This window comes from Bufo bufo, chromosome 4 (genome assembly GCF_905171765.1).
Source record: "Bufo bufo chromosome 4, aBufBuf1.1, whole genome shotgun sequence".
Taxonomy (NCBI): Eukaryota; Metazoa; Chordata; class Amphibia; order Anura; family Bufonidae; genus Bufo; species Bufo bufo.
Genome location: NC_053392.1, coordinates 187,350,531 through 187,422,619, shown reverse-complemented (window position 1 = coordinate 187,422,619; position 72,089 = coordinate 187,350,531).

Sequence of the window (72,089 nt, the reverse complement as noted above, 5' to 3'; positions counted from 1 at the left end):
GAAGGATCAGGGTAAATTATACAGGGGGTAAAACTAAGGGGTATTAGGGTACATTATTATACAGGAGTAATATAACTGAGGAGGGCTATCTCAGGGGACATGATGAAGGGGTAATATAACTTATATAATATAAGTTATATTACCCCTGTATAATGTCCCTGATAGCCCTCCTTAGTTATATTACTCCTGTATAATAATGTACCCTGATACCCCTTAGTGTATTTGTATATGTGTGTGTATATGTGTGTGTGTGTGTGTGTATGTGTGTGTGTGTGTGTATATGTGTGTGTATGTGTGTATATATGTGTGTGTATATATATATATATATATATATATATACATACATACATACATACATACATACATACATACATATACACACACACGCGCGGCATGTGTTTGTGCTTTAGGGTGCACACCCTAATGCAATAGGCTGCGCACACCTATGGTCCATCATCAAATGTGAGATTTACAAGGAGGGAAAACAGTACACCTCTCTGAACACTGTCTGGGAGGCTGTGGTTGCTGCTGCACGCAATGTTGATGGTGAACAGATCAAAACACTGACGGAATCCATGGATGGCAGGCTTTTGAGTGTCCTTGCAAAGAAAGGTGGCTATATTGGTCAGTGATTTGTTTTTGTTTTGTTTTTGAATGTCAGAAATGTATATTTGTGAATGTTGAGATGTTATATTGGTTTCACTGGTAAAAATAAATAATTGAAATGGGTATATATTAGTTTTTTGTTAAGTTGCCTAATAATTATGCACAGTAATAGTCACCTGCACACACAGATATCCCCCTAAAATAGCTAAGACTAAAAACAAACTAAAAACTACTTCCAAAAATATTCAGCTTTGATATTAATGAGTTTTTTGGGTTCATTGAGAAAATGGTTGTTGTTCAATAATAAAATTAATCCTCAAAAATACAACTTGCCTAATAATTCTGCACTCCCTGTATGGTTACATAACCTGGAACCCAGGTGAATTAGGGCACAGGTAGCATGGTGTTTACAGACAGACATGCAAATGTGCCTGGAACTCATGCGGTATAGGAAACATATGTTCACAGACAGACATAAAAGCATGCCTGGAACCCATATGGAACATGGAGCATGACATTCACAGAGATGCAAACATGCCTGGAACCCATGCGGAACAGGAATACAAAGAGCATGGCTTTCACAGACAGATCAAGACATAAATACATCAATGAATAAACAGGCTGACCTTATATGTCAGGGTAGAGTAACAAAGACGTGTGAGAAAAGGGGCAGTAACGTTTTAAAATCTATCTTTTATTAGGACGATTAAGAACTAAGATGGTGAGCCCCTACTAGACAAACCACATAACAATGACGAACAAGTAAGATCACTTTTGGTCCGGTCCAATCAGGCCCATAGGTGGGAGCCAAAGTGGAAGTGACCAAAAAACATATACAATATTGAAAGGCCCTGGGTGGTGTACCCAAGGTCTACTAGTATGCCAATAGGCAGAAAAAGCAACTGGGACACTCTCCGGATGGACCCAGATCTAGCAGATGTAATCAGTACTCATCCATCAATCACCTTTAGGAGGGGAACCAACCTCAGAGATTTATTTGTTCATAGCCATTATAGCCCCCCCAAGAAAAGTACGTGGTTAGACAAACCAGTATTCGGATGTTTCCAGTGCGGCCGCTGTAGTTTTTGCAAATTCGTCACCCAGGTTAAAGCAGTGACCTTTGATCACATAGGTTTCACTCACCAAATACGTGGTTTCATTAACTGCCGCACGTTAGGAGTAATCTACCTGCTCACCTGTGAGTGTGGCATCAGATACGTAGGCAAGACCCGTAGGGAGCTACGGGTACGTATAGGTGAGCACATGGGCGACATCCGTAATAAGAGAGATACCCCGGTAGCAAGACATATGCACTCGGCGCACGGTGGACGTGCATCAGGGGTTAAATTCATAGGTTTGGAGGTGATCAAGAAGCCACTACGGGGAGGCGATTGGGACAAAAAAATTCTCCAGAGGGAGTGTTGGTGGATATTCAAGCTGAGGACCACCAACCCCCTTGGCTTGAACGACCAACTGCACTTTGGCTGCTTCCTGTAACCTCTCTGATAACCGTTTCTTCATGTATACCAACTGGATAATTAGGTCTCCCGTGGTCTGGACAGGAGGCGCATCATCTTTAAAATAACCATGACCTGTCCCTGGGACCTGATCTGAGATGACTAGTATAGCCCTATACTCGCCTCAGGCTATCATCACCTCGGCTTTGCTTACTTCCACTATGTCGCTATATACGCGGATCTTAGTCATGACTGCACTGCCAGATTTGAGCGGTGCAGTCAAGTAAATTCACATATAAGTTGAAAACATTATCGCTCATTTGTAGAGTCATGGCACTCCGTACAGACCTGATAGTTAACCTGCCAGAAATGCCCCCTCTAGGTCCTACATAGGGGTTGATGTATATTTCCATCCCCAAACACCAGCGCAGGGTTGGTAGTAGGTGTCACTTCGTTTTTACCAGTGACTCCTCCCACCTTCGCTGCCCCCATTGGACGGCGGGCGTGGCGCTCCGTTTCGACCACGCCCCCTGATTTTGTGACGCTGCGGCAGTCGAGCGTCGCAAACGGCCGCCCCTTCTTGCCAGTGCGCATGTGTAATGGGAGGTGGCCGACCGCGTCATGCAATACACTAGTCTAAGCGTGCGCGGCGGCCACGCCCCCCAAACAGGCGCACGGCCAGCCCCCCCTGCACATTTAAACCCCCGAGCGCACACCACTGGCGCTAACAGACGCCGGCAGACAGGCAGTGTATCTAGCTGTCCTGCAATCCTCCTCGGTATAGGCCATACGCATTCCATGGGAGAAACAGTAAGTAACTTGCATCTAATATGCCAGCTGCCGGAATTATGGTTATACTTTGTACCTGAGAGGGCTTTTCTCTATGTTTTCCCTTCCACAGGTACTTGTGCTGATTTGGACTGTATACTGTATGTCCATTCAAGCTGGTATAATCTCTGTTCCTTCACCCTCCCCTCTGTCTGCTAACATCATACAGCCGACACAGGAGTGGGGCACTTGTCCTATCTCCATGACCCCTGTCCCCTGATGAATTAGGGGGTCGTGTAGAAGTAGATGAACTGTATTTATCATAAGGTGTTATATATTCATTAAGGAAACGCGTTGGGACCATGAATATATCCCCAGATCTGTCCTTTGGACTATGAATACATCCTTTCCATAGTCATTCAGGACTCCTTCCCCTTATACACCGTACCATCTTTATAGTCACAGCCCCTCTTTGGCCTCTTCCCTTCTTTCACAGGGCCATCTAGGGTGCATGTTTCAGGGTCAGGTTCCGGACGGGGCCACCCCTTGCGGGGCCAGGACCTCGTGTTAGGTGGTTAGGGTACAACAGGCCAAGTAGGGCAGTAACAGGGTTAGATTTTTCCCTGTTGCCCTCAGCCATCAAGACCTAACCGACTGACGGTCGCAACCAGGTTCAAAGACACCCGTTTTGAGCAGTGGACCATACGACCTGGGCATCCTCACCGGTAAGACCCACCCTGTTTTTTCTGCCTATTGGCATACTAGTAGACCTTGGGTACACCACCCAGGGCCTTTCAATATTGTATATGTTTTTTGGTCACTTCCACTTTGGCTCCCACCTATGGGCCTGATTGGACCGGACCAAAAGTGATCTTACTTGTTCGTCATTGTTATGTGGTTTGTCTAGTAGGGGCTCACCATCTTAGTTCTTAATCGTCCTAATAAAAGATAGATTTTAAAACGTTACTGCCCCTTTTCTCACATATTTGCTTCACAGAGCAGTACACTTGAGAGAGGTGTCTCCGCACCTTCTCTCTCCAGGGACCACCCTCTTTTCTTTCTAGAGTAACAAAGACACAAGTCAGGAGAGCAAGAACCCTGCACTCAGCATTTCTGGAGACAAACTGAAAACGCGTATCACACGTAAGACTAAATAGCAGGGTGATTTAGGTACCTAGACACCTGATATTCAAACAAGCTTAGATAAGCATTAACTAGAGTTGAGCGAACACCTGGATGTTCGGGTTCGAGAAGTTCGGCCGAACTTCCCGGAAATGTTCGGGTTCGGGATCCGAACCCGACCCCCATTTAAGTCAATGGGGACCCAAACTTTTCGGCACTAAAAAGGCTGTAAAACAGCCCAGGAAAGAGCTAGAGGGCTGCAAAAGGCAGCAACATGTAGGTAAATCCCCTGCAATCAAATGTCGATAGGGAAATGAATTAAAATAAAAAAAATAAAAATTAACCAATATCAATTGGACAGAGGTCCCATAGCAGAGAATCAAGCTTCACGTCAGCAGAGAATCAGTCTCTTCATGCCATAGCAGAGAATCTGGCTTCAGGTCAGCAGAGAATCAGTCTTCATGTCATAGCAGAGAATCAGACTTCACGTCACCCACCACTGGAACAGGCCACTGTCTCATATTTAGGCCCTGGCACCCAGACAGAGGAGAGAGGTCCCGTAACAGAGAATCTGGCTTCATGTCAGCACAGAATCAGTCTTCATGTCATAGCAGAGAATCAGGCTTCACGTCACCCACCACTGGAACAGGCCACTGTCACATATTTAGGCCCCGGCACCCAGACAGAGGAGAGAGGTCCCGTAACAGAGAATCTGGCTTCATGTCAGCACAGAATCAGTCTTCATGTCATAGCAGAGAATCAGGCTTCACGTCACCCACCACTGGAAGAGGCCACTGTCACACATTTAGGCCCCGGCACCCAGACAGAGGAGAGAGGTCCCGTAACAGAGAATCTGGCTTCATGTCAGCACAGAATCAGTCTTCATGTCATAGCAGAGAATCAGGCTTCACGTCACCCACCACTGGAAGAGGCCACTGTCACACATTTAGGCCCTGGCACCCAGACAGAGGAGAGAGGTCCCGTAACAGAGAATCTGGCTTCATGTCAGCACAGAATCAGTCTTCATGTCATAGCAGAGAATCAGGCTTCACGTCACCCACCACTGGAACAGGCCACTGTCACATATTTAGGCCCCGGCACCCAGACAGAGGAGAGAGGTCCCGTAACAGAGAATCTGGCTTCATGTCAGCACAGAATCAGTCTTCATGTCATAGCAGAGAATCAGGCTTCACGTCACCCACCACTGGAACAGGCCACTGTCACATATTTAGGCCCCGACACCCAGACAGAGAAGAGAGGTCCTGTAACAGAGAATCTGGCTTCATGTCAGCACAGAATCAGTCTTCATGTCATAGCAGAGAATCAGACTTCACGTCACCCACCACTGGAACAGGCCACTGTCACATATTTAGGCCCCGGCACCCAGACAGAGAAGAGAGGTCCTGTAACAGAGAATCTGGCTTCATGTCAGCACAGAATCAGTCTTCATGTCATAGCAGAGAATCAGGCTTCACGTCACCCACCACTGGAAGAGGCCACTGTCACACATTTAGGCCCTGGCACCCAGACCGAGGAGAGAGGTCCCGTAACAGAGAATCTGGCTTCATGTCAGCACAGAATCAGTCTTCATGTCATAGCAGAGAATCAGGCTTCACGTCACTCACCACTGGAACTGGCCACTGTCACATATTTAGGCCCAGGCAGCCAGGCAGAGGAGAGAGGTCCCGTAACAGAGAATCTGGCTTCATGTCAGCACAGAATCAGTCTTCATGTTATAGCAGAGAATCAGGCTTCACGTCACCCACCACTGGAACAGGCCACTGTCACATATTTAGGCCCCGGCACCCAGACAGAGGAGAGGTTCATTCAACTTTGGGTTGCCCCGCAATATAATGGTAAAATGAAAATAAAAATAGGATTGAATGAGGAAGTGCCCTGGAGTACAATAATATATGGTTAAGGGGAGGTAGTTAATGTCAAATCTGCACAAGGGATGGACAGGTCCTGTGGGATCCATGCCTGGTTTATTTTTATGAACGTCAGCTTGTCCACATTGGCTGTAGACAGGCAGCTGCGTTTGTCTGTAATGATGCCCCCTGCCGTGCTGAATACACGTTCAGACAAAACGCTGGCCGCCGGGCAGGCCAGCACCTCCAAGGCATAAAAGGCTAGCTCTGGCCACGTGGACAATTTGGAGACCCAGAAGTTGAATGGGGCCGAACCATCAGTCAGTACGTGGAGGGGTGTGCACAGGTACTGTTCCACCATGTTAGTGAAATGTTGCCTCCTGCTAACACGTTCCGTATCAGGTGGTGGTGCAGTTAGCTGTGGCGTGTTGACAAAACTTTTCCACATCTCTGCCATGCTAACCCTGCCCTCAGAGGAGCTGGCCGTGACACAGCTGCGTTGGCGACCTCTTGCTCCTCCTCTGCCTTCGCCTTGGGCTTCCACTGGTTCCCCTGTGACATTTGGGAATGCTCTCAGTAGCGCGTCTACCAACGTGCGCTTGTACTCGCGCATCTTATTATCATGCTCCAGTGTAGGAAGTAAGGTGGGCACATTGTCTTTGTACCGGGGATCCAGCAGGGTGGCAACCCAGTAGTCCGCACACGTTAAAATGTGGGCAACTCTGCTGTCGTTGCGCAGGCACTGCAGCATGTAGTCGCTCATGTGTGCCAGGCTTCCCAGAGGTAAGGACAAGCTGTCCTCTGTGGGAGGCGTATCGTCATCGTCCTGTGTTTCCCCCCAGCCACGCACCAGTGATGGGCCCGAGCTGCTTTGGGTGCCAGCCCGCTGTGAACCTGCTTCATCCTCATCCTCCTACACCTCCTCCTCATCCTCGTCCTCCTCGTCCTCCAGTAGTGGGCCCTGTCTGGCCACATTTGTACCTGGCCTCTGCTGTTGCAAAAAACCTCCCTCTGAGTCACTTCGAAGAGACTGGCCTGAAAGTGCTAAAAATAACCCCTCTTCCTCCTCCTCCTCCACCTGGGCCACCTCCTCTTCCATCATCGCCCTAAGTGTTTTCTCAGGGAGACATAGAAGTGGTATTGTAACGCTGATAACGACGTCATCGCCACTGGCCATGTTGGTGGAGTACTCGAAACAGCGCAACAGGGCACACAGGTCTCGCATGGAGGCCCAGTCACTGGTGGTGAAGTGGTGCTGTTCCGCAGTGCGACTGACCCGTGCGTGCTGCAGCTGAAACGCCACTATGGCCTGCTGCTGCTCGCACAGTCTGTCCAGCATGTGCAAGGTGGAGTTCCACCTGGTGGGCACGTCGCATATGAGGCGGTGAGCGTGAAGGCCGAAGTTACGCTGTAGCGCAGACAGGCGAGCAGCGGCAGGGTGTGAACGCCGGAAGCGCGACCAGACGGCCCGCACTTTATGCAGCAGCTCTGACATGTCGGGGTAGTTGCGAATGAACTTCTGCACCACCAAATTCAGCACATGCGCCAGGCAAGGGATGTGCGTCAAACCGGCTAGTCCCAGAGCTGCAACAAGATTTCTCCCATTATCGCACACTACCAGGCCGGGCTTGAGGCTCACCGGCAGCAACCACTCGTCGGTCTGTTGTTCTATACCCCCCCACCAATTCCTGTGCGGTGTGGGGCCTGTCCCCCAAACATATGAGTTTCAGAACGGCCTGCTGATGTTTACCCCGGGCTGTGCTGAAGTTGGTGGTGAAGGTGTGTGGCTGACTGGATGAGCAGGTGGAAGAAGAGGAGGAGGAAGCTGAGTAGGAGGAGGAGGAGACAGGAGGCAAAGAATGTTGCCCTGCGATCCTTGGCGGCGGAAGGACGTGCGCCAAACAGCTCTCCACCTGGGGCCCAGCCGCCACTACATTTACCCAGTGTGCAGTTAGGGAGATATAGCGTCCCTGGCCGTGCTTACTGGTCCACGTATCTGTGGTTAGGTGGACCTTGCCACAGATGGCGTTGCGCAGTGCACAATTGATTTTATCAGACACTTGTTTGTGCAGGGAAGGCACGGCTCTCTTGTAGAAGAAGTGGCGGCTGGGAACAACATACTGTGGGACAGCAAGCGACATGAGCTGTTTGAAGCTGTCTGTGTCCACCAGCCTGAATGACAGCATTTCATATGCCAGTAGTTGAGAAATGCTGGCATTCAGGGCCAGGGATCGAGGGTGGCTTGGTGGGAATTTTCGCTTTCTCTCAAATGTTTGTGAGATGGAGAACTGAACGCTGCCGTGTGACATGGTTGAGATGCTTGGTGACGCAGGTGGTGGTGTTGGTGGTACATCCCATGTTTGCTGGGCGGCAGGTGCCAACGTTCCTCCAGAGGCGGAGGAAGAGGCCGAGGCGGCAGCAGCAGAAGAGGCCGAGGCGGCAGCAGCAGAAGAGGTAGCAGGGGGAGCCTGAGTGACTTCCTTGTTTTTAAGGTGTTTACTCCACTGCAGTTCATGCTTTGCATGCAGGTGCCTGGTCATGCAGGTTGTGCTAAGGTTCAGAACGTTAATGCCTCGCTTCAGGCTCTGATGGTACAGCGTGCAAATCACTCGGGTCTTGTCGTCAGCACATTGTTTGAAGGAGTGCCATGCCAGGGAACTCCTTGAAGCTGCCTTTGGGGTGCTCGGTCCCAGATGGCGGCGGTCAGTAGCAGGCGGAGTCTCTTGGCGGCGGGTGTTCTGATTTTGCCCACTGCTCCCTCTTTTGCTACACTGTTGGCTCGGTCTCACCACTGCCTCTTCCTCCAAACTGTGAAAGTCAGTGGCACGACCTTCATTCCATGTGGGGTCTAGGACCTCATCGTCCCCTGCATCGTCTTCCACCCAGTCTTGATCCCTGACCTCCTGTTCAGTCTGCACACTGCAGAAAGACGCAGCAGTTGGCACCTGTGTTTCGTCATCATCAGAGACGTGCTGAGGTGGTATTCCCATGTCCTCATAATCGGGAAACATAAGTGGTTGTGCGTTAGTGCATTCTATCTCTTCCACCCCTGGGGAAGGGCTAGGTGGATGCCCTTGGGAAACCCTGGCAGCAGAGTCTTCAAACAGCATAAGAGACTGCTTCATAACTTGAGGCTCAGACAGTTTCCCTGATATGCATGGGGGTGATGTGACAGACTGATGAGCTTGGTCTTCATGCGCCATCTGTGCGCTTTCTGCAGAAGACTGGGTGGGAGATAATGTGAACGTGCTGGATGCACTGTCGGCCACCCAATTGACTAATGCCTGTACCTGCTCAGGCCTTACCATCCTTAGAACGGCATTGGGCCCCACCAAATATCCCTGTAAATTCTGGCGGCTACTGGGACCTGAGGTAGTTGGTACACTAGGACTTGTGGCTGTGGCAGAACGGCCACATCCTCTCCCAGCACCAGAGGGTCCACTAACACCACCACGACCATGTCCACGTCCGCGTCCGCGTCCCTTACTAGATGTTTTCCTCATTGTTCCCGTTCACCACAATAAGAAAAATATTATTCGGGCCAATGTATTGAATTAAAATTCAGGCCTTTTTTTTACAGACACCTAACACTGTCTGGCTATCTATTTAGGTACCGTATTACACTAATACAGGCAAACCAGTAATGACAGATTTAGCTGAATATAAATGTGAGGCCTATTTTTTAGGCGCTGTGTGACAGGTATACGTTTAATCACAGAATTAGACTTGTATCTGCACTGTAGCGTGTGTGTTAAGTTTTTCAGAATGACACTATCAGCACCTTGAATCTAATATACCCTTTTTAGGATAGATTTAAAGTAGGTCTGATATAGCAGAAACTACTAATTTTGAGAATGGCAAATTTGGGAATAGTTTTTCAACCCAGAACAAAAACTGTGCTTTTACGGTCACTAAAAATAATTTGACCAGCTAAAACAGTACTGATTTGGAGGAATATAAATGTGAGGCCTATTTTTTAGGCTCTGGGTGACAGGCTCAACTTGCCCCTGATGTAGTATATGGCCAAAAAATAACCACACTATTGATGGTTAAATGCACTTGGGTGACACAGGCTCAGCCTGCACCTGATGTAGGATATAGCAAAAAATAACCACACTATTGATGGTTAAATGCACTTGGTGGTAGCTTGTGCTGGTGCACCACAAGCCACAAAATGGCCGCCGATCACCCCAGAAAAAAGTGATATAAAAACGCTCTGGGCAGCCTAAAAAAAGTGAGCAATTCAATATCAGCACTTCAATGATCCACAGCTGGAGATCGATCACTGAATTAAGTCTTTTGGAGGAGTTAATCTGCCTAATCTCGCCCTAACGTCGCAGCAGCAACCTCTCCCTACGCTTGTATCAGCAGAGTGACGTGCAGCGCTACGTGACCCAAGCTTATATAGAGGCTGGGTCACATGCTGCACTGGCCAATCACAGCCATGCCAATAGTAGGCAAGGCTGTGATGGCCTCTTGGGGCAAGTAGTATGACGCTTGTTGATTGGCTGCTTTGCAGGCTTTCAAAAAGCGCCAAGAAAGCGCCGAACACCGAACCCGACCCCGGACTTTTACGAAAATGTTCGGGTCCGTGTCACGAACACCCCAAAATTCGGTACAAACCCGAACTATACAGTTCGGGTTCGCTCATTCCTAGCATTAACCCTAAATAGTCACAGGAAAGACACAATTCACAGAGCACAGATCACACACTCCAGCACAAAGGGGAATGTCAATAGCATTACACAATAGCGTATGCAGCCAGCCTATATGGCAGCATGTGTCACCGTGAACAGCACAGTGACAATATTGTGTGGCATAGTAAAGCATTGTTAATGGAGAAGTTATGATTGAACTTGAAATTTAGACCCATTAAGGTGCTTCACCGCTTGACTGCACTTCTGTATTCCAGTTTGTTATGCCTGTCCTTGTAAGGTTTGCAGACATTACAGTGGACCACAATACACAGGGTGATGTGCTACCAAAAACTGAAGATTATATGAACTCTACCAAACAAAAAAAAACGCTTTTGCAGTGAATATCCATAGGGGAAGAATAAGACAATATAATCATGAACACCTTCCCAAATAAAATATACCTTTTATTAAATGTCTACTAAAAACTGGCCTACAGCCGGACTACATATAACTAGGGATGAGCGAACCCGAACTGTATAGTTTGGGTTCGTACCAAATTTTGGGGTGTTCGTGACACGGACCCGAACCCGAACATTTTCGTAAAAGTCCGGGTTCGGTGTTCGGCGCTTTCTTGGCGCTTTTTGAAAGGCTGCAAAGCAGCCAATCAACAAGCGTCATACTACTTGCCCCAAGAGGCCATCACTATTGGCATGCCCCAAGAGGCCTACTATTGGCATGGCTGTGATTGGCCAGTGCAGCATGTGACCCAGCCTCTATTTAAGCTGGAGTCACGTAGCACCGCACGTCACTCTGCTCTGATCAGTGTAGGGATAGGATGCAGCTGCTGCTGTTAGGGCCAGATTAGGCAGGGATTTACTTACTGAAGTGATCGATGTACAGCTGTGTATCATACAACCTCTGCTATTCAATTGCTCACTGTTTCAAGGCTGCCCAGAGCGTTTTTCAGTCACTTTTTTCTGGGGTGATCGGCGGCCATTTTGTGTCTTGTGGTGCGCCAGCACAAGCTGCCACCAAGTACATTTAACCATCAATAGTGTGTTTTTTTTTGTTGCTATATCCTACATCAGGGGCTTGGCTGTGCTTGCTATTTTATTGAGGGGTTAAATTATACAATTGCCAAAATAGCAGTACCCTAAATCTGGTGTTTCAGCTGTGGCTAGCCAATTGCAATACTGTCTGCTGTCTGGCAAAGGATATATTTTTTCTTGGTTAAAATACAATTCCCAACTTAGCAATTCTCCAAATCAGTGGTTTCTGCTGTATCAGGCCAAGTTTAAATCTATCCATAAAAGGGTATATTAGATTAAAGGTGCGGATAGGGTCATTCTCAATAACTTCAAACGCTACCATGCATCTCCAAGTCTAATTCTGTCCGTAAACGTATACCTGTCATCCACCGCTTAAATACTAGGCCTACAATTTATATTCAGCTAAATCTGTGATTACTGCTGTGCCTGTATTAGTGTAATACGGCACCTAAGTAGATAGCCAGATAGTGTTAGGTGCTTGTAAAAAAAGGCCTGAATTTGAATTCAATACATTGGGCCAAATAATTTTTTTCTTATTGTGGTGAACGGTAACAATGAGGAAAACATCTAGTAAGGGACGCGGACGCGGACATGGTCGTGGTGGTGTTAGTGGACCCTCTGGTGCTGGGAGAGGACGTGGCCGTTCTGCCACAGCCACACGTCCTAGTGTACCAACTACCTCAGGTCCCAGTAGACGCCAGAATTTACAGCGATATTTGGTGGGGCCCAATGCTGTTCTAAGGATGGTAAGGCCTGAGCAGGTACAGGCATTAGTCAATTGGGTGGCCGACAGTGCATCCAGCACGTTCACATTATCTCCCACCTAGTCTTCTCCAGAAAGCGCACAGATGGCGCCTGAAAACCAAGCCCATCAGTCTGTCACATCACCCCCATGCATATCAGGGAAACTGTCTGAGCCTCAACTTATGCAGCAGTCTCTTATGCTGTTTGAAGACTCTGCTGGCAGGGTTTCCCAAGGGCATCCACCTAGCCCTTTCCCAGCGGTGGAAGACATAGAATGCACTGACGCACAACCACTTATGTTTCCTGATGATGAGGACATGGGAATACCACCTCAGCACGTCTCTGATGATGAAACACAGGTGCCAACTGCTGCGTCTTTCTGCAGTGTGCAGACTGAACAGGAGGTCAGGGAGGAAGACTAGGTGGAAGACGATGCAGGGGATGATGATGTCCTAGACCCCACATGGAATGAAGGTCGTGCCACTGACTTTCAGAGTTCGGAGGAAGAGGCAGTGGTGAGACCGAGCCAACAGCGTAGCAAAAGAGGGAGCAGTGGGCAAAAGCAGAACACCTGCTGCCAAGAGAGTCCGCCTGCTACTGGCCACCGCCATCTGGGACCGAGCACCCCAAAAGCAGCTTCAAGGAGTTCCCTGGCGTGGCAGTTCTTCAAACAATGTGCTGGCGACAAGACCCGATCTGTTTGCACGCTGTGCCATCAGAGCCTGAAGCGAGGCATTAACGTTCTGAACCTTAGCACAACCTGCATGACCTGGCACCTGCATGCAAAGCATGAACTGCAGTGGAGTAAACACGATTAAAAACAAGGAACTCACTCAGGCTCCCCCTGCTATCTCTTCTGCTGCTGCCTCGGCCTCTTCCTCCGCCTCTGGAGGAACATTGGCACCTGCCACCCAGCAAGCAGAGGATGTAGCACCAACACCACCACCTCTGTCACCAAGCATCTCAACCATGTCACACGGCAGCGTTCAGCTCTCCATCTCACAAACATTTGAGAGAAAGCGTAAATTCCCACCTAGCCACCCTCGATCCCTGGCCCTGAATGCCAGCATTTCTAAACTACTGGCCTATGAAATGCTGTCATTCAGGCTGGTGGACACAGACAGCTTCAAACAGCTCATATCGCTTGCTGTCCCACAGTATGTTGTTCCCAGCCGCCACTACTTCTCCAAGAGAGCCGTGCCTTCCCTGCACAACCAAGTATCCGATAAAATCAATTGTGCACTGCGGAACGCCATCTGTGGCAAGGTTCACCTAACCACAGATACGTGGACCAGTAAGCACGGCCAGGGATGCTATATCTCCCTAATTGCACACTGGGTGAATGTAGTGGCGGCTGGGCACCAGGCAGAGAACTGTTTGGCGCAAGTCCTTCCGCCGCCAAGGATCGCAGGGCATCATTCTTTGCCTCTTGTTGCCTCCTCTTCCTACTCGGCTTCCTTCTCCTCTTCTACCACCTCCTCATCCGGTCAGCGACAGACCTTCACCACCAACTTCAGCACAGCCAGGGGTAAACGTCAGCAGGCCATTCTGAAACTGATGTGTTTGGGGGACAGGCTCCACACCGCGCAGGAGTTGTGACTGGGTATAGAACAACAGACCGACGAGTGGTTGCTGCCAGTGGGCCTCAAGTCCAGCCTGGTGGTGTGCGATAATGGGCAAAATCTTGTTGCAGCTCTGGGACTAGCCGGTTTGACGCACATCCCTTGCCTGGCGCATGTGCTGAATTTGGTGGTGCAGAAATTCATTCACAACTACCCCGACATGTCTGAGCTGCTGCATAAAGTCCGGGCCGCTTCCGGCGTTCTCATCCTGCCGCCGCTCGGCTGTCTGCTCTACAGCGTAACTTTGACCTTCCCGCTCACCGCCTCATATGCCGCGTGCCCACCAGGTGGAACTCCATCTTGCACATGCTGGAGAGACTGTGTGAGCAGCAGCAGGCCATAGTTGAGTTTCAGCTGCAGCACGCACGGGTGACCTGTGTGCCCTGTTGCACTGTTTCGAGTACTCCACCAACATGGCCAGTGGCGATGACGCCATTATCAGCATTACAATACCACTTCTATGTCTCCTTGAGAAAACACTTAGGGCGATGATGGAAGCGGATGTGGCCCAGGACGAGGAGGAGGAAGAGGGGTCATCCCTAACACTTTCAGGACAGTCTTTTAGAAGTGGCTCAGAAAGAGGATTTTTGCAACAGCAGAGGCCAGGTACAAATTTGGCAAGCCAGGGCCCACTACTGGAGGATGAGGATGAGGAGGAGGATGGGGATGAATCATGTTCACAGCGGGGTGGTATCCAACGCAGCTCGGGCCCATCACTGGTGCATGGCTGGGGGGATACGGAGGACGAAGACGATACGCCTCCCACAGAGGACAGCTTGTCCTTACCTCTGGGCAGCCTGGCACACATGAGCGACTACATGCTGCAGTGCCTGTGCAACGACTGCAGAGTTGCCCACATTTTAAAGTGTGCTGGCTACTGGATGACCACACTGCTGGATCCCCGTTACAAAGACAATGTGCCGTCCTTAATTCCCTCACTGGAGCGTGATCGGAAGATGCGCAACTACAGGCGCACGATGGTAGACACGCTCCTGAGAGCATTCCTGACTGACGCCGGGGGACAAGTGGAAGCACAAGGTAAAGGCAGGGGAGGAGGAAGAGGTCGCCAACGCAGCTGTGTCAGCACCAGCACCTCAGAAGGCAGGGTTAGCATGGCCGACATGTGGAAAAGCTTTGTCACCTCGCCGCTACAACCGGCCCCAACTGCCGATATGGAGCGTGCTAGCAGGAGGCAGCATTTGAACAACATGGTGGAACAGTACCTGTGCTCACGCCTACACGTACTGACTGATGGTTCTGCCCTATTCAACTTCTGGGTCTCAAAATTGTCCACATGGCCAGAGCTTGCCCTGTATGCCTTGGAGGTGCTGGCCTGCCCTGCAGCCAGTGTACTCTCTGAACGTGTATTTAGCATGGCAAGAGGCGTCATTACAGACAGACGCAGCTGCCTGTCCACAGCCAAAGTGGACAAGCTCACGTTCATTAAAATGAACCAGGCTTGGATCCCACAAGACTTGTCTGTACCTTGTGCAGAATAGACATTTATACGACCATCAAACATACATTTTTGTACTCAAGTCAAGTGCAATGATTCTTTGTTATATTTTTATTTTATTTGTCCCAATATTTTGGGGGCTACCTACCCCAATAAAAAAAAATACATTTTTGGCTACCTGTTCCTCCTCCATTGCTGCCTCCACCTACAACACCACATTCACTGCCTCCTCAACCTCCGACTCCATATCCACCTCCTTCTCTGAGTTGCAGGTTAATAATTTGGAATATTTAGTTATTTTATTTAATTTTAAGTTATTTCCCTATCTACCGTTGTTTGCAGAGCAGTTGCACAATTTACTGCCTTTTACATTCCTCTAGCCTTTTCAAGGACTATTTTAGAGCCATTTTAATGCAAAAAAGTGCCAATTTTAGTGCCCTAAATTGAAAAAATTCTTATTTTCAATTGTCGGGTGACATTTTACCATTTTTGGCGTATACAAACCCCTGCTGTGCCTGGGTGACAGGGGCCTAAATCTCTCAAAATCCTCTGTTCTATTGCTGGGTGACAAGATCCCCCTTTTGCCGTGAATGAACCCCTGCTTTGCCTGGGTGGCAAGGGCCTAAATCTCTCAAAATCCTCTGTTCTATTGCTGGGTGACATGAACCCCCTTTTGCCGTGAATGAACCCCTGCTCTGGTATTGCTGACAGGGGCCTAAATCTCTCAAAATCCTCTGTTCTATTGCTGGGTGACATGAACCCCCTTTTGCCGTGAATGAACCCCTGCTGTGCCTGGGTAACTGGGGCCTAAATCTCTCAAAATCCTCTGTTCTATTGCTGGGTGACATGATCCCTCTTTTGCCATGAATGAACCCCTGCTCTGCATTGCTGACAGGGGCCTAAATCTCTCAAAATCCTCTGTTCTATTGCTGGGTGACATGCTCCCCCTTTTGCCGTGAATGAATCCCTGCTGTGCCTGGGTGACGGGCCTAAATCTTTCAACATCGTTTGTTCTATTACTGGGTGACATGAACCCCCTTTTGCCGTAAATGAACCCCTGCTGTGCCTGGGTGACAGGGGCCTAAATTTCTCAAAATCCTCTGTTCTATGCTGGGTGACATGAACCCCCTTTTGCCGTGAATGAACCCCTGTTCTGCATTGCTGACAGGGAACTAAATTTAGTGAAAACATCTGTTACTGATCGGAAGATGCGCGACTACAAGCACACGCTGATGATAGCATTCCCACTTGACAGCGGGGGCACAGTGGAAGCACAAGGCGAAGGCAGAGGAGGAGGAAGAGGTCGCCAAAGCAGCTGGGCCACCACCAGCACCTGAGAAGGCAGGGTTAGCATGGCCAAAATGTGGAAAAGCTTTGTCAGCCTTGGAGGTGCTGACCTGCCCTGCAGCCAGTGTATAGTGTGAACGTGTGTTGAGCACGGCAGAGAGAATTATCACAGGCCACAGCCAATGTGGACAAGCTTACGTTTATTAAAATGAACCAGGCATGCATCCCACAGGACTTGTCCGTACCTTGTGCAGAATAGACATTTATACCAGCCTCAACCATCCATTCTTGTACTCAAGTGCACTTATTCTTAGTTTTATTTTGTTATATGTCCCAATATTTTGGGTGATACCCCAATTTAAAAATAAAAAATAACACAAATCAGTGTTGGCTACCTATTCCTCCTTCGCCGCCGCTTCCATCTACACCGCCACGTCAACCTACACCACCACATCCACCCATCCACCGCCTCCTCAACCTCCTACTCCTAGATCCAGATTGTTATTTTTAATTTTTCTGTATTTTATGTTATTTTAAGTAATTTCCCTATCCCCATTTGTTTGCAGAACAGTTGTCATGCTCTTAAGCACATTTTGATGCCTTTTGCAGCCCTCTAGCCCTTTCCAGGACTATTTTAGAGCTATTTTAGTGCCCAAAAGTTCGGGTCCCTATTGACTTCAATGGGGTTCGGGTTCGGGGTCAAGTTCGGGTCCCGAACTTTTTTTTCAAGTTCGTCCGAACCTGCCGTACCCGAACATCCAGGTGTCCGCTCAACTCTAGTTGCAGCTAATTTTCTGAAGAAAAACTTTTATGTAGATGATGGTCTCATAAGTCTAGAATCCACAGAATCTGCAATCAAACTAATAAAAGAAAGCCAAGAGTTATGCGCAAGTGGAAACCTGTGCCTTCATAAATTCATCTCAAACAACAGAGAAGTACTGGAATCCATCAGTGACTCTGAACGTGCATCAACAATGAAGAATGTTGATCTCAATTATGATCATCTTCCAGTCCAAAACGTACTTGGATTGGGATGGAATGTAGAGAATGACAAGTTCTTCTATGAAGTATCTATTGAAGAGAAATTTGCAACTAGACGTACCATTCTTTCCGCAGTGGCTTCTATATTTGATCCATTGGGATTCTTGGCCCCAGTAATCCTCAGAGCAAAATAAATACTGCAGGAATTATGCAGACAGAAGTTAGGATGGGACAAGCCCATACATGAAAATTTGAGGCCAAGGTGGGAGAGTTGGATAAGAGACTTGCAAAACTTGAGAGAAGTTCGGATACCCAGTACAAGAAAATAGAACTTAATCATTTTTCAGATGCCAGTAGTTATTGTTATGGTCAGTGCTCCTACATCAAAGTAATAGGAGAAGAAAATATACATTGTGCCCTGGTTATTGGGAAGGCCATAGTTGCACCTGCCAGCATTCAGATAATACCAAGACTTGAACTGACAGCAGCTGGTGTTTCAGCATCAGTAAGCAAGTTTCTGAGAGAAGAATTGGAGTTAAAAAATAGATGAAGAATATTTTTGGACAGACTCACATGTTGTCCTAGGATACATAAACAACGAAGCTCGAAGATTCCATATCTTTGTTGCCAACAGTGTTGGCAACAAATAACTAATCCAGAACATTGGCATCAGATTGACACAAAGCATAACCCAGCAGACCATGCTTAAAGAGGCCTGAATGTAACAGAATTGAAAAATATCTTATTGGTTCACAGGCCCAGAGTTCCTTTGGGAAAAGGAAATCACGCCCAGTAAAGGATATACAAAATTGTCTATGGGTGATCCAGAAGTGAAAATTATACAAACATTGAGCACTGCTGCCAAGTATCAAGATGACATACTTGAAAGACTAGATACAAAGATTTGTTTGCAAACAGTCGGTTGCTGCTGTATATAGGGTTCCCACCCCAGGCAATATAATATACAGTACAGACCAAAAGTTTGGACACACCTTCTCATTCAAAGAGTTTTCTTTATTTTCATGACTATGAAGGCATCAAAACTATGAATTAACACATGTGGAATTATATACATAACAAACAAGTGTGAAACAACTGAAAATATGTCATATTCTAGGTTCTTCAAAGTAGCCACCTTTTGCTTTGATTACTGCTTTGCACACTCTTGGCATTCTCTTGATGAGCTTCAAGAGGTAGTCCCCTGAAATGTTCTTCCAATAGTTTTGAAGGAGTCCCCAGAGATGCTTAGCACTTGTTGGCCCTTTTGCCTTCACTCTGCGGTCCAGCTCACCCCAAACCATCTCGATTGGGTTCAGGTCCGGTGACTGTGGAGGCCAGGTCATCTGGCGCAGCACCCCATCACTCTCCTTCATGGTCAAATAGCCCTTGCTTTCAAAGTTTTCCCAATTTTTTGGCTGACTGACTGACCTTCATTTCTTAAAGTAATGATGGCCACTCGTTTTTCTTTACTTAGCTGCTTTTTTCTTGCCATAATACAAATTCTAACAGTCTATTCAGTAGGACTATCAGCTGTGTATCCACCTGACTTCTCCTCAACGCAACTGATGGTCCCAACCCCATTTATAAGGCAAGAAATCCCACTTATTAAACCTGAGAGGGCACACCTGTGAAGTGAAAACCATTTCAGGGGACTACCTCTTGAAGCTCATCAAGAGAATGCCAAGAGTGTGCAAAGCAGTAATCAAAGCAAAAGGTGGCTACTTTGAAGAACCTAGAATATGACATATTTTCAGTTGTTTCACACTTGTTTGTTATGTATATAATTCCACATGTGTTAATTCATAGTTTTGATGCCTTCATAGTCATGAAAATAAAGAAAACTCTTTGAATGAGAAGGTGTGTCCAAACTTTTGGTCTGTACTGTGTGTGTGTATATATATATATATATATATATATATATAATATATATAACCAATGAGTATAAAAAGTCTACACACCCCTGTTAAAATGTCAGGTTTCTGTGATGTAAAAAAATTTGACAAAGATAAATCATTTCAGAACTTTTTCCACCTTTAATGTGACCTATAAACTGTACAACTCAATTGAAAAATAAACTGAAATCTTTGAGGTACAGGGAAGAAAATATATAAAAATAAAATATGGTTGCAAAAGTGTGCACACCCTTAAACTAATACTTTGTTGACGCACCTATTGATTTTATTACAGCACTCAGTCTTTTTAGGTATGAGTCTATCAGCATGGCACATCTTGACTTGGCAAGATTTGCCCACTCTTCTTTTCAGAAACACTCCAAATCTGACAGATTGCAATGGCATCTCCTGTGCACAGCCCTCTTCAGATCACCCCACAGATTTCCAAATCTTTAATCTTCTTCTGGTGAAGCCATTCCTTTGTTGATTTGGATGTATGCTTTGGGTCGTTGTCATGCTGAAAGATGAAGTTCCTCTTCATGTTCAGCTTTCTAGCAGAAGCCTGAAGGTTTTGTGCCAATATTGACTGGTATTTGGAACTGTTTATAATTCTCTCTATCTTTACTAAAGCCCCAGTTCCAGCTGAAGAAAAACAGCCCCTTGGCATGATGCTGCCTCCACCATGTTTAAATGTGGGTATGGTGTTCTTTTGATGATGTGCAGTGTTGTTTTTGCGCCAAATATATCTTTTGGAATTATGACCAAAAAGTTCAACCTTGGTTTCATCAGACCATAACACCTTTTTCCACATGCTTTTGGGAGACTTCAGATGTGTTTTTGCAAAATTTAGCCTGGCTTGGATGTTTTTCTTCATAAGAAAAGGCTTTTGTCTTGCCACTCTACCCCATAGCCCAGACATATGAAGAATACGGGAGATTGTTGTCACATGTACCACACAGCTAGTATTTGCCAGATATTCCTGCAGCTCCTTTAATGTTGCTGTAGGCCTCTTGATAGCCTCCCAGACCAGTTTTCTTCTCGTCTTTTCATCAATTTTGGAGGGACGTCCAGTTCTTGGTAATGTCACTGTTGTTCAATATTTTCTCCACTTGATGATGACTGTCTTCACTGTGTTCCATGGTATATCTAATGCCTTGGAAATTCTTTTGTACCCTTCTCCTGACTCATACCTTTTAACAATGAGATCATTTTGATGCTTTGGAAGATCTCTGTGGACTATGGATTTTGCTGTGCAATGCGACTAAGAAAATTTTAGGAAAGACCAACTAGAGCAGCAGAACTTTAATCAGAGGCACTTTAAATGATGGCAGATGTATGCTGACTTCTATTTAACATGATTTTGAATGTGATTGATTAAGTCTGAACACAGCTACATCCCCAGTTATAAGAGATTTCAGTTTGTTTTTCCATTGAGTGGTACAGTTTATAGGTCATATTAAAGGTGGAAAAAGTTCTGAAATGATTTATTTTTGTCTCATTTTTTTACATCACAGAAACCTTTTAACAGGGGTGTGTAGACTTTTTATATCCAATGTATATTGTGGGGATTCGCTCTGGTAGGCAGCTTAGCGGATGCAGTAAAAAGGCAATCACAAAGTCTTTAACTTAAAAGTTCAGTGTTTATTCACACAGGAGGCAAAACAAAATAACAGTTCACACCATGAAAAGTCCACAGAACACAAACGTTCACCTTGTTAGCAGTTTTTTATCAGCCATCCACAGCAGGCTTTAGGGGGCCTGTTTTCCAGCAATGCGACTCTCAACCCTTTAGCATGGCACACCTCATGCATATCCTCACCACAGAGTCTCCACAGCTTCACTGTGAAATGGAGAATAATCCATACAGCTGAGACTGCTGGCTGGGTTTTTATATCCCTAACCAACACACAGCCTGGAACATGAGGAGAAGCCACCCACCCTGCACTTTGGCTGCTCCCAGTAAGAGCCGGCCCGGATCGGCTCTACAGCTATACTAAATAACAAATAGTGTAAGTCAGCACTAGCTGCCGCTGACACTTAAAACTACTGGCTCTTACCTCACCGAGGCCAGGAATCTCTGTGACACAAACCTTCTGTCAATGACGGACCCTTGCAACTTCCTACATACCTCCCCCCTTCGTTCAACCCTGAGGGGATGAACACTTGCCAGACAGTGTACGCGGGACAGGGCATCCGCTATTCCCTGTAACCTGCCTGGCCTATGTTCCACGGAAAACTTTACGTTTTGTAAAGACAAGAACCACCTGGTGACCCGAGCATTCCTCTCTTTGGCTTGGCTCATCCACTTGAGAGGGGAGTGGTCGGTCACCAGATGGAACTTTCTACCCAACAGATAATTGCAGAGAGAATCGAGTGCCCACTTGATGGCCGGGCACACTATCTCCACTATACTGTACCTAGTCTCGGCTGAGGTAAGCTTTCGGCTCAGGAAATCAACGGGATGTTCCTCCCCATTGATGTCCTGAGAGAGTACAGCTCCAAGGCCTACTTCAGAGGCATCGGTCTGTACCAAAAACTCCCTCTTGAAGTCGGGCGTCACCAATAACTGGGACCCACACAGGGTCAACTTCAAAGTGGAGAAAGCCTTTTCCTGCTCATTCCACTGGACCGTAACTGACTTGCGTCCCTTCAAAAGGCGTCAATGGTGCGGCGACTGTAGCAAAATTGGGGACAAACCTCATATAGTACCCCACCATACCCAGGAACGACATTACTTGCCGAGTAGTGACAGGTCGGGGTCAATTCCTAATTGCCTCAATTTTGTTCACCTGAGGTTTGATCATTTACATACCCCAGGTACTTTAAACCCTATTGTGCACTTTTTTGGGTTAGCGGTTAAGCCAGCCTTCCTAAGAGAGTCAACCTACAGACTGTACTTTAGGTAGGTGACTTTCCCAGTCGGTCCTATGGACAATGATATCGAAGCATACCGACGATGTGGACGGAGTACAATGTCCATTAGCCTTTGAAACGCCTTTGAATACCTTGTACTGATTCAGTCCCTCTGGCGTGATGAAAGACATTTTTTCCTTGGCAGCCTCCGTCAAGGGTACCTGCCAGTACCTTTTAGTGAGGTCAAACACAGAAAAATACCGGGCTTGGCCTAACTTCTCAATAAGCTCATCCACTTGGGGCATGGGATACACGTCAAACTTGGACACTAGTGATGATCGAGCACCAAAGTATTCGGGTGTTCAGCCCGAACACATTACTATATTCGTGTGCTTGGCCGAACACCCGAGTATAATAGAAGTCAATGGGAGACAACCAGGCACCCCCTGCTCTGAAGAGGGGAGGGTGCCTGGTCCATTGGAAAAGGACAGAAACACCACCGAAATAGATCGGGAACACCATGGGGACGATGTCTGCATGCATCTTGGACTCCCAGGTCGTTGCTGGGAACCATGTTGTCCGAGTTGTGCAGACTGACAAAAATACGCACAACCTCCCCCCCCCCCCCCCCCAAAAAAAAAGAAAAATCTATTTTATAGGAAAAATTGCTAGGAAACAACAAAAAATTACAAGCAAGAAGCACTGCAAAACAGCCTGTATATAACATAAAGGAGGGCCTTATTCACATTGTGGTGCAATTGTTCATGTAGTGGGACTCCTACACTCATAAAGCCTATGCACTAAGTGAAAGGAATGAATGGAAAAAAAAGGGGTAGTGACGTATTAAAACCTAACTTTTATTAGGATGATTATGAGTCCCAAAATGGGAAGAGAACCCCTACCAGACAAACAAAACACACAACTACAGGGGACCTGAGGTGGCAGGTCACCCTGTGGTCAAGAACACGTTTACGAGGTGGACTGTATGACCTATAAACATAAACAAAAAGTGGAGACCGTGGCAAATCTGCCGTGGTCTGAGAACATGCCAAAAGGCAAGATAAGGGTAGGTCTTACTGGTGGTGGACGAGAGGACCGACAAGTCCAATGCCCCGGAGGAGGTGTTCTCGCGTGTGGATACGTTCTCCAGTTGGCGGTCACTTTGTACAAGAGGGCCACAGGGAAAAATCTGTCCCTGGTGTTGCCCTACTTGGCCTAACAAGCCCTAAAGTGCCTGCTAACACGGGGTCCGATCCCCGCAAGGGGTGGCCCCGTCCGGAACCTAGCCCTAGAAACAATGACCCTAGGTGACCCTGTGAGGACAGGGAAATGGCCCTGTGGGGCTTATAGACTTGGGTAGGCTAATCATGTGGGGGTAAAAACTAATATGAAGATATGCTCTAAGTCCCTACGCGTTTCATTGGAGAGTATAACATACTTTATATATCCTGCAGTAAGGGAATAAAGGTGACTACCTATAACAGACCCCTTAACTCATCAGGGGACAGGGGTACAGGGTAGAATATAAACCCCCACTCACAACCTATCTGTGTGGTTATAGCAGATATAGGGAGGTGGTGTGTATTAAGGTGGCGCAGACTTAACAGTACTTGATAGTCCGGGATGACCCAGATTCTTACAAAAAAAAAACATACATAGTGGTACAATCAGGTTGGGGCGCTCGCTACACTCAATACAATGGCATGTTATGTAAAATTACTTACTGTTTAGCATGAGGGTCGTATGGCTTTTCCTCATGGGGTACGGCACAGTGGATGCACGTGCCGACCATCTGCTGGCGTCTGACAGCGCATAAGGGCGCGCTGTATGGTTTAAATGAATGGTGAGAGGAGGCTTGGCGCATGCACGGTGGGCGCGGTCACCGCTCACGTGCTTAGGTGGATGTCACGTGACGCGGCTGGTCGCGTCCCAACTTGCGCATGCGCAATTGCCAGAACGGGCAGCAGCATCGCAGCGCATCCTCACTACGTCACGGCGCCCCATACCAGTCATATGATGTGGGCGTGGTCCTGGCGGATCGCCGCGGCAGCTGTCCAGTGGCAGGTGTGGGAGGAGCCGGTGTGTGTAACAGTACGGCTCCTACAACGGCACACATGCCAGTGCTGGGGAGGACAGAAACCATCCCCTCCAGCACGGGACCTGAACAGGGACTTACTTGGCAGTCAGATCACGGGTAGAGACAGGAAATATTAACTCTACATGCTGTCCGCTACTCACTATGATGAGGAGATAGCGGCTGATGGCCACTGTAGGTTATAAATCAAAGAGGGGGCATTTTATTGGTGTGTCATCCCCTTTCAAATCTGGTCATAACCTCATGTGACCCTTAGCTAAAGCTGATGACACAAGAAGGAGGGGAAGCATCAACCCATTGTATTAAAGTAGTATATGGGGAGTAGAGTAGGGACAATTGGGGAGAAATAGAGATAATAAGGAATGACCTCAATTATATATAGTCACAGGCAGAGAGACAGGATAAAATCAGTTAGCGTAATCATAGTAAATGGTAACTACTCTAAGTTAGGGCTACTAGGCACCTGGAAATGGGAGGAACCACATGGTATATGAGGGGCAAAAAAGGCATTGAGACCGGGGCTCATCAAAGCAATTCGGGTGCCATAGATGATATGAATGCCCTATGGTGTTCATACCCTTATTTCCTCCCAGTCCCCTTGAATGCATATGCCGGTGGTGTATTTGATTGGCTGACGTGCAAGTAGGTCACAAGAAACAGCCAAATTGTAACTGATCGTTCAGACCGAGGGGTTGGGTGGTTTTTAATTTGAAAATCCACCAACATTCTCTCTGGAGGATCTTTTTCTCCCAGTCTCCCCCTCGTAGTGGCTTCCTGATATTCTCTAGGCCTAAGAATGTTACAACTGATGCCCGTCCCCCATGGGCGGAGTGGACGTGTCTTGCCACTGGGGTATCCCTGTTATTGCGGATATCACCCATGTGTTCGCCTATGTGTACTCGTAGTTCCCTACAGGTCTTACCCACATATCTCATTCCGCACACACAGGTTAAGAGGTAAATAACCCCTGTGGTGCGACAATTAATGAAGTCGCGTATATGGTGGGTAAAGCCCGTGGGGTCGAATGTTAGGGACTTACACTGCGTAACAAATTTACAGAAAGTACAGTGACCACACTTAAAACATCCGCTGACTGATCTATGCAGCCACATGATTTTCTTGGGGGGGTTATAGTGGCTGTGGACGAATTGGTCTCTTAAATTGGTCCCTCTCCTATAGGTCACCAATGGGTGGAGGCTGACCACATCGGCCAAATCTGGGTCCATCAAGAGGGTACCCAAGTTCCGTCCAAGAATTTCTTTAATTTTTGTGGCCGCTGAATCGAATGTGCCTATGACCCTTAATTTGTTTTGTCGCTCAGCTTTCCGATCCACGGTCGGATGTAGCAGTCTGGTGCGTGTCGTCTGTCGTGCTCGCTGGTAGGCCTGTCTAAGAGTGTTATCTGGGTATCTGTCATGGTCTTACCTGCTTGCTGCTCTCCTTCGTTTGACATGTGCTGGCGGCCATCTTGGTTTCTGGGTTTCTTGTAGCCTTCCACCCTGCGGCTCCTCCTTCCCCTGGGAGGAGCTGGATGCCTAGCTCATATATATAGGAGGTCTGTGGCTTCAGTTCCTTGCTTGGTCCTCTTGTGTTCACATGCTTCTAAGACTGCTGCTGCTTCTGGTTCCTGATCCTGGCTTCGTCTGACTACCCTGCTGGTTCCTGATCCTGGCTTCGTCTGACTACCCTGCTGGTTCCTGATCCTGGCTTCGTCTGACTACCCTGCTGGTTCCTGATCCTGGCTTCGTCTGACTACCCTTCTGGTTCCTGACCTCTGGCTTCGCGAAGACTCTGCTCGGTTTCACCATCCGTTTGGACTTTTGCTTTACAGCTTTATTTTCAATAAAGCCTTCTTATTTTCACTTATCTCTTGTTGTACGTCTGGTTCATGGTTCTGTGACATTAGGACCAAGCCATGAATTCTGACGGTACAGGGCCATCCTCGCTACCCACGCTGGTTGCCAGACTTGATCAGCAGGATCACCTGTTGGGTCGGTTCGCTGTGGCGTTGCAAACCCTGCTTGAACGCACGGCTCATTTCGCTCCCGTTGCCGATGGGTCGGTTGTCGCTCCTGGGCTCGCTCCTACTGCCGCTCCGGTTGTTGCGCCAGAGTCTACCCCGACACCTGTTGTTGCGCCTGCGGTGTTTCGGGGGATGACCGGTTCTGCCCCTCTTCCACAGCGCTTTGGGGGAGAGCCAACTCAGTGCCGAGGTTTCCTTAACCAGGTGGGCATTTATTTCGAGTTGCTGCCACATGCCTTTCCTACTGAGAGATCAAAGGTGGGCTTCTTGATCTCGCTGCTCTCGGACAAGGCCTTGGCCTGGGCCAGCCCTTTATGGGAGAACAACAATCCGGTGGTTGCCGAGTTTTCCGGTTTTGTTGCTTCTCTTCGGAAGGTATTCGATGTGCCGGCTCGTGCTGCCTCTGCTGCGAAGCTCCTTATGTCCATCAGACAGGGTTCACGATCCGTAGCTGAATATGCCATTGAGTTTCGTACCCTGGCAGCAGAGGTGGGCTGGAATAATGAGGCTCTGGTCGCTGCTTTCTCTCATGGTCTCTCGGATGCCTTGAAGGATGAGGTTGCAGCTAAGGACCTACCAGTTGAGCTCGAGTCTCTTATTTCTTTCCTGATTTTGATTGACACCAGACTCAGGGAGAGACCTTCCTTTAAGGAGAACCTGCGGAGGTCTTCTAACAGATTGGTGCCTACGTTTGCTGTCCCACCCGTGCCTCCCTCTCCTCCCACGCCTCCTGGGGATGACTTGTCTGGGGGTGAACCCATGCAGCTGGGGTTTGCTCGCCTGTCCGAGGGGGAGAGGGCACTCCGGAGACGCGAGGGCCGATGCATGTACTGTGGTCTCGGTGGGCATTTTCGGTTGGCATGTCCGAACCGTCCGGGAGATCCTGTCGGGGGCAGATCTTGGGTGGAGTCTCCTCGTCCCCGGTTTCCCGTGTTGACAAACCACTGATCACTGTTGTCCTCTCCTGGGTCGGGGGCTCGGTGACGACCCAGGCGTTGGTGGACTCTGGTGCTGGTGGTTTGTTCATTGATAGTGTGTTCGCTGCCGCCAATTCCATTCCTCTGCAGGCTCGAGGTTCCCCACTGGCTCTTGAGGCGATAGACGGCAGACCCCTTCTGCCGCCACACGTGACTCATGAGACCCTTCCAGTGGGGATAGCCATTGGTGCCGTTCACAGAGAGTCGGTCTGCCTCCAGGTTATTTCGTCTCCACACTACTCGGTGGTCTTGGGGTACCCCTGGCTCCAGAAGCATAATCCGACTTTCGATTGGAGATCGGTCGAGATCCTCTCGTGGTCACCGCAGTGTGGGGCTAGTTGCATCCATGGGTCTGTCAAGTTGCTGTGTACTTCCTCGGATTCTCTGTTGCCTCCTGAATACGAGGAGTACCGGGATGTATTCGATAAGGTGCGCGCGGTTGCCCTACCTCCGCACCGCCCATACGATTGTGCCATAGAGTTACAATCTGGTGCCGTTCCTCCTCGTGGCAAAGTCTATCCACTGTCGGTAGCGGAGAATGAGGCCATGGAGGAGTACGTGAGGGAGGCGCTTTCACGCGGACACATTCGCAAATCTTCGTCCCCGGCAGGGGCTGGATTTTTCTTTGTGAAAAAGAAGGGCGGTGAGTTGAGGCCTTGCATCGATTACAGGGGTCTCAATCGCATCACGATCAAGAACGCTTACCCGATACCCTTGATTTCCGAGCTGTTCGATCGCCTTAAAGGGGCCACGGTCTTTACCAAACTCGACCTGAGGGCGGCATATAACCTGGTAAGGATCAAGGCGGGCGATGAGTGGAAGACCGCGTTTAACACCAGGACCGGTCATTACGAATCCTTGGTTATGCCCTTTGGGTTGTGCAATGCGCCCGCAGTCTTTCAGGAATTCATCAACGATGTTTTCCGTGACCTGTTGCAGCAGTGTGTGGTAGTCTATTTGGATGACATCTTGGTATATTCTGAATCCATGGAGGCCCACATTCTGGATGTCAGACGAGTGCTGCAACGGTTACGAGAGAACAAGCTGTTCGGTAAGCTTGAGAAATGCGAATTTCACCGATCCCAGGTAACCTTCTTAGGTTACATCATTTCCGCTGAGGGGTTCTCCATGGATCCTGAGAAGGTTTCGGCTGTCTTACAGTGGCCCCAGCCCAGTGGTCTTCGTTCCCTGCAGCGCTTTTTGGGCTTCGCCAATTATTATCGGAAGTTCATCAGGGACTTTTCCATGCTGGCCAAGCCTCTCACGGATCAGACCAGGAAGGGCAGTAATTCCCAGGTCTGGCCGCTCGAGGCCATCCGAGCTTTTGAGGCCCTAAAGTCTGCCTTTGTGTCGGCTCCGATTCTGTCGCATCCCAACCCTGGGTTGCCCTTTGTCCTCGAGGTGGACGCGTCTGAGACGGGAGTAGGCGCCCTTCTGTCTCAGCGTAGAACACCAGAGGGTCCTCTGCTTCCTTGTGGGTTTTAATCCCGGAAACTGTCTTCCGCGGAGTGCAACTATCAGATTGGTGACAGGGAGTTATTGGCCATCGTGCAGGCCCTTAAAGAATGGAGGCACTTGCTCGAGGGTTCGGTGGTTCCGGTTCTCATCCTGACGGATCACAAGAATCTGACCTACCTTTCTGAGGCCAAGAGATTGACACCACGTCAGGCCAGATGGGCTCTGTTCTTGTCACGTTTTAATTACGTGGTCTCCTACCTACCCGGTTCCAAGAACATCAGGGCGGATGCCTTATCACGGCAGTACTCCGAGCTGTCCAGGGAGGAGTCGATTCCGACTTCGGTCATACCTCCGAATCAGATCCTGGCCGCCATTCCCACCAGCCTGACCTCTCCCCTGGGTGAGCAGATTTTGGCGGCTCAATCTGGTGCTCCCTCTGGGAGACCCAACGGCAGATGTTTTGTGCCTGAGGAGTTGCGCACTCGGTTGTTGCGAACCTACCATAACTCCAAGACCGCGGGGCATCCTGGAAAGAATCAGCTGTCCTGGGCTGTTTCACGTCTGTTCTGGTGGCCTTCCCTACGTTCCGACATCGCCGCATATGTAGCGGCATGCTCCGTTTGTGCCCAGAGTAAGTCCCCTCGGCACCTTCCGTTGGGCCTTCTGCAACCCATAGCCACCGGGGAGCGCCCATGGTCACACCTGGGGATGGATTTCATTGTGGACCTCCCTGCATCCCGAGGCCATACGGTCATTCTCATGATTGTGGATCGGTTTTCCAAAATGTGCCACTGTGTTCCTCTCAAGAAGTTACCCTCTGCACAAGAGTTGGCCACGATTTTTGCCAGGGAGGTCTTCCGGTTGCACGGTTTGCCTAAGGAGATTGTGTCGGATCGGGGGAGTCAGTTTGTGTCCAGGTTCTGGCGCGCCTTTTGCTCCCAGTTGGGGATTCATCTCTCCTTCTCCTCGGCCTACCACCCTCAGTCCAATGGGGCCGCAGAACGATCCAATCAGGCCTTGGAGCAATTCCTTCGTTGCTATGTCTCCGATCACCAAGACAATTGGGTTGACCTCCTGCCTTAGGCTGAGTTTGCCAGGAACACGGCGGTGAACTCTTCCTCTGGGACGTCTCCCTTCATGGCCAATTATGGGTTCCAACCTGCCGTGTTACCGGAGGTATTCTCTCCCCAGGATATTCCGGCTGTGGAGGATCACCTTTCCGTCCTACGTGCTTCTTGGGTACAGATCCAGAAGTCCCTTGAGGTCTCTGCGCAGCGCCAGAGACTCCAGGCTGATCGCAGACGAGCGCCTGCTCCTTCGTACCAGGTCGGAGACCGTGTATGGTTGTCCACCCGCAACCTCAACCTTCGAGTGCCCACTCCCAAGCTGGCGCCTCGCTTTGTTGGTCCCTTCCGAGTGCTTCGCAGGGTAAACCCGGTAGCCTATGCCCTTGTGCTTCCTCCTGGCATGCGGATCTCCAACGTGTTTCATGTCTCCCTGTTGAAGCCACTGGTGTGTAATTGTTTCACTTCCTCGGTTCCTCGGCCTCGTCCGGTCCAAGTGGGCAATCGTGAGGAATATGATGTGAGCAATATCCTGGACTCACGCCTGGTCCGCGGTCGGTTGCAGTTTTTGGTCCATTGGCGTGGTTATGGTCCAGAGGAGCGTTCCTGGGTTCCCTCCGCAGATGTCCATGCTCCTGCCTTGCTCCGAGCCTTCCACGCACGCTTCCCTCAGAAACCGTTTTGTGCTCCGCGGAGGAGGGGCCCTTGAGGGGGAGGTACTGTCATGGTCTTACCTGCTTGCTGCTCTCCTTCGTTTGACATGTGCTGGCGGCCATCTTGGTTTCTGGGTTTCTTGTAGCCTTCCACCCTGCGGCTCCTCCTTCCCCTGGGAGGAGCTGGATGCCTAGCTCATATATATAGGAGGTCTGTGGCTTCAGTTCCTTGCTTGGTCCTCTTGTGTTCACATGCTTCTAAGACTGCTGCTGCTTCTGGTTCCTGATCCTGGCTTCGTCTGACTACCCTGCTGGTTCCTGATCCTGGCTTCGTCTGACTACCCTGCTGGTTCCTGATCCTGGCTTCGTCTGACTACCCTGCTGGTTCCTGATCCTGGCTTCGTCTGACTACCCTTCTGGTTCCTGACCTCTGGCTTCGCGAAGACTCTGCTCGGTTTCACCATCCGTTTGGACTTTTGCTTTACAGCTTTATTTTCAATAAAGCCTTCTTATTTTCACTTATCTCTTGTTGTACGTCTGGTTCATGGTTCCGTGACAGTATCCCCGTGCTAGAAAACGTTCTCTCAGTTCCTTTGCCTGACGTGTGAATTCCTGCTGATCCGAGCAGTTGTGTTTAAGCCGTAAGTATTGGCCAACGGGAATCCCCCGCTTCAATGGGACAGGATGGCAGCTGTCCCAACGAAGCAGCAAATTAGTCGAGCTCTCTTTGCGGTATATGGTGGTCTGCAGGCCCCCTTTGGTATCTCTGGATATGCATAAGTCCAGGAAAGGGAGATTATTACGTACGATGCATGAAGTGAATTTAAGGTTAATGGTGTTATGGTTTAACTCCACCACCAGCCTGCCGAAGTCATCCTCTGAGCCGCTCCACAGAATGAAAATGTCATCTATGTAGCGAGCCCAGAGGATGATATACTCCGTGTACCAACCAGGCACGTCGCCAAAGACAGTGGTCTCTTCCCACCAGCCCAGGAGCAGGTTAGCATAGGATGGTGCGCAGGAACTGCCCATCGCAGTGCCCCTGAGCTGGTGGTAAATGCGTCCATCGAAAAGGAAACAGTTGCTTGTGAGCACAAAACTTAGGAGATGGAGAACCAGCTCGTTGTGCGCAGCGAACTGTAATCCTCTAGCCCTCAGATAGTGTGCAGTGGCTGTGGGACCCTTATCATGGGGGATAGAAGAGTACAGGGCCTCAACATCGATAGATGCCAAAAACCAGCTAGGTTCAAGGTTGAGGTTCTCAAGTTTCGAGAGTAGATCACCTGTATCTCTCACGTACGATGGAAGGAACTGCACGAACGGACCCAATATGCGATCCACATAAATCCCGCAATTCTGCGGAAGACTGCCTACCCCAGACACTACGGCCAGCCCTTAAGGGGCAAGGTACCCTTGTGGACCTTGGGTAGGCAGTAGAACGTTGCCATTATGGGATGTGTTGGCTAGAGATATTCAAATTCTTCACCACTGATAAGTCTTTCTGTTTTGGCTTTCGACAAAATCTCCCTCAGTTCCTGCTGGAATCTGGGGGTCGGGAATCTAAATGAAAGGGCTGGCAAAAATTACTTGGAACCGGCACTCCAAAACACCCTTAGTTACACATAAAGGAGGGCATCATACACACCCTTGAAAAATTATGATTGATGGCCTGCTGCTGACCCTCAAAAACATTTTGAGCAAGCACCTGCTGATCTGACCATCTAAAACCTTATGAGCGAGGGCTTGCTGCCACATTGGTGACTCTAGATAACCTCTGGGCGATTGCACATCCCGGTGACGGCGATGATCCATTCGGATGTCAACTTTCGATGTTCTTTTCTGCGCCTACCATGGTGATCAGGAGAGGGAGCCTGAGAAATGGCTAACACATCCAAGGAAGGCAAGCGGGTGTCGCGCAAATCACACACTCACAACTCGTGGAATTAGTGACGATAAATAACAATACAGGACTCTTAAGATGCCCTGTTATTGGAATGAGTAATAAAAAATTACAGGGAATGTCACTGCGGTATTTTGTATGAGGAAATGTTATACAGGAGAGGCCCTGCTGCCGCTTTGTTGACTCTAGATATCTTCTGCCTGAACGCACGTCCCTGTGACGTCCACGATCCATTTGGATATCTTCCCTATCAACTTATGATGTTGTTTTATGCGCCTAACATGGTGACCACTGGTAACGGGGAATCATTGTTCGATTTCGGAGAGGGAGCCTGATAAACGGCTACGGCTACTACTTTAAAGCAAGGCAGCATGAGTTGCGGGGCTGAAGGTGAGCTAACCCTGTAAAAAAAATTAGGTTCGGGCCTGTAGGTGAGCTGACCCTGTTAAACATTATATGCTAGTGCCTGTGGGTGAGCTGACCCTGTAAAACATTTTATGCGATGGCCTGCAGCTGAGCTGACCCTGTAAAAGATTTCAATTGCGGGCCTGCAGGTGAGCTGAACCAGTAATAGATTTTAAGTGCGGGACAGCTGCTGAGCTGAGGTGGAACCTACAAACCCAACTTGAATTTAATGGCTGCATTAATCTGCAGGTGACCAGGATACAGCTCCACAGATTGTTTCCATCTGCATCTTTCTAAGCAATCTGTGGCCTTAGTCTTTTATCCAGACTCAGTCATTGTGCCACTATGTGGCCTCCTCATGCTGCCATCTCCACACCATGTCGCCTTGCCACTTATTTTTATCACCATGCTGCTGTTGATGCAGCTTAAAAGTGATTAAACTGGTCACCAGGCCCACAATCTAATGTAGGTTTTACGCACAAAACCAAAGTAAAAAATCGATTTTATAGGAAAAATGTATTGAAAACATTCTTTCCTGTATATTTACTTGTACATAAAGTGCAAGTGCTGTCAAAAATTACAAGGAAGAGGCACTCCAATACAACCTGTATATCACATAAAGGAGGGCCTCATTCACATTGAGTTGCGGGCCTGCAGGTGAGCTGACCCTGTAAAACATTATATGTGAGGGCCTGCTGCTGAGCGGACCCTCTAAAACATTAGGGGCGAGGGTCTGCTGATGAGCTGACCCTCTAAAACATTAGGGATAGGGCCTGCTGCTGAAATGACCCTCTAAAACATTAGGAGCAATGACCTGCTGCTGAGATGACCCTCTAAAACATTAGGGGCGAGGGCCTGCTGGTGAGCTAACCCTATAAAACATTAGGAGCAAGGGCCTGCTGATGAGCTCACCCTATTAAAAAAAATTAGAGTGGAGGGAATATATACAATCTGGATGAGGAGGAGGAAACAAGATTCAACCATATACTCTTATTTTTGTGGTGGAAAAGGTGCATGGGAATACACTACAGTAGATTGAGTACATTATAAATGATAGATTGAAATTGCCTTTATGTTTATCATCAGCTCAACTGTCCTCTGGTGGAGTTGAGAAGTCAGGGGCAATTCATGCCTTGTTCATTTTTTTCTGAGTCAACCTGTCATCATTGCCAGTGGACAAGCAGATACGCTTATCTGTTATAATGCCACCAGCAGCACTAAATACACTACTCAGACAAAACGGGCAGGCCAGCACCTTAAGGTGTAGAGCGCAAGTTCCTACCACGTGTCCAGCTTGGACATCCAGTAGTTGTAAGGCACTGAGGGATCATTTAGGATGCTGACACGGTCTGCTATGCATTTCTTCACCATCTTCCAAAACGTTTTCCTCCTTGTACCACTAGGCCGTGCTTCAGGGTGAGGTTGCTGGCGGGGTGTCATGAAAGTGTCCCATGCCTTGGAGAGTGTTGCCCTGCCTTTGTTGGAACTGCTGTGTGTTCCCCTCATCTCCCTTCCTCGGTTGCCTAAGGAAGTACGGACTCTGCCGTCAGCGTTGTCAGATGTAAAATTTTGGAGCAATTTTCCAACAAGGATCTTCTGGTATTGCACCATTTTGCTCGTCCTCTAAACCACAAGAATGAGAGATGAGAAGTTCTCTTTGTAGCGGGGGTTGAGAAGGGTGAACACCCAGTAATCCGTGTTATGTAAAATGCGTATAACAAGAGGGTCGCTGGAAAGTCAGCCTAACATGAAGTCAGCCATGTGTGCCAGAGTACCAACAGGCAAGACGTCGATGTCGACATAAGGATGACTCTCCATCTCCTCATCCTCCTCCTCCTCTTCTGCCCATCCATGCTGAACAGATGGAATTAAAGTTCCATGGGTACTACCCTCTGTAGCAGTTTGTTTTCCGTATTAAATTTTTTTTCCCTATATCTCGGCCTGACAACCACACAATGTATTGAAGCGCAGATCACACAATTCACGGATTACACCGGTGACAGCAAAAATGTGGATTATGGGAAAAAAAATATTATTTTCACTAATTTTCTTCCTATCTCTGCCCCTGACACACAGAAGGCATTGCTGCACAGATGTCACAAGTCACTGCAGACACCTTCTATATAGCAAAATAATCACCATTTCGAAAAGTATATAAAAAAAATATATATTAGAGTACAACTTTGCACAATTAAATTGCTGCCACCTTTAAAATGACTTTTGGATCTTTGAAACGTTTTAAAATTGAATAAATTGCGATCACAAACTCCCTACACTATCTGTCCCTTCCTAAGCGAAGCTCTCCCTGACTCGCAATGAGTCGAACCCACGTCATCGGGTGCTATATATCACCCGATGAAGCGTTCCGGCCAGCCAATCACTGTAATTTCAGCAGCCAACTGTACTGGCATTACAGTGATGGCAGTACTTACCTGCACGTTTTATTGGCTGCTAAGCAGCCGCGAAACATGCGGGGAGGGGACAAGTATTTGGCTGAGCATGCTCGCTCATCCCTATTGGACACCTCATTCAGTTTGCGGAAATCGTTACAGAACTGCAATGTCCCGTCCGGCTTGGGTATTAAGACTATCGCTTCCCTTGCTTCACACAGAGGGGCCGAAACTGCTTTCCCGAGGAACCCTGGTTGTGGGGCTGTCTTCCATACAGGTTTCCCTATCTTTCCATGGCTTGAGCAGATTCACGTGGTACACCTGCTCCGGCTTTTGCCTCCCTGGCTGGTCTACCTTGTAATCTACTTCTCTAATTTTTTCAAGTACCTCATAGAGCCCCTGCCACCTAGCTAGGAACTTACTGTCTACGGTTGGTACCAGAACCAACACCTGATCACCTGGGTTAAAGTTCCGAACCCGAGCCTGCCTATTATAGACCCTACTTTGGGATCGCTGTGCTGCCTCCATATGCTCCCTAACCAGAGGTAACACTGTTTCCATCCGTCCTTGCATCTGGGTGACATACTCAACAACACTTTTGTGCAGTGTGGGTTGTTGTTCCCACGCCTCTTTGGCGACGTCCAACAGACCGCGCGGGTGTCTGCCGTATAGCAGTTCGAAGGGCGAGAACCCAGTAGTGGCCTGGGGCACTTCTCGCACTGAAAACATGAGAAAAAGGGCAGAAAAAGGTCCCAGTCCCTCCCATCCTTAGAGACCACTCTTTTTAACATATTTTTTTAGTGTTGGATTAAACCGCTCTACTAGGCCATCCATTTGCAGATGATACACGGCCATCCGTAGCTGTTTTATGTGGAGCAACTTACAGAGTTCCCTCATGACCTTGGACATAAATGGGGTCCCTTGGTCAGTCAGAACCTCCTTAGGCAGACCCACTCGAGAAAACCTCTCCATTAACTCCTTAGCTATGAGTTTGGCTGATGTATGACACAGTGGCACCGCCTCCAGGTACCGAGTGGCGTAGTCAATTGCAACTAAGATGTGTTGGTGCCCTCTAGCGGACTTCAGTACTGGGCCTATGAGATCCATAGCGATCCGCTCGAATGGAACCTCAATAATCAGGAGATGGACCAGGGGACTATGGAAATGTGGCTGGGGGCTGCTTATCTGGCAGGTTGGGCAAGACTTGCAATACTCTTCCACCTCTCTGAACATACTGGGCCAGTAGAACCGCTGTAGAATCCGGTCCTGCGTTTTCTGCTGGCCTAGGTGTCCACCAAGAACATGTTGGTGGGCTAACTCCAACACAAGCTTGCGATACGCCTTGTGCACCTCAAGCTGTTCAATATGCTCCACCCGTAGTTGATTTACCCGATACAGCATCTCCTGTTGAACCACAAAACGGGGGAACATATACTCGGCCCCCGGTTGTTGCGGCTCACCCTCAACTACTACCACATTTTCCCAGGCTCAAGATAGTCAGGTCCTGGTGCTGTGCTGTACCGAAGTTATCTCCGGAGATGTTGAGGTCTGCTAACTCCGGACCCCAAGTCCTCCACGTCTACCACCATCACATTTAGTAGGGTTGTCTCCCCCTCTTCCACCAAAGTGGCGGTTACCCATACCGTTGGCCCTTCGGACTCAGGTTCCCAGGGTTCTGGTCTCCCCCCTGAGCCGGGCCACTCTGCTAGGGTCACATTTGTCTCCCGTGTATCGGTTACTTTCGTATCCTTCCATAGTGCCGGGAAACCGGGGGAAGTCTCTCCCAATTATTAATGCAACTTTGTGGCGACGGCCACCTCATGAGTACACGTGCCGGCCACCGTGGATAGTGACACCAGGGTGGTGGGATAGTCCTTTAAGTCTCCATGGATGCACACTACGCCTACTTTTCTGCCAGTATACTCGGTGGGCCACACCAGGGCAGCTCTTACCAGAGACACCAGGCTCCCTGAGTCCAGCAGCGCCACTGCCAGGGTATCTCCCACTGGCACAGGTGACTATTGTCTATTGTCTCGGGGTTACTGGATGCACACAGCCTCCTGACATACATTGAGGGGCGGTAGCCAAAGTTAGTGTCCATGGGTTCATCCCGATGGGGACAGTTGGCCCTTATGTGTCCAGGCTCGTGACACTGCCAGTAGCCCGCTGGGGCTGCAGGGGGTACATCCCAGGCAGATTTGGCTGGCACCAGCCGCCGGGCCTAGGGTGGAGATTTCCGGGGTTTGACTGGCCTCCTCCCAAAAGAACCCCCCTGCAGATTTCTGGTGGCCTCGTAGCGCTCCACCAGGTCGTTCATCTCTAGGGCATTACCAGAAGACACCTGGCCGATCCAGTGCTGGAGAGGGTATGGCAAAGCCCTCCAGAACACATCCGCTAACAGCGGTCCAGCATAGCAGTGGGACCCAGTAAGTCAGGCTGCAGCCATTTTTGCAGCCGTGTAGCAGATCATAATACTGCGGTCTGGTGGGTTCAGCTGGGTTAATTTCCCACTGATGAACTCGCTAGGCCCAGACCAATACATTCACCCCCAGTCTTGCCAGAATCTCAGCTTTTACGGTCAGGTAGTTGGCCGCTTGATCAGCTGGTAGGATGAAATACACCTGCTGGGGTCCAGACGCAAAGGAACGGAGCAACGACCTCAGCTCATTGGTCTCAGGGTAACTTCTCCCGCATGGCCACATTTTCAAACACCACCAGATACGTCTCGATTTCGTCCGATTGGGTCATCTTAGAAATCGCCGCACGAACAGCTTTCCTGGCATTGTGGACATTCTGGGACGCTCCTGCTACCTGTAATGCCATTACATGCTGTAATAGCAGCTAGTTGGTTTCCTGCTGTTGCTTGTTTGCCTCCCGCTACTGCAAGTTAGCCTCCATGAGGGCTTTCACGACTGCCTCCATTTTGTCAGGGATAGGGTTCGTAACCTTGCCGGCTTAATAAAGGACATACCCCCGTGCCCGGGGAAAAAACTAAAACTTTTTGGCCTTTAGGCCAGCCTCACTGCGTTTGCCCGCATCAGACACCAAATGTGGGGATTCGCTCTGGTAGGCAGCTTAGCGGACGCAGTATAGAGGCAATCACAAAGTCTTAAACTTAAATAGTTCAGTGTTTATTCACACAGGAGGCAAAACAAAATAACAGTTCACAGTGTTGGCGTATGTTCACACCATGGAAAGTCCACAGAACACAAACGTTCACCTTGTTAGCAGTTTTTCATCAACCATCCACAGCAGGCTTTAGAGGGCCTGTTTTCCAGCAATGCGGCTCTCAACCCATTAGCATGGCACACCTCATGCAGATCCTCACCACAGAGTCTCCACAGCTTCACTGTGAAATGGAAGATAATCCACACAGCTGAGACTGCTGGCTGGGTTTTTATATCCCTAACTAAAACCTGGCCTGGAACGTGGGGAGAAGCCACCCACCCTGCACTTTGGCTGCTCCCAGTATGGGCCGGCTCGGATCGGCTCTACAGCCATACTAAATAACAGATAGTGTCAGTCAGCACTAACTGCCGCTGACAAATAAGACTACCGGATCTTACTTCACCGAGGCCAGGAATACCTTCCGTCAATTACGGATCCTTGCGCCTTCCTACAATATAATGTGTGTGTGTGTGTGTGTATGTGTATGTGTGTGTGTGTGTATATATATAGTAGGAAGGCGCAATGGGTCGTCATTGATGGAAGGTATGTGTGACCGAGATTCCTGGCCTCGGTGAGGTAAGATACGGTAGTTTTAAGTGTCAGCAGCAGCTAGTGCTGACTGACACTGTATTGTTGTTAGTATGACTGTAAAGCCGATCTGGGCCGGCTCTTACTGGGAGTAGCCAAAGTGCTGAGTGGATAGCTTCTCCCCACGCTCCAGGCCAGGTCTTTTTTGGAATATAAAAAACACAGCCAGCAGTCTCAGCTGGGTGTGGTTTATCCTCCATCTGACAGAGAAGCTGGGGAGTCTGTGTTTTGGGAACTTTGAATTTGTGCTGTGCTAAAGGGCTGAGAGCCGCATGCTGGGAAACAGGCCCCTAAAGCCTGCTGTGGACTGCGGATGGAAAACTGCTAACCAGGTGAAGATTTTGTTCTACGGACATTGCATGGTGTGAACAAACACCAAGACTGTGAACGGTCATCTTGTTTTTCCTTATGTGTGAATAAACACTGAACTGTTTCAGTTAAAGACTTTGTGATTGCCTCTATACTGCAAAACCCCACTATATAACGGGCGGCACTCCAAGAGATAAAAGAAAGTGAACCTTTATTCACCCAGGTGGTGCAACGTTTCGGCTCTACACTTGAGCCTTTTTCAAGCAAAGATACAACTCAAATCACAGCATTACAGGGAGTGCAGAATTATTAGGCAAATGAGTATTTTGACCACATCATCCTCTTTATGCATGTTGTCTTACTCCAAGCTGTATAGGCTCGAAAGCCTACTACCAATTAAGCATATTAGGTGATGTGCATCTCTGTAATGAGAAGGGGTGTGGTCTAATGACATCAACACCCTATATTAGGTGTGCATAATTATTAGGCAACTTCCTTTCCTTTGGCAAAATGGGTCAAAAGAAGGACTTGACAGGCTCAGAAAAGTCAAAAATAGTGAGATATCTTGCAGAGGGATGCAGCACTCTTAAAATTGCAAAGCTTCTGAAGCGTGATCATCGAACAATCAAGCGTTTCATTCAAAATCGTCAACAGGGTCGCAAAAAGCGTGTGGAAAAACCAAGGCGCAAAATAACTGCCCATGAACTGAGAAAAGTCAAGCGTGCAGCTGCCAAGATGCCACTTGCCACCAGTTTGGCCATATTTCAGAGCTGCAACATCACTGGAGTGCCCAAAAGCACAAGGTGTGCAATACTCAGAGACATGGCCAAGGTAAGAAAGGCTGAAAGACGACCACCACTGAACAAGACACACAAGCTGAAACGTCAAGACTGGGCCAAGAAATATCTCAAGACTGATTTTTCTAAGGTTTTATGGACTGATGAAATGAGAGTGAGTCTTGATGGGCCAGATGGATGGGCCCGTGGCTGGATTGGTAAAGGGCAGAGAGCTCCAGTCCGACTCAGACGCCTGCAAGGTGGAGGTGGAGTACTGGTTTGGGCTAGTATCATCAAAGATGAGCTTGTGGGGCCTTTTCGGGTTGAGGATGGAGTCAAGCTCAACTCCCAGTCCTACTGCCAGTTTCTGGAAGACACCTTCTTCAAGCAGTGGTACAGGAAGAAGTCTGCATCCTTCAAGAAAAACATGATTTTCATGCAGGACAATGCTCCATCACACGCGTCCAAGTACTCCACAGCGTGGCTGGCAAGAAAGGGTATAAAAGAAGAAAATCTAATGACATGGCCTCCTTGTTCACCTGATCTGAACCCCATTGAGAACCTGTGGTCCATCATCAAATGTGAGATTTACAAGGAGGGAAAACAGTACACCTCTCTGAACAGTGTCTGGGAGGCTGTGGTTGCTGCTGCACGCAATGTTGATAGTGACCAGATCAAAACACTGACAGAATCCATGGATGGCAGGCTTTTGAGTGTCCTTGCAAAGAAAGGTGGCTATATTGGTCACTGATTTGTTTTTGTTTTGTTTTGAATGTCAGAAATGTATATTTGTGAATGTTGAGATGTTATATTGGTTTCACTGGTAAAAATAAATAATTGAAATGGGTATATATTTGTTTTTTGTTAAGTTTCCTAATAATTATGCACAGTAATAGTCACCTGGACACACAGATATCCCCCTAAAATAGCTAAAACTAAAAACAAACTAAAAACTACTTCCAAAAATATTCAGCTTTGATATTAATGAGTTTTTTGGGTTCATTGAGAACATGGTTGTTGTTCAATAATAAAATTAATCCTCAAAAATACAACTTGCCTAATAATTCTGCACTCCCTGTATATACAGGTGAAACAATTAGCATATCGACATGTGATCACACTCCACCCAGTGGGTGTGTTACAACTCATAACAATCATATGTGAAAACGAATGTAAAAATCACAGAAAGACAGTAAATAAAGTGCAGATCAGGTAAAGAATGTATATAACATACATATCATATATATGGTGACCGGAGGCACATGCCACAAATATCTGAAAAGGGATTGATCTGACCGATCAGTGCATTATGATGTGATATATTTTATACAGGAGGGAAGGACAGAGAGGAGGGGCGATCAAACAAACATACCGAGAAGGCGAGGTGATTCCTGTCATGCCGCTGTTCGGCGTTGTTTACCATTCAGTGCGCAGACGTAGCGCAGCACCAATCAGGGATATACAAGCCAAAGGCGTCCGATGTCATCAGGCCAGGCTGCAGCGTCATCCTCCTGAGTCAAAACGTCTACCCCCAGGCGCATGCTCAGTAGAGAGAAACCTGCTATCGGCGCCATCTTACTTAAGGGAAAAGGACCACTATATCAAAGCACTCAGTGTAACACATCAAACCCACATTGTAACGGGTATAGGCAACTCAGAAAGACAAGGGTCACCTAGTAACCAGGGTGTCCATCTGTATTTATCCAAGTGAAGCCCCGTCATGACCACGGAACCGCGGTCCATGCAGGGATGCCACCAGGATTACTGAGAGCCATCCTACCCGAGAGGGATCTCCTCTTGTGGGCACACAGATGCCACAGAATGCAGATAGCGTATATATATCGTGTCGCCCAGGCTTGCTATCTTGATCGACCAATCCCATGGTGCTTGTGAAATTAAAAAGTGTACAGTATACACAGAGATATAATACAACCATCATAAATAAAAAAATAACAAAGGGACAAAGTGTCCAAAATAACCCTCTCCTATACGGTATGCTGCGATCACCCCAATCAGATCTGTCATTCCTCCTGTAGTGAAGTGTGAGTAATCTGTGTAGAAAACAGAAAAAAACATTATTATATTATAAAGCAAGAAAAACATATTCTTTGAGTTATATAACTCTCTTAGTGTATACATGTGACACCTAGTAGCATCCATCATGACTCAGGAGGCAAGCCATCCCTACAAAACATCCCCAAAATTATACTCTACATTTAAACCATGAGGTTTCAAGCTGCCCAACCTGTGAATCCAGTTGAGCTCCCTACGCCTCAATGCCCTCGATCTGTCCCCGCCTCGTCTGGGTTGGGGAATATGGTCCACTATCCAGCATCTCAGGATGTATGAAATTCCTCCCCTTGCGGATGTATTTGCAGTTAACGCAATTGAGGCAGGGATAACAACCCAAACCCGATTGCATTAACGTGGTCTGTCTCAAGGATCCTTTTGAGCCAATATCCGCCTTGACTAACTGATCCTTCAAATTTCTGGATCGACGGTAGGAGAGAAGAGGTGGACGCTGAAATTCTGGGATGTCACTGAAGCATGAGCCTAGTAGGCCCCAGTGCTTTTTTAGGATTCTATTAACTGAGGAGCTATGCTCACCATATACAGAGATAAACGGAATCCTGTCCGCATTGCGGACAGTTTTTCGTTTTGTCAGTAGATCCGCCCTTTCCAAATTGTGCAGTTTATTGATATGCTCTTTCAGCAATCGTTTGGGACGAATCAGGAGAGGTGGCCGTAGACACGGGAGGACCAGGCAGACTACGGAGCAACAAGAATCGACCCATGGTAACCAAGACGAACACAGTGAGGAGAAAATGACTGTAGTCAACTTATCCTCCAAAGAATTAACCCCTGCTCAAGTGAGTGTTCTTTCAAAGGGGTTTTCATTCTGTCCCACTTCACGTACAGATTGGTTTGAGTTGGAATCTAATTTATTTTCTTTTTTATGCCGTATTAAATTAACAATATGGTCACACAAAAAGGATAGAGTTGTTAAGCCCCAGATGAGTGAGTTCACCATGGGGTCTCTCAACTTATTCCAAAGGAGCAATTTTGTACCAGTCATCAATGAACCAGCAGTGGATGCCTATATCAGTGTTGTCCGACGGGGGATTTCTGAGCTCCGGTCATCCTTTAATGGTGACCTGGACTTCAGATACCCCAATCTGACCACTTATGAGATTGAGGCTCTCAAGTCCCTCAGATCCGACCCCACCCTTACCTTGAAACCTGCAGACAAGGGGGGTGCGGTCGTATTAATGGACACTGAGAAGTATGTAAGTGAGATTATGCGACAACTGGGGAACCCGCATGTGTACAGGGCCCTTGACTCGGATCCCAAGTTTAAGATCATTGATATCATACGCAGATGTCTGAGGGAAGCCATGACCGCTGGTATCATTGATGGGGGTCTTTGTGATTATCTTGAGGTAGCACATCCGGTCACTCCGGTGATATATGTGCTGCCCAAGATACACAAGACCCTCATCGATGCCCCGGGACGTCCGATTGTCTCGGGCAGCGACTCCATCTTCAGCAGCATTTCTATCTTTTTGGACAAAGTCCTGCGAGATTTTTCAACAGGTGGGTCTTCTTACATACAAGACACATCTGATTTTCTTGTCAAGCTTCAGGGTATTGATTTAACACAGGTGCCTTCATTATTACTTGCATCATTCGATGTTACGTCACTATACACTTCAATAGTGCATGAGAGGGGCATCCGTGCAGTGGAGAAAATGCTAATGGGGTCCACTTATACCCCACAGGCCTCTGAATTCATTATTGACTTGCTTAAGATTATATTGCAATATAATTACTTTCTGTTCAGAGATACATTTTATCTGCAGCAGCGTGGCGTGGCAATGGGGTCTCATGTGGCCCCTACCTACGCAAATATCTTTATGCGTTGTTATGAGGAGGATGTCGTCTATTTATCCCACCACTTCAGACATGTGCTGAGGTGGTGGCGATACATCGACGACATCTTCCACATATGGACAGGTTCTGAGGCTGAATTGGTCGATTTCCATGGCTTTCTTAACAGCCATGATCCGGATCTGCAGTTCACCCTTATTCACTCCACGACTGAGATCCAGTTTTTGGACACCAAAGTGGTGCTCAAGGAAGGAGTGCTATATACTGAACTGTATACGAAACCCACCGATACTAATACCTTGCTCTGTTTTAACAGTTCCCATCCAAGGAAAATGATTCAATCATTGCCTTTCTCCCAGTTCCTCAGGGTCAAGCGAGTAGTGTCTGATGAGACCAAATTAGATGAGACCTTGGGCTCCATGGCCCTGAAATTTCAGGATAGGGGTTATCCCAAACGATTGCTGAAAGAGCATATCAATAAAGTGCACAATTTGGAAAGGGCGGATCTACTGACAAAACGAAAAACTGTCCGCAATGCGGACAGGATTCCGTTTATCTCTGTATATGGTGAGCATAGCTCCTCAGTTAATAGAATCCTAAAAAAGCATTGGGGCCTACTAGGCTCATGCTTCAGTGACATGCCAGAATTTCAGCGTCCACCTCTTCTCTCCTACCGTCGATCCAGAAATTTGAAGGATCAGTTAGTCAAGGCGGATATTGGCTCAAAAGGATCCTTGAGACAGACCACGTTAACGCAATCGGGTTTGGGTTGTTATCCCTGCCTCAATTGCGTTAACTGCAAATACATCCGCAAGGGGAGGAATTTCATACATCCTGGTACTGGGGTATCTTTTCAAATTTTATTTCACCTAACCTGTGACTCCAGTCACGTTGTCTATGTACTATCCTGTCCATGCAACTTAATATATGTAGGCGAGACGACCACTGAACTCAAGACACGCCAAATAACCATCGCTTGAGTATCCAGAAAAAACGGCTGGACCTACCGGTATCCAAGCACTTTACGGAACTCAAGCATAAGGAAAGCGACCTGAGATGCTGGATAGTGGACCATATTCCCCAACCCAGACGAGGCGGGGACAGATCGAGGGCATTGAGGCGTAGGGAGCTCAACTGGATTCACAGGTTGGGCAGCTTGAAACCTCATGGTTTAAATGTAGAGTATAATTTGGGGGATGTTTTGTAGGGATGGCTTGCCTCCTGAGTCATGATGGATGCTACTAGGTGTCACATGTATACACTAAGAGAGTTATATAACTCAAAGAATATGTTTTTCTTGCTTTATAATATAATAATGTTTTTTTCTGTTTTCTACACAGATTACTCACACTTCACTACAGGAGGAATGACAGATCTGATTGGGGTGATCGCAGCATACCGTATAGGAGAGGGTTATTTTGGACACTTTGTCGCTTTGTTATTTTTTTTATTTATGATGGTTGTATTATATCTCTGTGTATACTGTACGCTTTTTAATTTCACAAGCACCATGGGATTGGTCGATCAAGATAGCAAGCCTGGGCGACACGATATATATACTCTATCTGCATTCTGTGGCATCTGTGTGCCCACAAGAGGAGATCCCTCTCGGGTAGGATGGCTCTCAGTAATCCTGGTGGCATCCCTGCATGGACCGCGGTTCCGTGGTCATGACGGGGCTTCACTTGGATAAATACAGATGGATACCCTGGTTATTAGGTGACCCCTGTCTTTCTGAGTTGCCTATACCCGTTACAATGTGGGTTTGATGCGTTACACTGAGTGCTTTGATATAGTGGTCCTTTTCCCTTAAGTAAGATGGCGCCGATAGCAGGTTTCTCTCTACTGAGCATGCGCCTGGGGGTAGACGTTCTGACTCAGGAGGATGACGCTGCAGCCTGGCCTGATGACATCGGACACCTTCGGCTTGTATATCCCTGATTGGTGCTGCGCTACGTCTGCGCACTGAATGGTAAACAACGCCGAACAGCGGCATGACAGGAATCACCTCGCCTTCTCGGTATGTTTGTTTGATCGCCCCTCCTCTCTGTCCTTCCCTCCTGTATAAAATATATCACATCATAATGCACTGATCGGTCAGATCAATCCGTGTTCAGATATTTGTGGCACGTGCCTCCAGTCACCATATACATGATATGTATGTTATATACATTCTTTACCTGATCTGCACTTTATTTACTGTCTTTCTGTGATGTTTACATTCGTTTTCACATATGATTGTTATGAGTTGTAACACACCCACTGGGTGGAGTGTGATCACATGTCGATATGCTAATTGTTTCACCTGTATATAATGCTGTGATTTGAGTTGTATCTTTGCTTGAAAAAGGCTCAAGTGTAGAGCCGAATCGTTGCACCACCTGGGTGAATAAAGGTTCACTTTCTTTTATCTCTTGGAGTGCCGCCCGTTTTTCTGGATCTACACATTGGAGTAAGAAGCCTATTCCCCTTGGGACGTGCACCCTAACTCTAACTGATTTTGTACCAGTGCCGCCTTTTTTCCTTGAGATATATATATATATATATATATATATATATACATACAGCAAAAACGAAGGCAGCACTCCAATTTTGTGAAAAAAAGTGGAAGGTTTATTCACCCAACCAGCAGCAACGTTTCAGCTCTCTCTATGGAGCCTTTGTCCAGCTGAGTAACATGTGCATAATGGCGTACATAAATAGTCACAGTGATTAACATGATTACAAATCAATTCCAATTGTCATAAATACAGATAAGATAAATATAAAAATTACAATCATATAAATAGTATAATTCATCCATACAACTAGTGTACATATAGTAACGAGTAGGTGCATACATAAAAATCCATAGTGTAATTCATATTGTGTGCAATATGCCCCGATCTTGCATAATTGGTGATTATTGCAGTAGTGAACAAATGTGTAAGTATATTGAAAAATGTATTAAAAACCTTTGAATGGGTAAGAGGCTGAAGCAGCATGGAGGAGACTGCTGGCGTCCGGAAACAGCAGCGGCGCATGCGCCGCACTGTCTATTATCGCGAGACTTGTACCAAAACTGAGTATCGTTGCTGACCATAACAAAGATGGCCACAATGGAAGCATGATGTAAGGGCGCATGCGCCACAAGGCGTTAACGCCCATCCAGCTTAACAAAGCACTAGTTGATAGAATATATACCGCATGTTCAGCAGAGAAGCCGATCCATACATCGGGGGCCGGCGGTTCAATGCCGGTCACAGTCAGGACATCCGTCTTGACAGGGGGGCGTGGCTCTCATACCAGCTCCACCCTGTCGTCCAGATATATCGGCGCATCCGCTCCAAAGCGCTCGTACCTGTCATGTAGTAACTAATCCAAATCAGGGATCAGTCACAACAGACTGCAAGAGCGCAAGGATCCAATGCATCGGTAAACTTATAATAGTCAAAGGTTTTTAATTAATTTTTCAATATACTTACACATTTGTTCACTACTGCAATAATCACCAATTATGCAAGATCGGGGCATATTGCACACAATATGAATTACACTATGGATTTTTATGTATGCACCTACTCGTTACTATATGTACACTAGTTGTATGGATGAATTATACTATTTATATGATTGTAATTTTTATATTTATCTTATCTGTATTTATGACAATTGGAATTGATTTGTAATCATGTTAATCACTGTCACTATTTATGTACGCCATTATGCATATGTTACTCAGCTGGACAAAGGCTCCATAGAGAGAGCTGAAACGTTGCTGCTGGTTGGGTGAATAAACCTTCCACTTTTTTTCACAAAATTGGAGTGCTGCCTTCGTTTTTGCTGTATGTTTACAATTTGGACCTTGGTCACAGGTCTCACAAGGAGGACTTTTTGCACCCGTATACATTCTTTGAGTGCTGCTTCTTTTCTTTTCTTATATATATATATATATATATATATATTTATATATATATATACACTGCTCAAAAAAATAAAGGGAACACTTAAACAACAATATAACTCCAAGTCAATCACACTTCTGTTAAATCAAACTGTCCACTTAGGAAGCAACACTGAGTGACAATCAATTTCACATGCTGTTGTGCAAATGGGATAGACAACAGGTGGAAATTATAGGCAATTAGCAAGACACCCCCAATAAAGGAGTGGTTCTGCAGGTGGTGACCACAGATCGCTTCTCAGTTCCTATGCTTCCTGGCTGATGTTTTGGTCAATTTTGAATGCTGGCGGTGCTTTCACTCTAGTGGTAGCATGAGTCGGAGTCTACAACCCACACAAGTGGCTCAGGTAGTGCAGTTTATCCAGGATCGCACATCAATGCGAGCTGTGGCAAGAAGGTTTGCTGTGTCTGTCAGCGTAGTGTCCAGAGCATGGAGGCGCTACCAGGAGACAGGCCAGTACATAAGGAGACGTGGAGGAGGCCGTAGGAGGGCAACAACCCAGCAGCAGGACCGCTACCTCCGCCATTGTGCAAGGAGGAACAGGAGGAGCACTGCCAGATACCTGCAAAATGACCTCCAGCAGGCCACAAATGTGCATGTGTCTGCTCAAACGGTCAGAAACAGACTCCATGAGGGTGATATGAGGGCCCGACGTCCACAGGTGGGGGTTGTGCTTACAGCCCAACAACGTGCAGGACGTTTGGCATTTTCCAGAGAAGACCAATATTGGCAAATTCGCCACTGGCGCCCTGTGCTCTTCACAGATTAAAGCAGGTTCACACTGAGCACATGTGACAGACGTGACAGAGTCTTGAGACGCCGTGGAGAACGTTCTGCTGCCTGCAACATCCTCCAGCATGACCGGTTTGGCATTGGGTCAGTAATGGTGTGAGGTGGCATTTCTTTGGAGGGCCGCACAGCCCTCCATGTGCTCGCCAGAGGTAGCCTGACTGCCATTAGGTACCGAGATGAGATCCTCAGACCCCTTGTGAGACCATCTGCTGGTGCGGTTGGCCCTGGGTTCCTCCTAATGCAAGACAATGCTAGACCTCATGTGGCTGGAGTGTGTCAGCAGTTCCTGCAAGACGAAGGCATTGATGCTATGGACTGGCCCGCCCGTTCCCCAGACCTGAATCCAATTGAGCACATCTGGGACATCATGTCTCGCTCTATCCACCAACGTCACGTTGCACCACAGACTGTCCAGGAGTTGGCAGATGCTTTAGTCCAGGTCTGGGAAGAGATCCCTCAGGAGACCGTCCGCCACCTCATCAGGAGCATGCACAGGCGTTGTAGGGAGGTCATACAGGCACGTGGAGGCCACACACACTACTGAGCCTCATTTTGACTTGTTTTAAGGACATTACATCAAAGTTGGATCAGCCTGTAGTGTGTTTTTCCACTTTAATTTTGAAGGTGACTCCAAATCCAGACCTCCATGGGTTGAAAAATTTGACTTCCATTTTTTAATTTTTGTGTGATTTTGTTGTCAGCACATTCAACTATGTAAAGAACAAAGTATTTCAGAAGAATATTTAATTAATTCAGATCTAGGATGTGTTATTTTTGTGTTCCCTTTATTTTTTTGAGCAGTGTATATATAATTACACACATATTCAAACACACAACACACCATTGTCCTTTGAGGCTGAGCATAGGGAGAGACATGGCAAGTGCTCCTGAGCTATTGACAGTGTTGATTAAAACAATTAATAGAACAATATTGAAAAGGGAGAGTGCACAGAGTACATGGAGAGTGCACGGAGAGTGTAGTGAGACTTATTCTGCGTCAATTTTATTGATTCCTACATTTACTTATTCCTACATCAGCTGTACACTAAGATATGTAATTCTATAACAATAAGATGGAAGCCTTTATTATTCCAGTGCCAGCATGCCAACCAATACCCTCCAGTCTGCACCTCTTAGGGGGGCCAGGTCTTAATGATAAACATTCTCATCTTTTGCTGGCTTTACTTCTTCCAAATCCTCCTTTAAGGTCTCCCTATCCTAGAAAAGTCCGCAAAAAGCAGAGAGAGGAGGAGCTGGATGTTCTCAATGACATATTCTCATCAATATTAGATGATTTGGAAAAGGAGAAAAAGCAGATGGCAGAAGAAGGGCTCCCAACTGTAGGACATGAGAGCGCTGGGGTTGAAAAAATGGGTATGCCAGAGCTGATTAATATTCTGTGTTTACTGGCAAATAACACACAGCAGATTGCAGGCAAGAACAGCAATAATATGCATATTGTTCCCCCACTTAACCAGCCAAACCACATACCAGCAACAGCCCCTGTTTAAAGGTGCCACACGGCCAGTGAAGGACTAGACAGTGCGGTCTTCATTATTAAATGAAATGCAGTTGCTGGCTAATTGACCGTGTGGTTCTTCACCACAGCATGGTTGCAACCCACCTGCAGCAGGGCCACTACGTGTGGTCATACTTAAAGGCAGAGTAGCCTGGGTATACCGTATTTTTTGCCCCATAAGACGCACCTTTTTTTCCCCAAAACATCGCAGACTGTGATGTATTAGTGAGGAGGGAGGAGGGACTGTAGTAGGCGGGGAGAACGGCGGAGCCGTGCAAGCACTGTACTCTGGCCCCGCAGCTCAGTATGTACTGTATTATACATAGTGTTAATCATCAGATCTAAACCCAATAATAATGCGCTCCCCCTGCTCCCCATGTGTACCGTACTTACCGGTACACGTCACGCTCCTGTAGTAAGCACTAGCAGCTAGCAGGCAGGCCGGGCGGCCGTAACTCATGGAGGTCACGTGCCTGCTCCGCCTACTTTATGAATGAAGTAGGCGAAGCAGGCACGTGACCTCCATGAGTTACTGCCGCCTAGCCTGCCTGCTAGCTGCTAGTGCTTACTACAGGAATCTGTGAATGGGATAATGATGGGGGGGGGGGGCTGTGGATGTCATTATGATGGGGGGATCTGTGGATGGGACTGTTATGGGGGGATCTGTGGATGACACATATAGCAGTGTCATCCACAGATCCACTATCCCATAACAGTGCCATCCACAGATCCCCCCATCATAATGCCATCCACAGATCCCCCCCACCATCATAATGCCATCCACAGATCCCCCCACCATCATAATGCCATCCACAGATCCCCCCACCATCATAATGCCATCCACAGACCCCCCCCACCATCATAATGCCATCCACAAATCCCCCCACCATCATAATGCCATCCACAGACCCCCCCATAACAGTGCCATCCACAAATCCCCCACATAACAGTGCCATCCACAAATCCCCCACCCCATAACAGTGCATCATGCACAGATCCCCCATAATAGTGTCATGCACAGACCACCATTAGTTCAAACCCACCAAAAGCACACTTTTGGTTAAAAAAAGTTTTTCTTATTTTCCTCCTCAAAAACCTAGGTGCGTCTTATGGGCCGCTGCGTCTTATAGGGCGAAAAAATACGGTAACTAATTTAAAGCAATTCCTGACAAATTAATTCAGAACAAATGGAATATCTTGGCTAACTTCTGCGAAGTTGCCGAGTTGAATTTTTCAAAACTTCGCTCCTCTATAGCGGCCATAAATCAAGTTGACACAAAGTGTACTGGAATAAACGGAGAAACACACATCTATACAGAGAAAAGGTTTCATTGTAAGGTATGTGGTGACAGATTCTCTTTAAGTAACAAAGTAACAGCATGTACAGCCAGGTGATGCTATAGATGTAACTGCTGTCACCACAATTGTTAATTTGTGCATCTGTCAGTCAATGCAAGTTACATATTGACTATGGATTCAGAACACCAAATGACATTCTATGTGTAAGTCACATAATTTTTCATTATAAGGTAAAAAGCCAGGTATGTTTTGTAAGGTGATTCTTTTAAGAGTACCTTAGACTATGCTCACATATTGCTTAGGCATTCTGGCAGAGGAACAAACTACCAGAATTACCATATTTAGCATAGCCAGACACCGCTACACACCACCAGATCCCCATTTACTATAATGCGATCCAAAGGGGTCTGGCAGGTTTCTGCGTAAATGACAGCTCTTTGTCTGACACATACCACTATTTGCCCAGCATAAAACTGCTATTTATGGCAGGAACTAACCCACCAGATCCCCGATGGATACCATTACAGTAAATGGGGATCCAGTGGTGCTCGGCAGTGTGCGGGATGTACAGCTATGCCGGATACATTAGTTTCAGTACTCTGTTCCTCTGCTGGAACAGACTACCAGAATGCCTAAACGGTGCTGTCAACATAGTCGTACCTTAACAGAATAAGGGTGGGTTCACATCTGCGTTCTGGATTTCGTTATGGCTTTTCGTTATAACATGGTTGTAATGGAAAATAACAGAATCCATAAGATGGAAGTCAAAATGGAAGCCTTTAAGAGGCATTCCATGTTGATCCAACTTCATAGAAGTTTATTGGAATCATAATGGATCCGTCTGGTTCCCATTATGCAAGATGGAAAACAAAGTCCTGTCGACAGGACTTTTTTCTCCGTTCTGCATAACAGAAATGGGACAGATCCGTTATGATTCCCATAGACTTTTATTAAGACAGAATGCCTTTTAAAGGCTTCTGTTTTGCATTTCGTCATAATATAAGTCTATGGGCAGTATAACGGATCTGTCCTTCCGTCTTATGGATTCCGTTATTTTCCGTTATATCCATGTTATAACGGAAATCCATAACGGAATCCAGAATGCAGATGTGAACCCACCCTAAGGGTGGGTTCACATCAGCGTTATGTACAGTATGGCTTTTCGTTATAACCATAAGATGGAAGTCAAAACGGATGCCATTAAAAGGCATTCCATTTTGCTTTCTGTCATAATAGAAGTCTATGGGAATCATAATGGATCCATCTGGTTCCCGTTATGCAGAACAGTCGACAGGACTTTGTTTTACGTCTTGTATAACGGGAACCAGACTGATCCGTTATGATTCCCATAGACTTTAATTATGACAGATCAAAATGGAATGCCTCTTAAAGGCTTCCGTTTTGACTTCTGTCTTATTGATTCCGTTATTTTCCGTTATAACCATGTTATAACGGAAAGCCATAATGGAATACATAACTCTGATGTGAACCCACCCTAAGGCACACAGTTATCATTTTTAATTACAATTTCCGGTTGTGTCAAAACTTTTAACTGTGTGTGTTAGCATAAATATGTAAATAAACACATTTTTCCCAAAGTTATCTGCTTTGCAGAAGAAGAGAATGTGTTGTGTCTATATTTGTCCCCTTAGTGCTAAATGAGCATATGTCTTTTACTATGTGGTTACTGCAGGGAATAGCATCTGCACACTTTTGCAGATTTTAAAGCTGAGCGCTCCAAGCCATATTTTATTTGAGGCATCAACAGTAATGGAGTGCTAAATAACATGTGCATTTTATATATTAAATTGCTGCATTTCTTGCTAAGCAGCAAATAAACAAGAACTGGAATTGCATTGTGTATGGCTGTGAATACTTTTTTTTAATTTATTTTTTTATAAACAATTTTTATTGATTTTTAGTTTAGAAAGCAACGGATAACGGATACACTACAGTTCTAAGAGTATCTGTTTTTCCCTGACGCAGCAGGGAGTAAAATGTGAAATATAGACATTATAGTATACATCAGGATTGGACCAGTATCCATTCCAAACGTCATATATTAAGAGAAAAATAAGTCAGCAATTCAATAATAACAAGTGTGACATACATCTCTTGAAGCCAAGGGTGGACAGCTCAACTCTCTTCAAGGGCGAGGTTAGTAGGGAGAAATTAAATTCTGGGGAGGGTCCAATTAGGAGAAGTTTCTATATTTCCTCCAGGCTGACCAAGACGAGAGGAATTTCTTTCTGGTACCCAACTCCCAGTTAGACAGCTCTTCTAAGCGGTAAATTTGGTCCACTCTATTTCTCCAATGGTCAATGGAGGGAATTTCAGCAGAACGCCATTTCGTGGGAATTAGGAGCCTAGCTGCTGATAATAGATGTTTTAATAAACCATAACATTTATCGTGTTTGGATACATCTAGGGATAGAAGGGCAATTTCAGGTGTGCATGGGGAATTAGAGCCACAGATAGCGTTACTAATTCGGAAGATCTGTCCCCACCAAAGTAATAGGGGGGGGGGGGGGTCAGTTCCACCATATGTGAATAAAAGTACCTTTTTCTGAACCGCACCTCCAGCACAAATCGGGAACGTTGGGGTACAGGAGAGCTATTTTATCAGGCGTTTTATACCATCTGGACAAAATTTTGTAACCGTTCTCCTGCACCCGGACGCACCTTGAGATCTTATGTGGAGTGATCAGCAGTTAATTAATTTCTTTGTCTGAGAACTGTTTGCCCAGATCTTTTTCCCATAATCCTATGAAAGAGGGTTTCGTTCTCTGGGAAGGCTGAATGAGCTTTTTGTAGAAGAAGGAGATCAATTTGGGTGGGTAAGTGCTAATGGATAACAGGTTTTCAAACCATCCAGGGGTATGGTTCAAGGGTATGGATCTGGAATAAATAAGCAACTCCTCTTTGAGATATTTAAGTGCAAGAAAATTAGCGGAGTATATGCCGAAAGTGGAAGCAAGGTCTAGTTCTGGATGGACACATCCATCACTATCCAGAAGCTCAGCTATAGGGGTAGATGAGGATCTGAGCTGAGGGGGAGTGGAGGATCTAACTTCTGTAGGGGCTAGAGAGTATATATCTCTGATTTGAAGAATTGGGAGATAAAAGGAAATGATTGACTTGATTGGAAGAGAACCATTTCCATACTTTGATGGTAGCACGTGTCATTGGGTTACCCAACCGAGGAAGTGGTGTAAGGGGTTTGTCTGACAGCAGAAGGGATCTAAGGGAAGAGCTGAAGTTAGAGTTTTCAATATGGAGCCACATTTTATGTGGAGGAGAGCGAATCCAATCAATAGCTCTACAAAGGTGTATAGCTTTCATGTATAATTCAGGATCAGGTAGATTAATACCTCCTAGCTGTTTTGGTCTAACAAGGGTGGAGAGTGAGATTCTAGGCCTTTTCTTATCCCATAAGAACTGTCATATAAGAGTGTTAAGTTTTCTGAAAAAAGATCGAGGGATCATGATGGGGAGAACCTGGAGGAGGTAAGTAAGCCTAGGGATGACTAGTGACATTACAATATTCCTCCTTCCAAACCAGGAGAGAAAGTGTTTTTCTAATGAGTCCAATTGAGTGGCTATAGACTGTAGGAGAAGAGTGTAATTCAATTGAAAAAGGTCTGGTAAGTGAGCATTAATTTGAATTCCTAAATACGTTATGAGTTGGATAGACCAATTAAATAGGGAATTTGCTTGAAGTTTTTTGATGGATAAAGGAGATAAGCCTATGTGTAGAATCTGTGATTTTTGGGGGTTAATCTTAAAATTGGAGAATGAACTGAAGGTATCAAGTGTCAAGAGTATCTTGGGCATGGAGGTACTGGGATTAGTGGTGAGGATTAAAAGGTCATCCGCAAAGGCGGCAAGTTTACATTCTTGGGATCAAATTTTTAATCCTTTGATGGAGTCTTCTTGTCTAAGCGCCTGCATAGGGGTTTCCATGGCCAAGACAAAAATAAGGGGGGAAAGGGGACAACCTTGGCGTGTTCCATTTTTAATCTTGAAGTTGTTGGAAATATGGTTATTCACTAGGACCGAAGCGGAAGCGTTGTTGTACATTGCAAAGATAGCATGAATATATGGATCAGGGAAGTAAAATTTCTGCAATGTGAGTTTAATGTAGGACCAGTCAATACGGTCAAATGCTTTTTCCGCGTCGGTGCCTAGGAGAACTAAGGGTAATTTTTTGTTAGAGGCATAATACAGGGCGTTTAGGATCTTGGTGGTATTGTCCTTTCCCTCTCTCCCTTTAACAAATCCCACCTGACCAGGGTGGACCAGTCAGGAAGAATGGGTTGTATTCTAGTTGCAAGCATTTTTGCTAGAAGCTTCAAATCTATGTTTAGAAGGGAGATTGGGCGATAATTAGCACATTTAGTGGGGTCTTTTCCATCTTTAGGAATGATCGTGATGACAGCTCTCGTCATGTCTGAAGAAGGGGGAGAGTTTAACAGGGTTTGATTACAGACTCGGAGGAGATAAGGAGCTAATGTGTTCTGGAAGGTTAAGTAGTAGACAGTCGGGAGACTGTCAGGGCCAGGACATTTATTTTTTGGAGAGGCTTTTAGGGCCCTGGTGAGTTCTGCTAAATCAAAAGGTCTTGAGATGTCTTCTCTCTGGGATGGGGTCAGGGATGGTAATTTAAGGGTATCTAAAAAAGAGTTGGGATGAAGATGTGACCCAGTGTTAGATTGGGGATCAGAGGGGGGGGGGGTAGATTATAAAGGTCTTTATAAAAAAGACGGAATTGTTCAGCAATAGATTCCGGTGAATAGAGTTGGTGTCCTTGGGTAGATTTAATGGAGGTCACATATCTGGCGTTTTTTCTCTTTTTTTATACGGTTCATCATAAATCTTGAGGATTTGTTGCCGTGGGCATTAAATTTTTGTTGGGAGGAGAGGTAGTATTTGGCAGATTTTTTATTTAATACGTTTTTGAGCTCGGATCTAAGAGTCAATAGCTCAGAAAGTTGTTGAGGGTCTAGTGATTGTTTATGTAGGCTCTCTAGGGTGTGTATGCGGTCTAAGAGGGAGGAAAAGTATTTGTCTGCTAATTTCTTTAGATGGGAGCATTTGCTTATGAAGTGCCCACGAAAAAAAGCTTTGTGGGCATCCCATAATATTTGTGGGGGAACTTCAGGGGAGTCATTGGTCTCAAAGTATTGTTCCAGGAGAGAGGAGAAATGAGTTACATGTCCAGTGTCACTCAATATGGACTCAACTGGAGGGCTTACCAGAACCAGGTTGTAGGTGGAAGGAACAGAAAACTGGAGAATGGTCTGAAATGGTGATGTTTCCAGGCTGTGAATACTTTTGAAACATACTAAAGCAATAAAACAAAGAAGCAAAATAATATTATACAAAGTGCAGCAAATATAGTGCATGAACTTTTTGTGACAGATATGTGTGTATGATGGTATATATTTAAAAATTGTGACAGAGTTAAAAAGCAGTTGACAGAGACTATGATCAGTTTAGGACAAGAAGATACTACAGTTGGAATCCTTTGTGGTATGAGCAGGAGTAGATTTTCTTAAATTTTTACTCTTATCCTCTTAAAAAATGTGACCTAAACTACAGTAGTATGTCTCTTCGGAGACCATGTTCACTTTTTTGATCACTTTGTAACTTTGGTGAGAGATAAAATAAAGCTTGCCAGACGCAAAACCGATAATTGCTTAATTCAATAGCCCAAAGGTTATCCAATTCCTGTTTTAGGTCATTTTTATTTTATTTAAAACATAACATTTATTGTTCACTTTAAGAATCACAAGTTAAACTGAACAATAAATGTTATGTTTTAAATAAAGAAAAATGACCTAAAACAGGAATTGGATAGCCTTTGGCTATTGAATTAAGCACTTTTGAATATATCCTGGGTCGCTTCTAGGGTCTACGTTTTTTGGATTGAAAACAGATAAGTGGTACAATCTGTCTAGTAAATGTGGGCTTATAAGTCACTGAAAATAAATAAACAAAAGAATAATAAAAAAACACAACATATAGGGTTTGTGAACTTTTCATAACAATTGAATGTGTGTATAGTACATGTGCTATAATATCCAATATAAGGAAAAGTAGTGGATGAAATTAATGATGAGTGAAACGACTTGAAACAAATTGGGTTCAATCGAATTTCCCAAAAATGTGTCTGCCAAACAAATCCAAAGCTTTTCAGTAGAGATGTCCCGACCTATTCGCCGGCGAACATCGCTTGTTCGCATTCGCCGCGGCGGGCGAACATATGCGATGTTCGGTCCGCCCCCTATACGTCATCATTGAGCAAACTTTGACCCTGTATCTCACAGTCAGCAGACCCATTCCAGCCAATCAGCAGCATACCCTCCCTCCCAGACCCTCCCACCTCCTATCAAAAAGCAAGGACAGCATCCATCTTAGATTTATTCGGAAGCTGCAGTGTTAGTGAGAGCAGGGACAGTGCTGCTGCTGCTGATTTAATAGGGAAATCGTTAGCTAGGCCAGTGTTCTGTGTCCACTCCAGTCCTCAAAGACTCATCTGATCTGCTGTAAGGACAGCGTCCTGACAGCACCCCAAAAAGCCCTTTTTAGGGCTAGTAAATCAGTCTGCTTTTTTTTTTTCTTCTTCTCTGTAATATAATTGCAGTTGCCTGCCAGCGTGTGTGTCAGGCCCACAGCGTGTACTGTGCCCACTACTGCCAGTGCCCAGTGCCACCACTCATATCTGGTGTCACAGAAGCTTGCATTTAAAACAGTTAAACAATTTTTTCACTGTAATATAATTGCAGTTGCCTGCCAGCATGTGTGTCAAGCCCACAGCGTGTACTGTGCCCACTACTGCCAGAGTGCCCAGTGCCGCCACTCATATCTGGTGTCACAGTAGCTTGCATTTAAAACAGTAAAACAATTTTTTCACTGTAACATAATTGCAGTTGCCTGCAAGCGTGTGTTTCAGGCCCACAGCGTGTACTGTGCCCACTACTGCCAGTGCCCAGTGCCACCACTCATATCTGGTGTCACAGTAGCTTGCATTTAAAACAGTAAAACAATTTTTTCACTGTAATATAATTGCAGTTGCCTCATGGTCAAGGGAAGTATAGGCCCTCAAGTATACACTATTATAAACCTTTATGCACCTAACTCTGGTCAGTCCAGGTGGTTTTCTGCAATATTCTCAATTATTGAGGGGTTTGCAGAGGGCTTAGTTGTACTGGGTGGAGATTTAAACTCTACATTAAACCCTCAACTTGACTCGTCCACCCTAAGATCTGCCCTATCTACCAATGCCTTGCGCGGAATAAGGGAAGGTCTATGGAACCTATATCTTATTGATGTATGGCGCACGCTCCACCCTAATCTAAGGGATTACAGTTTCTTTTCCCACGTCCATGGGTCGTATCACAGACTTGACTACTTATTTATATCCAAGTCACACTTACAACTATACCAAGAAGCATCAATAGGTTCTATACACCTATCTGACCACGCCCCTATTTTCCTGAAGGTCTCTGCTCCAGTCCCAACCACAAACAAATTTAGATGGCGTCTGAACAAATCTCTTTTGGGGGACAAAACATCCAGTGAAAAAATATCAGAAATGTTAAAAGAATATTTTACTCTCAACACTAATCCTGAAACATCGGACTTATCCTTATGGGACGCCCACAAACCATTTATTAGAGGGCACTTTATTAGCCTGGGTTCTTTCCTTAAAAAAGAGAGGGGTAAAAAATTAGATGCCTTATGCCAAAAAATTAAAACATTAGAATCCCTGCACAAACGTTCTCTCTCAGATTCCCATTTACAGGAACTTTCTAACCATAGAGCAGAAATAAAAACACTACTCCATCCACTCTTCGACGAAATACTTCCTGACCTCACAACATAAATTTTTTGCCCATGGAGACAAAGCTTAAAAATTTATGATGCGTAGGATTAAAAAAAGAAAAGCTGCAAATTATATACACCAAATTGACTCCCCCCAGGGCACTCCACTATACTCCGCTAAGTTGATTGCTTCCCGCTTCAAGGAATTTTACGAATCTCTATATAATATACCCCTCTCACTAACTTCAGAATCACATTCCACACTAACTTCATCCTTTTTGGATACGCTTGATCTCCCTTCTCTCTCTCCAGATATCCAACAGCAGCTATCCTTCCCATTTACCTTGACAGAACTATCAACAGCACTAAAGCAAGCACCATCTAGTAAAAGTCCGGGCCCAGACGGTTTAACTGTCTCATACTATAAAACTTACCAACAAATACTACTCCCCTATTTACTTTCAGTTTGTAATTTGACCCTGCAAGGGAACCAGATCTCAAAAGACATGACAATAGCTCACATAACGTTAATCCCAAAAGAAGGAAAAGACCCCAATCACTGTGCTAACTATAGACCCATTTCACTCCTCAATATTGATTTCAAGCTACTGGAAAAAATGTTGGCAAATCGCTTGGCTACGGTTCTCCCGTCATTGGTGCAGGGGGACCATGTAGGCTTTGTCCGTGGAAGGGAAGGGAGAGATAATACTTCTAGAGTTCTGAACATTACATATTATGCAGCCCTCCGATCCAAACCTCTACTTCTGCTCAGTACAGATGCGGAAAAAGCATTTGATAGGATTAATTGGTCCTACCTAAACCTGGTCATGAGGGGATTTGGCCTACCTGGTCCCTTTGTACAAGCCACCTTTGCCATGTATCACCAGGCATCAGCCTCGGTTCTAGTAAATGGAGATTTATCAGACCCCTTTAACATAAGGAATGGTACCCGCCAAGGCTGCCCCTTGTCACCCTTACTTTTTGTTTTAGCACTTGAACCTCTTCTAACCTGTCTGAGAATAGACCCACTAATAAAGGGGATAGTCCTGGGGGGTAGAGAATATAAACTTGCTGCTTTTGCAGATGACATCATGATCATGACTACAAATCCGGAAATATCCCTGGCAGTGATCCAACATCACTTAGATAACTATAGCACCTTCTCCAATTTTAAAATCAACAAACAAAAATCGCTTATCATATGCTTTAGTATCCCCCAAAAAATGCAGACTCGCTTAAAGGTCAACTCTGCTTTCGACTGGTCATCCCCATTCCTCACTTACTTAGGAATAAAGATTAGTCCCAATATAACTGATCTCTTTGACCTTACTTACCTCTTTTGCAATCCATTTCCTCAAGTTTAAATAGCTTAAATACTCATATTATTTCATGGTTTGGAAGGAAAAACCTCCTTATGTCCTTGGTTATTCCACGCCTCACTTATTTACAGCAGGTCCTTCCCATACATGTACCTAAGACATACTATACTTCCCTTAGAAAACTATTCCATACATTTCTGTGGCATGATAAAAAAAAAACTGAATTTCATATGATACACTATCTCGCCCCAAAAGATCCGGAGGGATGGCTCTTCCTGACCCCGAATTTTATGGAAAGGCTGTCCTAATGTCCAGAGTAGTGGAATGGCTTAGGACCGCAAACCCTAAACCATGGGTAGCTATGGAGCAAGAGCTTTTGGGAAAACCACTTCGTTCCATACTACTGGGTAACTCCTGTCATATAAATATACCTTCTTCACCATACCCAATTATCCAGGCCACATTGAAGGCATGGAAATGGTTCCAAACTAACCATTGCTCAATACCCTTTCCATCCCCCCTTCTGTCCTTGAGAGATATCTTGGGTACTGCTCTCCCTACGGTATATGAGTGTACCCCTAGATCAATAAGAGACTCAGACATACCAGTTTCCTCCCTCTTTAATTCGGAGGGTCAGGTACTACCCATTTCAGAACTCCGAAACCTGCTTACTCCCCATCACCTACACATATCTCCCAATTCCGTATATCCATTCATACTTATCTCAACACACCTCTAGAGGTGATTTTTTCCGACCCTTAGTTTGGATTGAGGCCCTTATCAAGAACCTCAGTCCAACAAAAAAACTTATCTCCCAACTTTTCCATAGACTGAACTCACCCCCCTTTACTTGTCAAACCCGCCCACATTTGTCATTGGGAAAAAGATTTGGGACGAACCTTTCCCCCAGATAGGTTACCAGACATCTTTCTGACCCCTCATACCGCATCCAGATGTGTTCGTATTCAGGAAAATGGATATAAACTATTAACTAGATGGTATAAAACCCCAGATATCACCTGCCTTTTTTCTGATTCAGCATCAGATAGATGTTGGAGGTGTCTAGGTGACAGAGGCACCTTTTTTCATATATGGTGGGAATGCCCCTTAGTGAAGGAATGGTGGAAGGAAATATTTCGCTTAAGTAACCTAATTTGCCGAACTTCAGTGCCAATGTCACCTCTTAAAGGGCTTCTGTCACCCCACTAAAGTCATTATTTTTTTTTGGGCTAGTTAAATTACTTATATTGCGATATATGAAAATATAATGGTCGTACTTACTTTGATTCAGCAGTTTCTTCTACAAACAAAGTTTTATAATATGTAAATTAGGTCTCTACCAGCAAGTAGGGCGGCTACTTGCTGGTAGCAGCTAGAGAAAACCCCCCCCTCGTCGTGTTGATTGACAGGGCCAGCCGGGATCTCCGCCTCCGGCCAGCCCTGTCGGCATTTCAAAAATCGCGCGCCTGTGTTCATTCGGCGCAGGCGCTCTGAGATGAGGAGGCTCGCCTCCTTAGAACTCCCTCAGTGCGCCTGCGCCGATGACATCACCGAAATAGAAGACGTCATCGGCGCAGGCGCACTGAGGGAGTTCTGAGGAGGCGAGCCTCCTCATCTCAGAGCGCCTGCGCCGAATGAACACAGGCGCGCGATTTTTGAAATGCCGACAGGGCTGGCCGGAGGAGGAGATCGCGGCTGGCCCTGTCAATCAACACAACAAGGGGGCGGTTTTCTGCAGCTGCTACCAGCAAGTAGCCGCCCTACTTGCTGGTAGAGACCTAATTTACATATTATAAAACTTCGTTTTTAGAAGAAACTGCTGAATCAAAGTAAGTAAGACCATTATATTTTCATATATCGCAATATAAGTAATTTAACTAGCCCAAAAAAAAAAAAATTACTTTAGTGGGGTGACAGAAGCCCTTTAAAGCTCTGCTCAGCTATTATGAATCAAAAGAGTCAAATGACTCCCATCCCCCCCCTTCTTATTTAGACAGTTGCTTATAGCAGCTCGTCTATTGGTCCCAAAATACTGGTTATTAACCACTCTCCCATCCATAGAACAGTGGAAACTGAAGGTAGATCAACTTTACCGCTTTGAGGAACTTTCTGCATGGGAGGCTAGGAATCATCAGAAATTTGTAAAACAATGGCGGGGGTGGAGGGAATTTAGGTTCACTAGTAGTCATTCTCCTTCTTCATAATCCAAAGATTGATCAGGTCAGAACTAAACACATTCTTTCTTTCTTTGTTTTTCTTTTTTTGTTGGCCTCGCTGTTGATATATTGGGAGAACATTATTTCTGCTTAGCCTATTTTAACTCATGCTTAGCTTATCTTAACAAGGTTTAGACAACTAAAAGAATGCTTAACCCTTATACGCTCACTTTTATGGTCCTCTTATCCGTATTGCTTTGTACTTGGAAATTCATGGCATTAACTATGTACTGTATGTGCACCTTTGAATGCGTCATGTTAGACGCCTTGCTTCTTATTTATGTACCGTGTATTGTTTTCTTTATTTGAAAATAAAAAAATTAAATAAAAAAAATAAAAAATTTCCTTTAAAATCGATTTTATCTTCGGTTCGGTCAGTCTGTAAAAGTGGCGTACTACTCTGACAACATCGTTCCCAGCAGCGACCTGGGAGTCCAAAATGCATCCAGACATCCTCCCCATGCTGTTCCCGAACCATTTGGGTGGTGTTTTCATGAATTTCAGTTTTTTTTCCTATGAACCAGGCACCCTCCCCTCTTCAGAACGGGGGTGCCTGGTTTAATGCTCAGGTTCTCCCATTGACTTATATTATACTACAGGTCAGGTAATCCGGATCAGTAACAGGAGAGTCAAAACAGAACAGACAGGGATCAGACAGGTAGCAGAATCCATAAAGCAGACACTGGTCAAGAGTTCAGGAACACTGGAACACATGAATGCAGACCTTAGCTGGACACAAGTACCTATGACACTCAGGCAACTGGGAAGAGGGCTGGACCACTTAATATAGGTTCAGGAAGGCTGGTATTGTTCAGAACAGATCACATGTGCTGGCCCTTAAAATTATAGGAATGACACCTGCCAGCTGATTAACATACATGCTACAGGAAGCAGGTTGAGAGACCTGCTGAGCATGTGGCTGGAAAGAAACCGCGGCAGAGGCAGCCGGGGAGGATAATGTTCACTTGGACAGAGCCCGGGACCGCGACAGTGAACAAGGAAAGGCTGACCATCGCCACTACATGCCACGCAATGCAGCTGGAAGCAGACAGTGGTTGAGGTGGCTGGGGAAAACAGTGCTCGCCCAAACAGAGAGCCCAAGACCCCAGTGGTGAGTAGGGGAGCATCGGCGGCCAGCTACCACCATTACAGACCTTTTTGGCCCACTAGGGTATTAGAGCCTGGGACTACCATAGGATTCTCTGGTACTCTGTTGGGCCAGTCCGTCCCTGCAGGTTATAAGTGTATACCCTAATATTCAGTGCTGTGTCCTTTATGTTTTAACTTATATATTAATGATATAGATGATGTGATTAATAGCACTGTTTGTATTTTTGCAAATGACATCAAGCTATGTAGTAATGTGCAGTCCATAGAACACTCTGACTGTTTGGGCACCAACTTGGCCTAGAGTGAGTAACATCAGGAGAGTCATTTGTAGAGAAGGATTTGGGTGTACTTGTAGATCATAGATTAAATAACAGCATACAATGTCAAGCATCTGCTTCTAAGACTAGCAGGATATTGTCATATATTAAAATAGGCATGGACTCACAGGACAGGGATGTAATATTACCAATGGCCTCATCTAGAATATGCAATGGGCACCACATCAGTCCATACAAAGGATGCCCTGGAGCTAGAAGAAAAAGTACTAAGGAGAGCAACTAAACTGATAAGGGACATGGAGGGTCTTAGTTATGAGGAATGATAAAATAGTGAAATTTATTTAGTCTTGAGAACAGGCATCTAAGGGGAGATATGAGTAACCTATACAAATATATAAATGGGCCGTACAAAAAATATGGAAAGATATTGCATTGAAAAGTTCAGTCTCCAGAGGTGTCAAGACTTCTCTACTTGAGAACAGTAAATCTGTGGAATAATTTACCTTAGGATGTGGTCACAGCAGAAACAGTTTACAGATTTTAAAAAGGCTAAGATGAATTCTTAAAATTAAATATTATTGCTTATGTAGAAGTCTGGGTCTCACACCGCCTGTCGAAAATTCACATCCCCACCTATCCCTTGATTGAACATGATAGACTTACTGTATGTCTTTTTTTTCAACTGTTATTAACTATGTAGTTAACTATGAGTGAACATTCCCTCCCTCTCTATGCTTTTTCTGATAAAACCCTGGCTTTTCTACCTATTGATTAAATCTTCCTAATTTAATATGTGTATATACTGTCCCTATAATCTCCTTACCACATCTGGATTACTGGCTTGTGTCTGTAATTGCTTGTCGGCAGACACCGCTACAGTAAGACAAATGCTCTCCGATTGAAATCTGAACTCAAAATGGCATCTCTTCAGGCAAGAAGCTGAAGGACCTACCAAACTCCTGCTCCTGATTGGCTCAGAGGCTGACAGACAGCTTGTGAACCAATCAGATATAACTCCCTCCATTTAATTTTCACTCTAATTCATGTTTGAAATCCTTTGGCAGCAGAATCTTTGTGAAATTCATTTCAAATCCGATTTGTTTAGAATTGATTTGCTCATCTCTAGTTGTAGCCCTATTTGACATTGCCAATGGCTTGAAGCCCACAGCAAAATAATGACATTTTGAAATTGTTTTATCTCAGAGGTTCAAAGACTCCTGCTTTCCACTAGACAGCATTAGAGCTTTTGAGCTGGTTATTTTAGTTTCTTGTTATCTTAGTAGGATTAAATTGGCACATTGTAAGTCCAATCTTTTTAATAGCATCTATTTTTTTAAATTTAGCTGCTCTGAAAACATTTGAACAGGACTTAAATAGGCATATGGTAATTGTTAAACTGTAAAATGAATCTTTTTGCCAAAATTGAAAGATTCTATCTGTTCGGCATTGCTATCAACTCTCCTGGTCACTTGTTTCAAGCGAGTAAGGAATTGATCACTTCATCATACCACAGTATATCATTATATCATGACCATGTAGGGAGTCTCGGGTACATCATTATCTGCCTCATCTCTGCACCATATGTATATTTAGATATGTGAAAATGGATTCAAATGTTGCAAGAAGGTGTTTTCAAAACCAACATTAGAACATAAACAGAAACATAGAATGGAAGGAATTGTACCATTTTCATGTTTTATATGCACTCCTGCTTAAAAATGCTGATACAAAGTGCTGACCAACATATGGAAGTATGAAAGTGATTTTAATAGATAAAAAGAAACTGTGGATACCGTATTTTTCGCCCCATAAGACAAATTTTTTCACCCTAAAAGTGGGGGGGAAATGCCCCTGTGTCTTATGGGGCGAATACTAATGAGCGCTTCCATTATGGAAGAGCTCATTAGTACTGGAGGACCAGGAAGCGGTGAAGGCTCTGTACTCACCGCTTCCTGGTCCTCGGCTGTTTATTTTATAAAACATGACAATATGGGGCTGATGTGAGGCAATATGGGGCAGATCATTGGCAATATGGGGCTGATGTGAGGCAATATGAAGATGATCTGAGGCAATATGGGGCTGCTGGGGGCTGATCTGAGGCAATGGAGGCTAATAATAGAGGCAATAGGGGCTGCTGGGGGCTGATATGAGGCAATGGGGGTGCTTATCTGAGGTCTAATTGGGGGTAATTCACATTGGGGTCTGATTAGTGGTCTGACCTGAGTTCTAATTAACTACTAACTAATTAACTAAAAACTAGGTGCGGTATATTAAACTCTGAATCCACCATGAAGTACCCATGTCATGAGCGTTGAGGGGTTGTATGGAGAGGGCTCACACACTGAGCTCACTCCATATATGGTGGGTGCTGGCTGTATAACACAGCAGACACCCGCTGTTAGTCATCTCCAATATCATTCATTTAACCCCTCAAATGTAGCTGTGAAAAGCAACTGTGGCACCTATGGGGTTAGACAGAGGGAGGAAGCTCCCTCTGCCCTTCATTTAGAACCCCCATGGCAACATACGACACATTACTTGCAGCCATTTTTAACCATTAACAGATGAAGTTTTTTTTATCTTTTAGCTTGATCATATTCTAAGAGCTGTAACATTGCTTCATTCAATGGATGTTAGCCCAGCGCTCCGTGCTGGCACTGCTGGCCCTACAGGCGGGCACGGGTGCCGCGCTCCCTCATTCCCTTCAGCTGCCGTGCACCATGCTGACAAGCGTGGGCAGCGGGTAGCTTAACTGCTGTATCTGTGCTCTGTGCCAGAGTTTACTTCCTGATTTTGTCTTGTACTGTTGTTATGGCATGCACTGGCGTGTTTCTCCTCCCTTGTGAGGCAGCATGTACACGCCCTCTATCTCCCCAGCCTATGGCTGCTCTAGAGTGGCACCTAGTAACTACCCTAACGGCCCAAGCCTATCCTCACCATCAGAGGCTCTAGTGGAGACCAGGACACCTGCTGGCAGTGACTTGGATGCCACTGTCAATAGTGATTGCAGCCATGTGGGATTTGACAGAAGCAAGGGGCTCCCTCTGCAATCTGATCGGACCCACCATGGCTCACAGCCTTGTCATTGTGAGCAGACTTTTTTTTTTTTATCAATTGTCTATTTATTGAATTTTTTTTCCAAGAATAAACATGTATGAAGAAACAATTTCTCTGGTGTTCACTCTTCATGTTACAGAGATACAACGTAGAGCATTGATCAAAAGATAGCATGCATTACATCGTTATGCAAATATACAGGTTCAAAGCATGCATTCAAAAAATACAGATATAATAATCATTGAAAAGTAATACTGTAGTAAGGATCAACAGATTGCTGTATTGACATGGTGTGTGCCATCATATAATCCGTATGAAGTCATACAAAAAATTACTGTAAGAGAGAGATTTGGACACATAAAGGAGGGTGACAAGACATGACACAATAGGGCTAGGATGGGGGAGTGAGGTGAAGGCCCATTCACTCAGCAGCATCAAACACCAGGTCCCATTGTTTCCAAACTCGGTCGAATTTATCCACCGAGGCAAGCAATGTTGCCGACAAATGCTCAAGGCGTCTGACTTCTAGTATACTAGTGATGAGTTCAGCTTGTGACGGGCAATCTGTCCGTTTCCAAAATCTAGCCAGTAAACGTCTGGCCGCAGATAGAACATATAACATTAACTATAATAAGTGTTTCTTCAGAGGTATATGTGTGATATTTAGCAGATATGTGCAAGGGTCCAGGGGGAACCTGACTTCAAACAAGTTGTAGAGAATTTCCTGCACCATGGCCCAGAAAGGGGTTATAATCCGGCATTCCCAGAAAATATGGATATGTGAACCCTCCACATCTCCAACATTTATCCAAAATATTAGGATTGAATTTATGTAACAATCTTGTAGTGTGGTACCAGAACATCATTATTTTATAAGTATTCTCTCTGTGAGTAACACAGGTTGATATCATCGCAGCTCTCTGCCAGATCGTTTTCCACTCTTCCAGTGGGATAGAGCGGTGTAGGATCGATTCCCATTTAGACATATATAAGTGTCGGATAGATGTAGGAGAGGCTGGGGACGAGAGGAGCACATATATTTCAGATATAAGACCTCTGGTCGATTCCGAAAGCTTGCACGTCTTCTCAAAGGACGTGGGGATAGATACTTGTTTCGAGTGGAACAGAGTGGTAAACAAATGCTGAATTTGTAGGTAATGGTACCTAGTTTCCTCCAGAAGCGACCTAGAGCTCCTAAGTTCGTCAAATCAAAGTAGTTGTAGTGTTATCTGTAATCTATCAGATCTGCAAATCTAAACATTTTCCTGGAAAACCATGGTTTAAAAAAAGAAACTTGTGATCCAGCACTAAAGAGCGGGGTAAACAAGAAGGACGTCATGGAGGACCACGCCGGTAGCCTTCTAAGGTGGGTGGCCCAATAATATTTGGTAATATCTGGAACCGCCAACCCCCCCTGAGTTTTTAGGGCCACAAGGGTACTACTAGCTATCCTGTGTCTCTTCCCATTCCATATAAATTTAAATATACCGGCCTGTAGTGCCCGTAGTTCCGTTCTTGGTACATGTACCCGGAGAGTCTCAAATAAATAGAGTAATTTTGGCAAAATGGGGATTTTAACTGCCGCTATGCGGCCAAACATAGATATCGGAAGAGACATCCATTTAGTCATCTGACGTTTACGATCCTGAAATAAGGCGGGAAAATTATGGGAATATATAGATGAATATGATGCTGTCAGGTTTACACCCAAATAGCGCAAGGCAGTATCTTGCCATCTAAAACGGTAGTTGGACCAAAGCGGGGTTAAGACTTTTGCGGGTAGATTCAAGGGGAGGGCTTCTGTTTTCGTGGAGTTAACCCTTTATCCGGAAAGCTGACTATATATTGTTAGCAGACCAAATAAATTATTTATAATCTGGAGAGAAGTAATAAAGAAGATCGCAGCACTCACCGGAGGAGGAGATTCAATGTTGCTACTTTATTCAAATGCTTCAAGAGAAATGGTGCATGTAGAATCCAGGGGCGGACACACTGTGGCACTTGATAATTAAATAACCGTTAGGCAGCCGCATCCGTGATCCGTGTTTCCTGGCAGTGTTGACCTGTCCTATTTTTTTTTACGCCCAACGGTTCACGGACCCATTCAAGTCAATGGGTCCGTGAAAAAACATGGATGCACGCAAGATTGGCACTCAAATCCGACAGTATATTCTAACACAGAGGCGTTCCCATAGTGATGGGGACGCTTCAAGTTAGAATATACTACGAACTGGGTACATGACTGCCCCCTGCTGCCTGGCTGCACCCGATCTCTTACAGGGGGCTGTGATCCGCACAATTAACCCCTCAGGTTACACATCTGAGGGGTTAATTGTGCGTATCTTAGCCCCCTGTAAGAGATCAGGTGCTGCCAGGAAGCAGGGGGCAGACCCCCCTCCCTCCCTTTAATTTCATTGGTGGCCAGTGTGCCCCCCCGGCCCCCCCTCCCTCTATTGTGATATCATTGGTGGCCAGTGTGCGGCCTCCCCCGGCCCCCCTTCCCTCCCTCTATTGTTATATCATTGGTGGCCAGTGTGCGGCCTCCCTCCCTTCCCTCCCTCTATTGTAATATCATTGGTGGCCAGTGTGCGGCCTCCCCCGGCCCCCCCTCCCTCCCTTTATTGTATTATCATTGGTGGCCAGTGTGCGGGCCCCCCGGCCCCCCCTCTATTGTAATATCATTGGTGGCCGTGTGCGGCCTCCCCCGGCCCCCCTCCCTCCCTCTATTGTATTATCAATGGTGGCACAGTGTGCGGTCGGCCCCCCCTCTATTGTGTTAATATCATTGGTGGCCACTGTGCGGCCTCCCCCCCCCCCCCGATCATTGGTGGCAGGGGAGAGTTCCGATCGGAGTCCCAGTTTAATCGCTGGGGCTCCGATCGGTAACCATGGCAACCAGGACGCTACTGCAGGCCTGGTTGCCATGGTTACTTAGCAATATTACAATATTAGAAGCATCATACTTACCTGCTGCGCTGTCTGTGACCGGCCGGGAGCTCCTCCTACTGGTAAGTGACAGATTATTAAGCAATGCGCCGCAAAGACCTGTCACTTACCAGTAGGAGGAGCTCCCGGCCGGACACAGACAGCGCAGCAGGTAAGTATGATGCTTCTAATATTGTAATATTGCTAAGTAACCATGGCAACCAGGCCTGCAGTAGCGTCCTGGTTGCCATGGTTAACGATCGGAGCCCCAGCGATTAAACTGGGACTCCGATCGGAACTCTCTGCTGCCACCAATGATCGGGGGGGGGAGAGGGGAGGCCGCACACTGGCCACCAATGATATTAACACAATAGAGGGGGGGGCGCACACTGGCCACCAATGATATGAATACAATAGAGGGGGGGCCGGGGGGGCGCACACTGGCCACCAATAATAATATAATAGAGGGAGGGAGAGGGGCCGGGGGAGGCCGCACACTGGCCACCAATGATAATACAATAGAGGGAGGGGGGGCGGAGGGGCGCACACTGGCCACCAATGATATTCAAACTGGGGAGGGAGGGGGGTCTGCCCCCTGCTGCCTGGCAGCCCCTGATCTCTTACAGGGGGCTATGATATGCACAATTAACCCCTTCAGGTACGGCACCTGAGGGTTTAATTGTGCTGATCACAGCTCCCTGTAAGAGATTGGGTGCTGCCAGGCAGCAGGGGGCAGTCATGTACACAGTTCGTAGGATATTCTAACTAGAAGCGTCCCCATCACCATGGGAACGCCTATGTGTTAGAATATACTGTCGGATATGAGTTTCACGATGTAACTCAAATCCGATGGTATATTCTAGCATAGAGGCATTCCCATGGTGATGGGGACGCTTCAAGTTAAAATATACCATCGGATTGGAGAAAACTACGATCCTATGGTATATTAACTCCTGACTTTACATTGAAAGTCAATAGGGGGCGGATCCGTTTGCAATTGCACCATATTGTGTCAACGTCAAACGGATCGGTCCCCGTTGACTTGCATTGTAAGTCAGGACGGATCCGTTTGGCTCCGCACGGCCAGGCGGACACCAAAACAACCTTTTTTTTCATGTCCGTGGATCCTCCAAAAATCAAGGAAGACCCACGGACGAAAAAACGGTCACGGAAAAACGGAACCCGTTTTTGCGGACCGCAAAAAAAAAACGGTTGTGTGCAGGAGGCCTTAGACTGAAAAAACAAAACAAACCCATCAGAGAGATAGCAAAAACATTAGGCATGGGTAAAACAACTGTTTGGAACATTCTTAAAAAGAAGGAACACACCGGTGAGCTTAGCAACGCCAAAAGACCCGGAAGACCGCGGAAAACAACTGTGGTGGATGACCGAAGAATTCTTTCCTGGTGAAGAAAACACCCTTCACAACAGTTGGCCAGATCAAGAACACTCCCCAGGTGGTAGGTGTATGTGTGTCAAAGTCAACAATCAAGAGAAGACTTCCCCAGAGTGAATACAGAGGGTTCACCACAAGATGTAAACCATTGGTGAGCCTCAAAAACAGGAAGGCCAGATTAGAGTTTGCCAAGCGACATCTAAAAAAGCCTTCACAGTTCTGGAACAACATCCTATGGACAGATGAGACCAAGATCAACTTGTACCAGAGTGACGAGAAGAGAAGAGTATGGAGAAGGAAAGTAACTGCTCATGATCCTAAGCATAGCACCTCATCAGTGAAGCATGGTGGTGATAGTGTTATGGCGTGGG